Source organism: Hyperoodon ampullatus, assembly GCF_949752795.1.
Source record: "Hyperoodon ampullatus genome assembly, chromosome: X".
NCBI lineage: Eukaryota > Metazoa > Chordata > Mammalia > Artiodactyla > Ziphiidae > Hyperoodon > Hyperoodon ampullatus.
The window spans coordinates 37428155-37500243 of record NC_136913.1 but is presented as its reverse complement, the minus strand read 5'-3'; the positions used below and the strand labels follow the sequence as shown (position 1 = coordinate 37500243).

The window sequence follows — 72089 nt, the reverse complement described above, 5'->3', positions numbered from 1 at the left end:
CCTACCCTGCCAGATGCTCCAGTGTCCTAAAAGAAATGTAAGTTGCCACTCCTTGTCCACAAGAAGCTATCAGTACTTGTAGATCGTCTCACATAGGTTGTTCCTTGATTTTGATTACCTATTGCTGTGTAACAAATCACCCCAAAACATAGTGGCTTAGAACAACAACAATCCTTTATTTTACTCAGAGATTTGCAATTTGGGTGGGACTCAATGGAGACAACTTATCTGCTCCATGCATGGCCAGCTGGGGCAGCTCAGCTTGACACTGGAATATCCACTTTCAAAATGATTCACTAACAAGGTTGGCAAATTGATACTGGTTGTTGACTGGGAACTCAGCTGGGACTATTAAAGCTGCTTGTGCTTCCTCACAGCATGGTGCCTAAGAACAAGTGTAACAAGAGAAACAGAAGCTATGTGGTAGGCAGAATTCTAAAATGATGCCCAATGACCCCTGCCCTTGCATAATCTCCCCCAAGTGTGGGCAGAACCTATGAATATGATTAGATATCACTCCCATGATTATATGACAAAAGGGAATTTGCAGATAAAATTAAGTTCCCAAAACAGCCGACCTTAACATAGGGAGATTCTCTTAAGTGGACGTGACCTAATCACAGGTGTTTTGTTTTTTGTTTTTGGCTTAAGACAACAGAAGTTTATTTTCTCACAGTTGTGGAGACTAAAAGTCCAAAATTCAGCAGGGTCACGCTCCCTTTTGGGGCTGCCTTTTCCATCTTGTGACTACAAGCATTCCTTGGCTTGTGGCCACAGTACTCCAGTCTTGGCCTCCATGGTAACATTGCCTCCTCCTCTTCTGTGTGTCTTCTCTCTGTCACCTGAGCCATTTGAGAGTGGGTCTGGAGGTCAGAGACGGAGAAAGTCAGAGATTGAAACTGTGAGAGGGATTTGACCTGAGGGAGATTCTCTATAGCTGGCTTTGAGCGTGAAGGGGGCCACGTGGGAATTTCGGCAGCCTCTAGGAGCTGAGGGCAGCCCTAGCTGAGTGCCAGCAAGGAGAGGCAGACCTCAGTCCTACAGCCACAAAGAACTGAATTCTTCCAACAGCATACATGCCTTTTGAGACCCTGAGCAGAGAACCTAGCCATGCTGTGCCCGGAATTCTGACCTACGGAGTGTGAGCTAATACGTGGGTGTTCTTTCAAGCCACTAAGTTTGTGATAATCTGTTGTGCAGCAATAGAAAACTAATATAAGCTGTATTTATTGGCTTTTATGATCTAGCCTCGGAAGTCCCATAACATAACTTTCTCCAGACAAAAGCCCACCCAAACTCAATGAGAGCGGACATAGACCCACCTCTGTAAGGCAGGAATGTTCAAAGTCATACTTTTTTAAGAAGAGCATGTGGGATGGGAAATATTGTTTGGACCACCTTTGGAAACTACAGTCTACCATATTCTTGAAATCACATGACTGTAGAACATTGGATCTCACGGATTGTCTGTACAATAAGGATGATAGTGGTACCTACCTCACAGCAGTATTGTGAGGTTTCAGTGTGTTCGTCCATGTTCAGTGCTTAATATAGGGCCTGGTGTATAAGAAGTGCTTAGTGAATTTTACCTGTTATCATTATTATCGTCCAGTCCAACCCTCTCAGTTTACAAATAAGGCAGGAAGCTTTAAGGAATTGTGTCATTTGCCACGGTGACTCGTGAGGGTGACTCGGTGAATTCATGGTAGACCAGGATTAAGATTTCCTTCTCTCACCGTAATCCTCTGCACAGATCACTTTAACGTCTGATGTGTTTCTGTCTTTCCAACTATGTTGTAAGTTCCCTTAGGCCAGCGAAAGTATCACCGAATGAAATATTCCTTCTCCCCACAAGCCTTTCTAATGTGTTGACTGGATTTGGCCCAAATTGAACAAGACAAGATCTGCCTGTTCAGAGGGGCTTTTTTTTTTTTTTTTTTTTTTTTTGCGGCACGCGGGCCTCTCACCGCCGCGGCCTCTCCCGTTGCGGAGCACAGGCTCCGGATGCGCAGGCCCAGCGGCCATGGCCCACGGGCCCAGCCACTCTGCGGCATGCGGGATCCTCCCGGACCGGGGCACGAACCCACGTACCCTGCATCGGCAGGCGGACTCCCAACCACCGCGCCACCAGGGAAGCCCTCAGAGGGGCATTTTAAAGCTAGAGAAATGGAGGTACAGACAACAGTACAGGCAACATTTAAGTGACTTTCCTGGTAGATTCCCGGCTGGTAGATGCCTGGCTAAATATAGTCTTTGTATAAGGTTTGTGCCTGGTAGATATTTGTTGGTTGTTACAGTTGCAATGAATGGCCCAAGTGGAGGGTAAGACACTATATGGAACTTGGGGAGACTTGAGAAGGATAAAAGGCTAGGAATGGGCAAAGCTGTAGAGAATCCTACCTGGCAAAGATAGTGACAAAACAGTTTTAGGATTAGAGAACATCAGTAATGCTGTCCTGGGGTTACCCTTCCCCACAGGGAAATTAGGCTGCTGTATATTTCACTGTATTTTAATAGATGAGACTAAGCAGCTAAAGGTTTATTATTATTATTGATAGTATTTCTTTACCATTACTATCATTTCTACTCTCTGTGCCAACATAAAGCTCTCAGGGCCTACTGTGTGGCTCCACCTTGAGACACATGAACATGGAGGGTAAGTTCACTGTCATCTTTCAGAGGAAAACGCTGGGAGAAGACTGGCAAATACTAAGATTCCCACCTTTCCCCAGTCTACTGAAAACTTGCCATCGCATACTTTCTTCTAACGAAGATTCCAGGTTTACAGGTCTCATGACATTTTGCCGGACGTTAAGGGTCCGGACCCACGTGACCGCTCAGTGAGTTCCAGGGCAGTGGACCATGGAGAGCACACCTTTTGATTTTAATTTATTTTCTTTTTAATTTCTTATTCTGAAATAATTTCACATTCACAGAAAAGTTAAAATAGTTTAAAACAAGAATGACAAGCAAGAAGTGTGAAAAGAACTCATGTATATCCTTCACCGAGATTTACCAACTGTTAACATTCTGACACATTCGCTGTATGGTTTTCTTTGCCCCTAAGAACTTCAGAACTTCAGTGTCTTTTCTAAGCATGCGGACGCTCGTGGACTTTCTCTTACGTTACCGCAATATACCCATCAACAGCAAGGCGTTTACCATTGATACAGTACTGTAATCTACAATCCTTACTCACATTTTGCCAATTGTCCCAATAAATGTCCTGTGTAACAATTTTCTGTTTCTAGTCCAGGATGCAGACTGGGGTCACGCATTGCATTTAATTGTGATGTCCCTGTAGTCTCCTCTAATCTACAACGGTTCCTCCGCCTTTCCTCAGCATTCATGACCTTGACACTTTAGAAGAGTACAGGCCAGTGGTTTGATAGAATGTCCCTCAGTTTGGGTTCCCTTGATGTTTCCTCACGACCACGTGCAGGGAGTTCATGTTTGGCAGGAGCCCCGCAGAAGTGACATCATGTGCCCTGCGCGGCACCTTACCAGGCACCTGATGGCCATTAGTGAGATGAAGGTGGCCTTCTCGTGACTAGTGAGACCAAGGTAATGCTCACTAGGTCTCTCCACTGTAAAGTCAGTATTTTCCCCTTTGTAATTCGTAAGTAATTTGTGGGGAGATACTTTGAGACTATGTAAATATCCATTTCCTCATCAAATATTTTAGCATCCATTGATGATTCTTGCCTGAATCAAGAATTACCATAATGGGAGTTCCCTGGTGGGCCAGTGGTTAGGACTCAGCGCTTTCACTGCCGTGGCCCGGGTTCAGTCCCTGGTTGGGGAACGAAGATCCCACAAGCCTTGCAGTGCGGCCCAAGGGGTGGGGGGAAAGAATTACTGTAATGATGACAGCATTTAATTAATTTATTTATTTTCGGCTGCATTGGGTCTTCATTGCTGTGCGCGGGCTTTCTCTAGTCGCGGCGAGCAGGGGCTACTCTTCGTTGTGGTGCGCGGGCTTCTCATTGAGGTGGCTTCTCGTTGCGGAGCACGGGCTCTAGGCGCACAGGCTTCAGTAGTTGTGGCTTGCGGGCTCTAGAGCGCAGGCTCAGTAGTTGTGGCGCACAGGCTTTGCTCCGCGGCATGTAGGATCTTCTCGGACCAGGGCTGGAACCTGTGTCCCCTGTATTAGCAGGAGGATTCTTAACCACTGCGCCACCAGGGAAGTCCCAGCAGTTTATTTTTTTAATGATTTTCTGTCTTGTGGTTTAAAACAAAAATCAGAGATTGTATTTCATTAGAGCTTCCCTGGAATGCTGGCCAACATTTATAAAACATAAGACTATTCCTGAATTACGGCTATGAAAACTGAACATTTAGGATTTAGGTATTTTATGAAATTTTTTTTGGTCACATCTTATGCTGATTTCCTTGGAATATTTGCTCTCACATTGTACCAAAGGGAATCAATAACACAGTGCCTCAACAGAAGCTGGATGAATAAAACAGTAGGCGGAGGCTTCCCTGGTGGTACAGTGGTTGAGAATCTGCCTGCCAATGCAGGGGACACAGGTTTGAGCCCTGGGTCTGAGAGGATCTCACATGCCGCGGAGCAACTAGGCCCGTGAGCCACAATTACTGAGCCTGTGCGTCTGGAGCCTGTGCTCCGCAGCAAGAGAGGCCGCGATAGTGAGAAGCCCGCGTACCGCGATGAAGAGTGGCCCCCGCTTGCCACAACTAGAGAAAGCCCTCGCACAGAAACGAAGACCCAACACAGCCATAAATAAATAAATTTTTTTTTTTTAAAAGTAGGCGGATATATTGGCTCTGCTATTTTCAGTAACTGCAAAAAGTAATTTTAGAGCCATCTGTGGCCCTGATTCTAATCTTTTGCCTTCTTATGCCGTTTTTCCCGCCAACGTGTGAATACAGCGGCTGAAGCCTGCGTGGTTATGCAGCGTCTTCCAGTAGCTAAGAGAACGTCAATTAAGTGTGTCATACCTCAGCTTCTCTAGCTATAAAACACCCCCTGTGTCCTGGTCTGGTCTGGGTCCCTCCGTGCAATTGAGTGGCAGGAGGGGATCATTGGGTCCGGCCCCCGGTGGACCGTGGCTTCCTCCGCATCTTCTGTTTCATGTCTGCCTTATCCTTGTGTCCTCAGATCAGGTCAGTGGTGAAAGAAGCAGAAGGCTGCAGGCCTTCCTCCCCCGCCCCTGCCAGGGCCTCATTCGCAGTGTCCTGTCACCGGAAGTAGGTCAGTGCCTACTCCTCACACATAGTCTTGGCACCGGAAATGAAAAAACTTTTTGTTAACCTTTTACTGAAAGAATCATCAAGTATTTTAAATCTTAGAAAATTTTGATGTTTTAAAACTTCGTTTTGAAAGTGTTTCACGCTTACAAAAAAGTTGCAAGAATGCAGAGAATTCTCATATACCCTTTCCTGAGATCCACCAAGGTCAGAGTTCTATCCGGGAAGCAGGGCCGCTGCGTGAGAAGGGATTTGTTGCGACGAATAGACGGGATGGAGCTGGGGAAGTTATGGGGGAGGTGGAGGGAGGAAGAGTCGACAGCCGGTCAGTGCGAGGAGCCAAAGCGGGGCCTGGGCCCTGAAGGGGGGCTGACCAGGAGTCTAGTGCTGGGCCTGGGGAGAGGCGCTGGGGTCAGCCCCGCAGTCAGGGGGACGCGCTGGCCACGGAAAAGAGGAGAAGAGAACAAGCTGGAGTCCACCAGCACCTCTGTGCCTGCCTGCCTTCCACTGCGTTTAACCCCGCCGCCTTCTGAGAGTCAGTTTCCTTCTGCTGCAAACCTCTTGCAGTGATGTCTGAGCCAGCTCTTCCCTGGAATCGTGCAGGGAAGGCGATTCCAGGAACCACGGTCCGGCTCAACCGGGTTGACACAGTACCAGCCACTGCAGCCAAGTTGAAACTTTGCCATGTTCGTTTTATTGTTCTCTTTATAGATATGCATGTGTATATGTGTATGTGTGTGTGTATCTATCTATGTAATATATGTATATAATCCAAACACACATTACTTTTTATCTGAACCATTTGAGAGTAGGTTGCAAACATCATTTTGCTTTACTCCTTAATACTTCACTGTGTATTTCCTAAGAACAAAGATATTCTCTGATGTAACCACAGTATAGTTATCATTGATGAAATGTTGTATACAATGTTTTATGTAATTATAGTGCACATTTCAGTTTTGTCAGTGGTCCCCAAAATGTCCATTATTGCATTTTTTCTCTTCAGTACAGGACCCACGCAGGGCATTTAGTAGTCCCCTTTCATCTGGAACAGGTCCTCAGCCTTTCTCTGTTTTTCATACTATGGACATTTTTGAAGAGCACAGACCAGTTATTTTATAGACTGTTTCTCAGTTGGGGCCTGCCTGATGTTTCCTCACAGAGTCACATCTCAGCCAAAATACTGTCAAAGTGATCTGTGTCCTCAGAGTATCACATCCAGAAGCACGTGTCTGTCTGCCCCTCACTGGTAATGTCCATTGTCATTACCTAGTCAGGCATTGTCCAGTTTCTCCACTGCAGAGATACGACTGCCCCTTGCAGTTAATAAACGCTCAGTAGGTAATTACTTTAAGACTGTGTAAATATCCTGCTCCTTGTCAGACTTTCTCTCCCATAGATTCAGCATCCATCTTCTCCAAATCAATATTTACTATGATGGATGCAGAGTGGTGATTTTCCAGTTCCACCAGTCCTTCCATATATATCCGTCAGCATTACTATAAGGAAGACCCTCCCTTCCCCCTCCATTTTTTGTTTGTTTGTTTGTTTGTTTGCGCTGTGCCGCTTGCGGTATCTTAGTTCCCCGACCAGGGACCAAACCCGGGCCCTTGACAGTGAAAGTGCCGAGTCAATCACTGGACCGCCAGGGAATTCCCCCTTCTCCCCCTTTTTATATACTAACCTATTTATTATTAAGGTGGTCTCATGGATTCCTACTTTATTCAGTGGGTTATAATCCTTTACTGTCCCCTTAATTTGATGCCCTAATCAGCCCATGTTTGGACAGTGGGAGCCCCTTGAAGCTGTCTCCTCTGACCTTTCAGCATTAAACTCCACCAAAAGATACACCCTGCAAGGGCTGTCTTCTCCCCAATTTATTCTGTGCTGTCCACCGCCATCTCCAAACTTACAGGTAACTAACTACATTGTTTTCTGGTTCATCCTTCCTGTGTTTCCTTTTGCAAAAGTGAGGAGATACGTGCATATTTACTTATTTCCCTTTCTTACACAAATGGGAACAGACTGCTTAAACTCTTTTTCACTTCACAGTATATCCTGGAAACCACCCCACATCACCTCACACAGATCTTCCACATTCTTTTTTCTACAGCTATGTAGTACTCCATTGTGTGGGTGTATCATCGTTTATTTAGCCAGTAGCCTTGATTTGGACACTTGGGTAGTTTCTACTATTTTGTGAGTATGGATAATGCAGAATATCCTTGTGTCTGTATTTTCTTGTTGTTACTGGTGTATTTTAAGAGGAAGGCCCTAGAAATGGTACTGCTGGGTCAAAGGGTAAATACAAATCTAGTTTTGCCAGATATTGACAAATTCACCTTCCATTTTGCATTCTCACAATGTTTAAGAGTGTCTGTTACCGCACAGCCTTGTCAACAGTATATTGTCAAGCTTTAGAATGTTTGCTAACCTCATAGATGAGAAATGGTATCTCACTAGTTTTTTTTAATAACAGCTGTATTGAGGTACAATTCACATACCGTACAATTCACCCATTTGAAATGTACAGTGGTTTTTAGTGTTTTCACAGGTCTGTGCCATCATCATGGTAATCAATTTTAGAACATTTTCATCGCCCCAAAAACCAACCCATACCCATTAGTAGTCCCTCCTCATTGTCCCCTCCCCAAAGTCCCTGGCAACCTCTCAACTCCTTCCTGACTCTAAGGAGTTGCCTATTCTGGACATTTCATATATATGACATTTAGGTCTGGCTTCTTTCATTTAGCATTATGTTTTCAAGGTTCGTCCACGTGGTAGTGTGTGTGTCAGTACCTCATTCCTTTTTATGGCAGAACACTCTTCTACAATGTGGAGAGACCACATTGTGTTCATCCATTCATCAGTTGATGGATATTTGGGTTGTTTCTGCTTTTTGGCTATTGTGAATAGTGCTGCTGTGAACATCTGTGTACAAGGTTTTTTTTTGTTTGTTTTTTTAATTGAAGTATAGTTGATTTACAATGTTGTGCCCATCGCTGCTGTACATCCAAGTGTCTCAGTTATACACATGTAGACATTCTTTGTTTATATCCTTTTCCATTATGGTTTATCACAGGGTATTGAATATAGCTCCCTGTGCTGTACAGTAGGCCCTTGTTTAGCCATCCCATATATAATAGTCTGCATCTGCTAACCCCAAACTCCCAGTCCTTCCCTCCCCTCCCCACCCCTTGGCAACCACAAGTCTGTTCTCTATGTCTGTGAGTCTGTTTCTGTTTTGTAGATAAGTTCATTTGTGCCATATTTTAGATTTCACATATAAGTGATATCATATGTTATTTGTCTTTCTCTTTTTGACTTCATTTAATATGGTAATCTCTAGTTGCATCCATGTTGCTGCAAATGGCATTGTTTCATTCCTTTTTTGAGTAGTAGTCCACTGTATATATGTACCACATCTTCTTTATCCATTCGCCTGTCATTGGACATTTAGGTTGTTTCCATGTCTTGACTGTTGTGAATAGCGCTGCTGTGAACATAGGGGTGCATGTATCTTTTTGAATTATAGTTTTGTCCGGGTATATGCCCAGGAGTGGGATTGCTGGATCATATGGTGATTCTGTGTTTACTCTTCTGAGGAACCTCCATACTGTTCTCCATAGTGGCTGCACCAACTTACATTCCCACCAACGGTGTAGAAGGGGGTTCCCTTTTCTCCACACCCTCTCCAGCATTTGTTATTTGTAGACTTTTTAATGATGGCCATTCTGACTGGTGTGAGGTAGTGCCTTATTGTAGTTTTGATTTGCATTTCTCTAATAATTAGTGATGTCGAGCATCTTTTCATGTGCCTACTGGCCATCTGTATGTCTTCTTTGGAGAAATGTCTATTAAGCTCTTCTGCCCATTTTTTGATTGGGTTGTTTTATGTGGTTGTATGTTTTCACTTCTCTTGGGTAGATCCCTAGGAGTGGAATGACTGGGTTATATGGTAACTCCATGTTTAGTCTTTTGAAAAACTGTCAGACTGTTTTTCCAGAGTGGCTTCAACGTCTTACATTCCCACCAGCAGTGTACAAGGGTTCCAGTGTCTCCGCAGCCTCAGTAACGCTTGTTCTCTTTTTGATCGCAGCCATCCTAGTTGATGTTCTCAGTGTAGTTTTAATTTGCACTCTTACTATGAGTGAATTTGAGTATCTTTTCACATGCTTAAGGGCCATTTTACTATCCTTTTAGGTGAATTGTCAATTCATGTCTTTGGCTTGTTTCTATATGGGAATTTTGGACTTTTCTCCCCTCTCATTTTGAAAGTTCTCTCTATATTAGAAATATTAGTACTTTATCTGTGAGGTATGTTGCAAATATTTTCTTCTTTTGTGGTGTTTTTAGCAGCATTACTCATAATAGCCTCACACTGTGAACGGACATTTAAAATGTGGTCTGTCCATTACTGGGATACTGTTCAGCAATAAAAAGGAAGGAACTATGGATACATGCTGTGACATAAATGAACTTCAAAACCTGATGCCCAGTGAAAGAAGCCAGACACAGGATACCACATGCTATATGATGTCGTTTATATAAAATATCCAGAGAAGGCAGATATATAGAGACAGAAAGTAGATTAGTGGTTGCCTGGCTCAGGGGATCAGAGTGCAAAATGGGATCAACAGTAAATGTGCATGAGGGATCTTGGGTGATGAGAAGGTTCTAAACTGATTTGTGGCAGTGTCGCACAGCTTGGTAAATTTACTGAAACATCATTGAATTGTACACTTGAAATAGGTATGTTATATGATATCTAAAATATACCTCAGTAAAGTTAGAAAAAAAATTATATTTTTAGATAGTCAAATTTATCAACCTTTTCTTTCATTGCGTCTGGGTTTTGAGTCAAGTTGGGAAAGCTGTTCCCTACACTTGGGCCATTGAAGTAATTCACCCTGTTTTCTTCCAATACTTGTATGGTTTCTTTCTCTCTCTTTAAAATCTAGATCTCTCACCCATTTGTAGTTTGTTCTTGCGTGTGCTGGGAGATAGGGATCTAGTTTTATCTTTTCCCAAATGGGTATCCTTTCGCCCCAACATTTATTCAAAAGTTCACCTTTGCCCAGTGATTGGAGATGACACTTCTACCATATACTAAATTTCTGTATGTACTTCAGTCTATTTCTAGACTTTCTGTTCTATTCCATTGGTTTGTCTATCAGTGCATCAATACCATACTGGTTTTTTTTAGTGGAACATTTTATTTTATTTTATTTATTCATTCATTCATTCATTCATTTATTTTGCGGTACGCGGGCCTCTCACTGTTGTGGCCTCTCCCGTTGCGGAGCACAGGCTCCTGACGCGCATGCTTAGCGGCCATGGCTCACGGGCCCAGCTGCTCCACGGCATGTGGGATCTTCCCGGACCGGGGTGCGAACCCGTGTCCCCTGCATCGGCAGGCGGACTCTCAACCACTGTGCCACCAGGGAAGCCCTGTTTTTTATTTTTTTAAATAGATCTTTATTGGAGTATAATTGCTTCACAATACTGTGTTAGTTTCTGTTGCACAACAAAGCGAATCAGCCATATGCATACACATGTCCCCATATCCCCTTCCTCTTGAGCCTCCCTCCCATCCTCCCTATCCCACCCCCGTAGGTCATCGCAAAGCACCTAGCCGATCTGTGCTATGCTGCTGCTTCCCACCAGCCAACTATTTTACATTCAGTTGTGTATATATGTTGATGCTACTCTCACTTTGCCCCAGCTTCCCCCTCCCATCCCATTTCCTCAAGTCCATTTTCTGTGTCTACCTCTTTATTCTTGCCCTGCAACTAGGTTCATCAGTACCTTTTGTTTTTTTTAGATTCCATATATATGCGTTAGCATAAACCATACTGTTTTAATCATAGAGGCCTTATGTTTTAATATCTGGTAGAGCTAGTTCACCCTTGTAACTTTTCCTTTTCACTGTTCTCTTAGTTTTTCATATATAAACTTTAGGATCAACCTGTCTAGCTCCATAAAAACATTTTTATTTTCATTAGGATCAGATTAAGTTTGTTAATTAACTTAGGAAGAACTGACATTTTTATGATGTTGTTGTGGGTTGAATTTCGTCCACCAAAAAGATATGTTGAAGTTCTAACCCCTGGTACCACACAATGTGACCTCATTTGGAAATAGGGTCGTTGCAGATGTAATTAGTTAAGATGAGGTCATACTGGAGTGGGCCCAGTACTAAGGGTGGGCCCTTAGTCCAATATGACTGTTCTTATAAAAAGGAATTCTGCCTCAAGTCTAGCATAGAAATACAGGCTTGAGTTTTCAGCCTGCTGGCCTGTGCCCACAATCACATGAACTAGCTCCTTAAAATAAATGTGCATGTATATATGTGTGTGTATGTGTATTTTTCATATATTCTCTGGAGCACACCGACTGATACACATTTTTCTATTCAGAAAGATGTCATTTGTCTATTTTTGTGTCTTTTAAGAGTGGTTCAAAATTGAAACTTGGTTTCTATAGCCATGGTTTGAGATATAACATTCTGGGCTTGTATGTTCTTTCCTTGGGTTTCTTGAAAATGCTGTTCCACCCTCGCAGTACTTTGCATATTACACATGAGAAGTCTGATGCTAGGCAAATTTTCTTATTCATATAGGTAATTTGACCTTGTGCCTGGAAGCCCTGAAGATCTTTTGTCTTAAAAGTCTAAAATTTTAATAAGATAGGACTCAGAGTTGATAGATTAATGTCAATTTCCTGAAGTACATGGTGGGCCATTTCAATATGTAGATTTAAATTTTCTCTTATTTCTTGGATTAGAGTTTTTAAAAAAGTTAATGTCACCAAAGATTAGACATTGAGATCATGTGCCTCCTGACATCATGAGCAAATTTCAAACCAACAATTTTATAGAGAGACATTATCAAACCAACAATTTTATAGAGAGACATTCTGTAAAATCACTGGCCATTACTTTTTCAAAAGTGAAGCAGTGGTCCAGTGGTTAGGACACGGCACTTTCACTTGCTGGGGCCCCGGGTTCAATCCCTGGTCCAATCCCTGGTCGGGGAACTGAGACTAAGGAGACAGGACAACTAAATGCGAAATGCGCTCCTGAACTGCATCTGGGTCCAGTAAAAGGTCACGAGAGTAGGACAACGGACATAATTTACTAACCAAAGTTTGTTCCTATTATTTGCAACCAAGAAACTAGCCAGTACATATCAGTGGTACAGTGATGGGCCCAAGCAGAGTTCCTTGAATTTGGTACTATTATTATAGTTTATATTAAGCATTCACAAACCTTTGAGCATGTTATCCCACTGAATGCTGACTTTCACAAACCTGGAGTATTACCATCCCCATTATATAGATGAAAAACTTTGATTCAGAGAGGATTAAGGGATTTGCCCAAGATTGTTCAGCTAATAAGTGGTGAATCGGATAACTGAATTCATCTTTATTTCAGTCACAGTGCTTCTTAAACTAATGCCTTTTTCTGACAACTCCTTATTTTTCCAGGAAACCACTGCATAGTCACTCTGTCATGAAAAGGCTGGAAAGAAACCTACCTGAAGCCAAGGTTGGAAGGCCTGATGCCACTGCATGTTTTGGAAATTGTTGGTTGATCACCCATTAAAAAGTAAGTTTATGGCTTCCATATTATTTGGTACTAGTGAAAATGGATTCAGGATAGCATTCCTTCACAAAAGACAGCCAAAGAAAGTAAAAAATCAATTTTCTACTATTAACAGAATTAGGCCATAAGCAGCATCTATCACATGTAGAGTCTCAGATATTTTATAAACCTGGAATAGTCCACTGATTAGATATAAAGTGACTGGGTTTTCTCTTTCAGTGTCAGTGGAATAGTCTGCCATGAGCCTGACTTTCCTGCCTCTCACACAAATCTTGACATCATGATTTATATTCCTGAATGAATTAGACTTAATTTAAGAGCAAATCATCAGCAACAGGTATAATAATCTTGGCAGAACATTTATTTTAATTAATTGCTTTCTGCCTACCATAGATGGAAGGGTGCTGATGCCATTTACCCTGTAAGGATTAGTGCTGTCATGTTATTAATTTTTTTTCTTCTCCTAGAACTTAGTCTCATCAGTTTTAAATTACAAAGGCACTGGTTTACTTCATATTTCATCATAACAATCTAACTTCTGTGGCAATATTTATATAAGAAACTTGTGAAAGAAAAATGAATTTTAACTGCTCTGCAGTGTTATAGATCCCTGTTCCCCAGACATAGGCCCTGTTGGGTTCCGTGGGGGTCAGAGTGTTTCCGGGCTAGGTTGCTGAAAATGCCCTCACCCTCATAAACTTGGCAGGGGGTAGTGGTGGAGGAGAACACTTGAGTGATCTTAGGACCATTAGTTTTTCTTTCCTGTGGAGTTATCGGCTTCACTATTTATAGTCCAACGAGAGGCAAAAAGAAGACAAAAATTTCCTCCACTCCGTGGAAGACACTGTAACTGTCAACGGTATCCGGCGGTAGTGGTAGATAACACAGCTAAATAGACTTTGTCTTCTCAAACATGTTATTTAGAAATGATTTGATGTTCTTTGCAAAGAAGAGGCAGACACAGCTAATACTAAACCTAAGTAGGGTTCCCAGGGGCAGGGCAGCACAACTCTTACTAAAGTAACTTAGCTACATAATCATGAATTTTAAAATTCTAATTGGGTAATAAGCTATACGAATTTAAAACTGTATCCCTTAAGCCTTTACCTTATTAGTTCTTCATACTCTAATCAATTAGTTGTATATTCACCTTTATGAAGGAAATTTAAGCCTTCCCTACCTGAAGTCTAAGTGTGAATTTATCACATATTCTGTATAAATTCAGTAACAAGCATAGTAATTGAAATGTCTTCCTCATATTGGTAATGAATCTCAGGAGGCAGTGAGAATAAACAAATGTAAAAAATAATAATAAAACAGTTTGTGTAACAAAACAGCCAATTTTGATTAGATTAAAACCCTTTTCATTTAGGTTTTTACAATATAAAATAGATTTAATATTGAAATGGCACAAATTTGGAATCATTATTAACTTTATTTGCCACTCTATAGACATTGGTCCACATGAAAAGTAGGGAGCATCTACTTCCACTTAGCATTCTATAGAACGACCAGAGTAACTTACTTACAAAAGGGGAAAGATTACTGAAATCATGCCCTAAGATGTCCCCCAGATGTTTTTGTGTCTATAATTACAAGCGTCTATAACTCCACAAAGCTAGTTCCTTCTTAGATCAATGTAGTATCTTTAATATCCACACCTGACCATTCGGATCACCAAACTTTCAGAAGAGGTTAAAAAACAGCTATAGTCTGTCAACCAGATGGAAGTCCAAATCTAAGTTACTATATAAGCACATACGTAGTTTAGAGCTGCTTGAAGTTAAAAACCTTTACTCGTTTCAGAGATATTTACATTAAGACGTTCATGTTCATAGTATATAACAGTCCTATTATTACTTTCACCTTTCCCATGTAAGTAAGTTAAGCATTTCAAATTCAGTGCATTTTCCCAACATAAGTAACACAAACTGTCCTAAATGTTTGTTTTACATTTATTTCAGTGCATGTTTCCAAATATTAAATGGAATGAAATTTATTATATTAAATGGTTATATCAATGAAATTATATTAATCATAGTATTTGAGCATATTATGGAACCTATATCACACAAATCAACTCACATCAATACTATAATTCACTCTAAAAGAACATCATCACAGGCACACAAAATAGAGAACACAAATCTGCTTTTTTATAAATTCACACTATCTACTTTACACTAAAAGATTTACTATAACGAAAACAGCCGATTTCCAAACCCCTTTTCTAAGTTGGCATAAGGTAAGGTCAATCCATTCGAATCTTCTGGTTTGTCATCCTATAAATGATGCTATCATATCCAGGATCCATGTTCCAAATATTGTAAGAGGTGATAATCACAGCCAAGGCCAAGGCGATCATTATCCAAAGTATCAGGTTGAAAACCACTGGATATTCAAAATTATACTTATATGCGAGGTTATAGGTACTTGATGGGTCCTTCTACAATAAAGAAAAGAAAATCAAGAGGGAAGAATGTTAAGTCAGGAAATTATCCCAATTTGCTAGCTACGATTCATTTATCTAACAAACTATATTAATAAGTGGCATAAGAGCTCCTTTTATATTAGGAGAAACCAAGAAGGGGGAGCCTTCACAGAGAAGGTTAGCACACTGTTGGTGGAAGTATATATAGTGCTCCAACTGCTTGCAGCACTGATAAACTTGACAGTGTGAGTATACTGTGATCCAGCCAGTTCATGACCTGGGGAACACACTTCTAGATGTGTACCAAGACATGTGCAAGGACATCCATCAACGGGATGGATAATTGTGGCACAGCCCAGTGGAACATAGAGTAGTTCAGGTCATTTTACTGCTGTATTTATCAACTTGTGTGGCTCTTAAAAACAATACTGAGCCTTTGTGCAGAGAAAAACACATATAGTATGATTCTAGAAAATTCAATTACAGACAAAACCAAACATTATTTAAGGATAAATACCTATGTATTAAAACTGTAAAGAAAAGCCAGGGAATGGTTAACGTAATATTAAGGAGAGCAATTACCTCTAGATGGGGAGGGTAACGGAATAAGACAAGAGGGAGCTTCAGAAGAACAAGTATTCTCTAACGTTAAATTTTTTAAATTCTTTAACTAGTATTACGTTACATACTTTGTATGCTGTGTGCAGAAGGTGTGTCCTGCCAGGGAGGTTTTACATTTGCTTCCGCTGGAGGCCACGGGTCTTACCAGCCTGGGGCTGAGGTTTGTGTCAATTTCTTGGCCTGGGGCTTCCTAGAACTTGCGGGTAGTATATATTTGAGCCTCAAACCCACACGAAGGTGGCCCTGTGGTTAAGGATTCCCTAGGAGACATTCCACCCCCAGCACATACCCCGACTGCACAGCCCCCAAGCTGCCTTCCTGTCCCCTTCTGCTGGCAGGCAGGCTGTTTTCTAGTCTGCCCTCTCACTGCGGGCACGGCCCTTTCAGGGTCCCAGCTTCACGGGGAGGCGTCAGTTCCAACTCCCCACAGAGAGCCAGTTGCTCGGTAACCCAACTGGAAATGTTCCCAGGGCAGCCTAACACAGTTCTCCAGTTCCCTTTCTTTAGTTGCTCCTTAAGAGTTTCCCTTACTTTTTTGAGAGTTAAACTGTGCACTCAAGAGGGTGTTTACTTTTTATCCACTATTTCTAGATGCTCTGTAGTCGAAAAAATTTTCGGTTTGTCTAGCCCGCCATGCTGTCTTAAACAGAGGTCCTTCCACTCCTGTTTAGGATGAAACAATCTCAAACCAGTCACATCTAGATTATCTTGAACACATTACTTTTGAGCATCTCATTCTAAGTCCCACACAGCGACTGGTAAAACTGAGGAGAGTGCGGGCTGCAAAATGGACCCAAAGGAGAGTGTCCATAAACGACTGGGAATCCAAGAGATGAAGCCAGCTGGGAATCCGAGAGATGAAGCCAGCTGTAAGTAATGTTCTTGGCCGTGCGCGCACACGCACTTGTTTTACTAGGGCTGGCACCCTTGCCTATCATCCTCTAAATGCTTAAAAATCAAGGCAAGATCCAGGTCAAAAAACTATTATAAAGAGTGTACGTAGCCGGAAAATGGGAGACTGTACCACAAAGACAATGTACCTCTGAGAAAAGCAGACTCCACAAGAGAGCGCCACACCACTCCCTCATGTTAACTTCTGAGGTCTCCTTGTAATACCCATATTTGAATTATCTTATGGGCTCTGACACATTTGCTTTTATCCCTAACAAAGCCTTGCTTTTATCCCTAACAAAGTCTCGCATCCCTAACAAAGTCTTGCATTATCTGATTACAACCCCCAAAGAACTGAGCATCACTGGCAAAACACACATACCTATGTGAATAAGAAACCTACGTTTTAATTGTTTTTTCAGATTTACTGACTGCTCCTTCATACTGCCCACAAGTGATACAGGATTTCGTGGGTTTTTTAGAGTTAATTTTACAATTTTAAAGCAGGATCTGAAAACGTACTCACCGCTTGTTTTGCCTCAAGGATAGTCCTAGTCTTCCTCGCAAGGGATGTGTCGAACGATCTGACAGTCACTAACTCTACCACTGCATTCCCACCGTAGAGATTGTACATGTCATCTGCAAACTGAAGAGTTACTGACATTACTATGAATCTCAAGACACATACTTATTTAAAATTTTTGTAAAGCTTCTGTGCACCTACAAGAACAAATACAATTACCTACTGGCTCATGAAATACACTGTGTCTTAAAATAGGCAAGTCTTAAAGGTTTAAATATTCAGTAAAGTGTTAAGAGTCAACGTATAAACGTTCAAAATAAAATTACTTCCAGAAAGAAGGAGTCACTGAATTTGTTGGTGTATAAATTGGGGGCAGGGAAGTAGGAAAAATGAAATCTTTGTTGTCTCTGGTTGATCGCAAACATCTACAAAGATTTAACCATGAAGCCTCACTGAAGAGCTGCAGGTGAATAACGTCAAGGGCAGAAGAAAACTAGCATTTACTAGTATCTGCTGAATGTCTGGTACTGTGCTAAGTGTTCTCCTTCGATTATTTCATAGGGATTAACAGGGACAGAGTTTCAGGGAAGCTGAAAGTTCTGGCGATGGATGGTGGTACAGTTGCCCAACAATGTGAATGTACTTAGTGCCACAGAGCTGTATACTTAGAAATGGTTAAATGGTAAATTTATGTTAGATATATTTTACCATGCCAAAAAGAAAAGAAAAAAGTACTGTGCTAGAGTTATTGATCATTTCCTATGCTGCCTATGCCAGCATTAGAAAGAGAGACATCCCTGGGATTTCCCTGGTGGTCCAGTGGTTAGGACTTGGCACTTTCACTGCCGGGGCCCGGGTTCAATCCCTGGTTGAGGAACTAAGATCCTGCAAGCCAAGCCGCTCGGCAAGGCCAAAAAAAAAAAAGACAGACATCCCAACATACACCTGTGACCTACTCCATCCTCGGTCACTGAAATTAGAGGGCCCTCAAAGAAGGGGAGTAAAAGACTTCAATCAATAGTATTTCACTAAGCAGATTTTTCCCAGTAGGAGGCTAAAAGTCAAATGCTCTAACTGCTCACACCCCATTGATGGTTTACCTTTTGTAGAGCATCAACAAGGATCTTAGAAGCATCTCTAAATTGTTCAGAGTCTTCCCCGTAACGTTTCCCAATTTCGTCCAAACCTGCCAGCTCCAGTGAGTATAAATCAGGAGAATGATCCTTGGCTAGATGTTTATGTCGAGACAACTTAGGAGAACAAACAAACAAAAGGAAATAGATGAAGTATTGTCAAACACAGCCAGTTGGAGTTTTACACCTAACTAAACTAGGCAGAAGCACCCCAGGGTATCACAATAGTCTAGAACGGTGGCCAACAGAACTGGTTTAAATGGGAGTTTCTGATAAATCCAACACAAATCTCATTTTTAGGAGCAGTTATAATAAAAGCTCTTTTAAAAATTTCTTAGTTTAAAAACCTCAGATGGGGCTTCCCTGGTGGCGCAGTGGTTGAGAGTCCACCTGCCGATGCAGGGGACACGGGTTCGTGCCCCAATCTGGGAGGATCCCACATGCCGCGGAGCGGCTAGGCCCGTGAGCCACGGCTGCTGAGCCTGCGCGTTCGGAGCCTTTGCTCCGCAATGGGAGAGGCCACAACAGTGAGAGGCCCACGTACCACAAAAAAACAAAACAAACAAAAAAAACCCTCAGATATGGGCCAGTGTATGAGAACAGATGGTTGGACCAGATTGATCCCAGGAGAGACGAGCCATCAGTGCTCACAGAGCAGACACCTCCCACACCACCAGCACTACACTTCCACACTCCCCAAACCAACCCCACTGAGAGTTCGGGCAACAACTTCAGAAGACAGCACACAGGTAAGATTTTCTATTTCATCATAGGAGGTTTTTTTTTAAAAAGTCATTCACCAAAAAAAAAAAAGAGAATACACTACAGGCATATATATTCCCTTCCTGACTTGGTCAACTGATTAGTCCAAACTGTTTTAAGTTTTAATGTCTGACAAGAAATCAACAGGTCAGGTCCACAGCCAGGGTGGCCTTACTCCTAAGCCTGTGTTCTTGGAAGATATATTAATACTTACTATCCCTCCTAAAGGTAGAAATGCAAAGTAATTTGTTAACATGAGATGAGTTCAAAATTCCCAACACCACCACTGATTTCTCAACTTTCATGGAATCATAAATCTAGGGCACATACTTAAACTTTTTGACTGGTTTCACTATCATTCAAGGACTCTCTAGAAATGTCTTCTGGAACCAGAATAAATGGAACTGAAAAATTAGAGAAGCCTACTTACCAGACTTGAAATATCATGTAGCACTTGCAGTTCAGAAAGAAAAAGCAGATCAACCTGCAGAGAGCAGAAAGAAATGAGCATTATTTTATTTTATTTTATTTTATTTATTTTTGCGGTACGCGGGCCTCTCACTGCTGTGGCCTCTCCCGTTGCGGAGCACAGGCTCCAGACGCACAGACTCAGCGGCCATGGCTCACGGGCCCAGCCGCTCCGCGGCATGTGGGATCTTCCCGGACCGGGGCACGAACCCATGTCCCCTGCATCGGCAGGCAGACTCTCAACCACTGTGCCACCAGGGAAGCCCAATAGTTTTATTTTTGATAAAGCTGTGATAAAGCATCTAAACTCTAAACTGGTTTTCCCTCAGGGCATCAGAATATTCTGGCACACTTCAATGAGGTCCTGCCAATAGCCTACTTTGCTCACATCCCTTGAAGAATAAAAGATGGTGGTCCTGGTCATCCAGAGTAGGTGAAGGAGGGAGGCTACCACAAAGGTGGCATGCCATGTGGTTAAGAGGGTGCATGAACAGGTGGTGAAGCTGACATACAGGAGTCAAAAGTAAGGATGGTGCCCTCCACTGTACAGTCAAGAATGAATTAGAGGGGCTTCCCTGGTGGCGCAGTGGTTGAGAATCTGCCTGCCAATGCAGGGGACACGGGTTCGAGCCCTGGTCTGGGAGGATCCCACATGCCGCGGAGCAACTAGGCCCGTGAGCCACAACTACTGAGCCTGCGCGTCTGGAGCCTGTGCTCCTCAACAAGAGAGGCCGCGATAGTGAGAGGCCCCCGCACCGCGATGAAGAGTGGCCCCCGCTTGCCACAACTAGAGAAAGCCCTCGCACAGAAACGAAGACCCAACACAGCAAAAATAAATAAATAAAGGATTTCATTTCTTTAAAAAAAAAAAAAAAAAAAAAAAAAAAGAATGAATTAGAAAAATGAGGCAACACATCAAAAGTGGCAGTGAATAATGGCTCCCACATTACCAGGTCCACACAGCTCTACCAACTACCAACTAGTTACTGTGATTTCTGGCCTGTCATGGTGGCAACCCTTGCGCTAGAATGTAGTGCTATTTATTACTACAGATCAGCTCACAAAGAGTCAATTCATTCATGAGATTCATTTTTTAAAAATTACACTATAGGAAAAAAGAATCTACTCCAAGCAATAAACTTGCAAAACTTCTCATTTTCTAAAATTTCAAGTTTGCTGTAAAGTCAGGAGCATAAGAAATGGGAAATTACTAATGATATTCATTTATTCATTCAATAACTGTACTACTTACTTCATTGTTCCTACTCAGAGAATTGAGGGGAAGTGAACTGAGAACAGAGTTTTCTTGAAACAGTCGATTGCGGAGCTGTCTTAGTGTTACTGAGAGATCTTCAAAAACCGAGTTTGCCTTCCCCACCATGTACACTCTCTGCAAGAATCCAAAATTTTGTTACATTCTACAGATTAATTCCAATATACAGAGGTCTGTCAGCATTTTTCATGAAATTTTAAATTTTCATTAAATAAAGAAAGCTTATTTTTTAAAGCATTTAAAATAAAAACTGTATCACACTTACTTCCTCACTGGGAGCCAACTGTAAAACTACAGGAGTTTCTTCAGAAAATAAGGAGTGAATGGAATTTGCAACGCTGTCAAGACTAAAAGGAACTGCCTGAAATTTAATAGTGAGATCTTAATTATTATCTGAACCAAAATGGGAAGAAAAATCATTCACATAGTATTAAAAAAGGAGCCTTAAAAAAAAAAGTACCAGCATTTTCTATGGAAATTCAAAAGACCTAAATCATATCCAAACGTAGAGTCCTTTTGAGGGCACAAAAGATTAAACAGCCCCCTAGTGGGCCAATGAGTTTGTCTCCCCAAATGTGCCTATATGAGAAAAAAACGTGCAAAATGAAGGACAAAACACTACCTTGCACAAACGACCATTTTCTGGTGGTCATTCAGGTATTTTAGGCAGGAATACATCTGGTTTCAATACTGATAAAATGTGCTACAATTAATGTATATTCTACAATAATGTATTAACTTGCATTTAAGAGGTCAAAGGAATCTGAAGACTTGAATATAATTGAAAGACCTCATTTTTCATTTCAAAATTTTAAAAATGTTTAGTAAGATGTAGGGTTTGGTCTTCAGATAGACTGAAGACTCTTAGGCAAGGCATAAAGTATGTCACAAGAATTCTGAATGTGAAATTTATCTTGGGAACACATGATATTAATAAACTGAAATAGCTAATTGTGATAAAATGTACTTTCTTCTGTGAATTTATTATTAAAGTGAAACATACATATAATATGGTGCACAAATCTTGGAGTAACAGCTCAAGGAATATATACAAATAGATATGCTCATATAACCCAACCAGAGCAAAACAAAACATCAGCACCCTACAAGCCTCTCTACCCACTCCCTCCACCCCCAAGGGTAACCAAAATTCTGACTTCTACTCCCATAGACCTGTTTTTGCCCCCCATTATTTTTTAAAACAAATTATGGTAATTTTCCCCTCAAAAACTTATTTTATTCTCAATATTATTACAACAAGCAGAACAGTAGTAATGTTTTTGTTTTAATGGAGATTTCATACAGTGATTTTTTTCCCCAGTAATTCCCTTTACTATTAAAAGGTTCATGTGTATAAGTAGCTCGTTAATGTGGGCCAGGCAGAAATAAATGTGATTAATAAACATGAAGTGTAATCTATTTTTACTCTTACACAAGATGCATATTAACTCTTCCCCAAATTCTCTTAAAATAAGTTAATGAGTAAGTGCAGAAGGGGGAGAGTTCCAGCATCCTGTTACCAGCTCCCCGAGCCAGCCACACGCGCTCCTCCTCCTGCAAGCACGCACTTCACTTCCTTGGGCTTTGCAAGGAACATGAGAACATGTAACACAAACTCTCCAGCCTCATTTCACCTCAGTGGCACACACAGCAGGAAAGTTGAAGATTAAAGGTAACGTGTCCCTAGCAATCAAATTGGAGAAGCTACTGAGTCAGGTGAGCGCCAAACTGTGAAGGAAAAGAAAAAATTATATAGACTGCTATACTCAAAAAGGAAAAAAGGTCATGCTTCAAATCCCATGATTGTTTTCTTCTACTACATTATAAGGATGCATGTTTGTCCTGGGAAAAATGGAAATTCTGTATCTACAGGACTTGAAAATCTAATGATAACAGCTAGCTAATCAAACAGAAGCTTTAAGTGTAATTCTAAGGCTTTTTTTTTGGGGGGGGTGGATTTTTCCCTCGGAGCTTTATATCTTTCCACCTACTGCCAGTAAAAGGATTAGAAGCGGTCAGTCAGGGTCAAGCAATAACATGACCTCTTTCACAGCTTCCACTCCTGTAAAATGAGGCTAGTCTGTTTTAAAATGTTTAGTTTTGGATTGTAGGCTAATGAAAATCTTAATGGCATATTGGATTTTTAATATACTTTATTTTTATTTTTTGGCTGTGCTGCGTGGCATATGGGATCTTAGTTCCCTGACCAGGGATGGAACCTGTGCCCCCTGCAGTGGAAGCGCGGCGTCTTAACCACTGGACCGCCAGGGACGTCCCATATATACGTTTTTAAAAGAGATCTTCTACAGTGATTTTCACAGAAATCACACAACAAGCTACTTAATAATCTTTGCAAAGACTAAAAGTATCTTTTTCACGTCTTTCATTTTTATTGTTCCCTTCCTTCCATTTACTCTGAAATTCTTCTGGTTTCTTTAACTCATTAATTTCCAATCTTTTAAATTATCTAACGTGCATGTAGGGTTATAAATTTTCCCTCTTCTTACCACTTTAGCTGTACCCCACAATTTTTTAAATATATGGCACATTTGTGATATTCAGTTCCAAATAATTTCAACACTTCCACCATAATTTTCTCCTCAACCAATGAATTATTTAGGACTGTGTCTATTCCAGCTATCTTTTCTTGTTGGCTTTTTAAAAATTAATTTTTAAGAGTTATATATACATGCGGTTTAAAGAGACAATTCTCTAAGACTTTCTATGGAAGATAAGTTTGCCCACCCATTTCCTATTTCTATGAGGTACTTTCTTTCCTCCCCCATCTTTTTTCTTCCTGACTTCAAGTTAATTTTTCCAGTTTTATTGAGATACCATTAACATACATCACTGTGTAAGTTTTAAGGTATACAACATGATGGTTTGACTTACATATACTGTGAAACGATTACTGCAATAAGTTTAGTGAACATCCATCATCTCATATAGATACAAAAAAAGAGAAAGCAAAAAAGAAAATTTTTTTCCTTGTGATAACTTAGAATTTACCCTCTTGACAACTTTCATATGTGTCACACAGCAGTGTTAACTACAGTCATGCTGATTGAACATTACATCCTTAGTACCTATTTATAGCACTCACCTTCAAATCCTTTGTTTCCTTTTCTTTTTACCACCACCTCTAAATAATGTTTATACTACTCCATCTTGATTTTTCAATTTTAGGCATTATGTATTTATCGCCCATTGTAGAAAATGAGGATCTAGCTCTCCCACATTACCAACCACAGCCCTATCCCCTTACAAGCACTCTATCTCTCCACCCTCCCAATAGTTATAATTTTCATTTCTGTATCATTTTATTATAACTACTTAAACAATATTCTCAGCCTAGCTTCATACTATGCAATTCCTGCTTTTCCTTTCTTGCATTTCTGGTCCCTAATGGCAATGATGAGAAATCTGCTACCATTTTACTCTCATTCCTTTGTCATGACAGTGTCTTTTCTCTCTGGGAAGATTATTAGCATCCTTGACAGTTCTTCAATTTCACTATATTTAGGTGTTGATTTGGCTTTAGCCTACCTCAGTGTGCTCTAAACCTGAGGAGTCGTATCTTGTGTTTGTTTCTACCATTTCCAAGCATTTTTTAAGGTATCATTTTGTTATTGTATTCAGATTTAACTGCATTGTGGTCAGAGAGGGTGGTTTATATGATACTGGTTATTATCCATTGAGATTTGCCTTGTGGCCTAGTACATGGTCATTTCTGTAAGCATGTCATGTGTGCTTGGAGATAATCTATACTAGACCACAGGAAAAGTGTGAACCCCCCACCACCACCAAAATCAGCATCATATAGACCAGTGTTACAATGCAGTGAAATGAGAAACTGAAAAATTTAAAAAATAAAAAATTATTTTGAAAGAACCCATATGTTACAACACTTCTAAATAACTCATGGGTTAAAGAAATCAGTATAAATTACAAAATATTTTTAAGTGAAAATGAAAGCACCACGTATCAAAAATATCTTTTAACTGCCTCTGGTTTCTATCCCTTCCTTTAACTCTTTCACAATTTTAATATATGTATTTTTAAATCTCTTTTTGAGGCTGGTCTGTTATCTGTAGTAGTTCTAGGGGGATGAATTCTGTTTGTTGCACCTGCTGACTTTCTCATGGCATTTTTATCCTTCAAGTGTTTGGTAAATTCAACTCCTCTTCAATTCTTTTTTACTGAAGGACCCCTGGGCTGGGGAGGTGTCTGTGTGGGGTGGATTGTGTGAATTTGGAGCATGTGACTCTGCACAGCACAAGCCCATAGTTCCGATTTCTCTTAGGGGGGCTCTTTGGGCCCCACAGCTAAGGGTGGCAACCCAGCTCCTTCACGGTAGCCCTGGGGCAGCTGGGGTTTTTATACTCCTCCTTTCAAGAACAAGACAGCATTTTATAGCCCCAGGCTTTCTGTAGGGAACAGAATTTCACCTTCAGCTCCTGCTCACCACTGTGGCTTTTGAATTCATATTCATATCTGGCACCTGTGTGTACCCCTTGCTTGCTTTCAAGTTTAGTGATACATGTAAAGATGTTTGGTGACTTCTATATGCTTACAGTAGAAGGAGGGCCTCTCACAACAGCTCAGTCAGCCATACTGCCTGAAAGGCCAGTGAAGGGATAAGTGAGCTAGCAAAATTGCTTCCAGTCTCTTTCTTACACAAAAATGATAAAATTCTGAAGGGAAGGTGACAAAATAATGCCCTAGAAAATGTCAGCAGGTTACACCCTCAACTGGTTTCTCTTTTTTGAGCCTCTGACTATTCTGAGAGTGGGCCAATTTCTCTACCTGTTACCTTAGAAAGTATTCTCACCCATGGCAAACAGCCAAGTCTCAATAAATTTACAACCATCATATAATTTTAAAAAAAACTATCAGCTCGGTGCTTTGTGACCGCCTGGAGGGGTGGAATAGGGAGTGTGGGAGGGAGGGAGACGCAAGAGGGAAGAGATATGGGAACAGATGTATATGTATAACTGATTCACTTTGTTATAAAGCAGAAACTAATAAAAAATAAATAAATAAAAACAAAAAACCCAAAACTATCAGTGCATTAAAAAAAAAAGACGAGTGCTTAGAACACAATCCATAATGACAGCTGACAAGACAAAATTTTAAATGCGTCCCTTTAATTCTTTATAATAAATACTCACATTTTCCAAAGGGTACGAAATGACACTGCCTGGGGGTAGAGCAAGCTTGTCCACTCCCTTCACCATCACCATAATGGTAGCCCGAGGACGGTGGAATAGGTTACCCACTGCGAGTCCCGGCCAAGAAAGGTCCTACACATTGAAAAGTGTGAAACTGTGCCAATTATCAACTCAGGAAACCATTTCCCTAATAACATCTAACAAGCAGAATTAAGGGGTACTGGGATGACACTGGCAATGAAAACTCACAGGGACAGCAAATGTCTTATTTAAAGCAGTAGTTGCAATCTCCTAATTGAGGATGCTGATTTCTACCTTCTTCATTTTCTTAAACTTCTACAGACTTGAAACAATAAAGTCTTAATAATAAGTCATCTCAAACCTTCTGTGGAAAAAAGCAGGCAAATAAACCAAATGTAGGTACTTTTCAAATTCCAGATTACAAAACATTCTCTTTTCCATATAACCATGGACATTTTCTTCCCTCACATCATTCTTTGCCCTTACCTACAGCATCATTTTTCTCTTTCACAGTGACACAGCAAGGCTACCATTACAACATTCTCTTTAGACTAAGTGCTTTATAAATAAAATTCCTGCTGAAAGTAACTCATAGTAGTTTATTAATAATTGTTTCTAAAGGTTACTTTGACAGCCATTTGTAGTCAAAATTAAGTTTGTAAAGAACTAGGTATAAATTTCATCCTTAAATGTAAACAACCCATCAGGTTCATGCAAGGAATGCAGGGGCTCCACCCAAAGGCCCAGCAGAGAGGCAGTTCCCATGCATTGCTTCTGGTTTCAAGGACACTCAGGACCTAGGAAGAATGTTCCTTTGAGTGATTGATGATATCTAGAGACCACCTCAAAAGCACCAAAGTTTAAAGTGGGAGGAGATACGAAGATACAGCAAACTCCATCTCCTTTCTTCCAGCCCTGAGCTTTATAAGATGTCTCATACTGACTGGACCTAGGCCCCCTATGCAACAATCATGTAAGCAGCCAGTTATAACAAAAGGTTATGGCTACTGACCACACTATTTTCCTAAACTCAGGTAAGATGCATATACATTTTATCATTCATAAAAAATTGCAATGGACTGAATGTATGTGTCTCCTCAAAATTCATATTGCAAAATCCTAATCCCTCCAGTATGACAGTATTAGGAGGAGGGGCCTTAGGGAGGTAACTACACTAGGAAGATGGAATCCTCATGAATGAGATTACAGCGCCTTATAGAGGGGACCCCAGAGGGCTCTCTCCGGCTCTCTCCACCATGTGAGGATACAACAAGAAGCTGGCAGTCTGCAACCCAGAGAGGGCCTTCACCAGAACCCTACCATGCTGGCACCCTGATCGCAGACTTCCAGCCCCTAGAACTGTGAGAAATAAATGTTTATAAAGCACCCAGTCTATGGTACTTTGTAATAGCAGCCTGAACCAAGACACAAGTCTATCATGTGTACTGGAAAAACACAATAAAATTATACATCCTATTAATAGTAGGACAGATGCATTCTCTTATATAACAAAGAACGTCACTACTATGAATAAACGATTACATGGTTAATGTTTTATAATGATTTGTTTTCATAATCGAGCTTGGAACACTTATCCAGAATCTCCCTGACTACAAATAAGCTTTTTACTTTTGTAATCTGGACCTATGTTGGCCCGTTGCTTTCCTGGCCTATTAGCAGAAATCAACAAAAATGCTTTCAGAAGCAGCTCCAAATATTTTTTTAAAATACACATACTTCTTTCACAGAGAAGCCCATGGACAATGCAGCCACGTCTGGGATTCGCTCTCCTGGTATGGGCCAATTTCCATCCCGGAAAACAACAGACCCTGGTGATCTTAATATACTGAACTCGTTCCCTAAGACACCTGAAAGGAAAACAGATTAATAAATGATCACCATCATAAATCTTTTGCACCCACATTGAAAATTATTAAATATAATACATACTTTCCCATTCTCCATTGACTTTAGCATACTAAATTTTGATTGGACAAAATGCTAAAACCTAAACATCAACAAATTCTTTTTCAAAGTATCACTGTAAGAACTTAAGTCCATACATTCTGCTGTAACACAGTTACAACTATGAAACAAGATTCTCCTAACGATCTAGGTGCCTTCCTACAGATGGCCCTTAAACAGGGGCATGTGGCAATTTGGCAAGAATTAGAAATCAGCAGCATTTCTCCACATTTTTAAAGAACAAAAACCAAAACCTTGGCCCAGACCAGAAAGGAAGAAAAGAAACTTGAAATCTCTAAATTATTTCTACCATCAAGGGCTTCCCTGATGGCTCAGTGGTTAGGAATCCGCCTGCCAATGCAGGAGACACGGGTTCGAGCCCTGGTCCAGGAAGATCCCACATGCCGCGGAACGACTCAGCCTGCGCTCTAGAGCCCACAAGCCGCAACTACTGAGCCCACGTGCCACAACTGCTGGAGCCGTCGTGCCTAGAGCCCGTGCTCCGCAACAAGAGAAGCCACTGCAATGAGAAGCCCACACACCACAACGAAGAGTAGACCCCGCTCACGTCAACTAGAGAAAGCCCGCGCATAGCCACGAAGACCCAACACAGCCATAAATAAATAAACAAATATTTCTACCGTCAATCCTCTTGAAAATGCAAATTCATAAAATTACTAGTATATCATGCCAAAACTTCAGCAGGTTAGTATATCTTAGGATAGATCATAGCTTCCCTTATGTCCCACAGGCAAAGCTAGTGAAATGAGTACTGTCAAATGGGGGGTCCACCTTACCAGTCAGAATGTAAAATACTTCAGACTCTAGAAACAAAGTCCAGGACACAGTATTTCCAATGCACATATCAAGAGGCTGAGAAAAGGTATTCTGTAGTAATAAAGTCAGCTAGTCTAGGGGTATGGGGCCTGGGATTAAGAGGTGAGAATGAGAATAAAGGGACTATGTTATAGGCCCTCCAAGGCTAAGGATGAGGTATCTTGCATCTTCACCCATCGTGAGTTAACCCAATGATGTCTAGATTACACAAGGACAAGTAACTAATGGAAACTTCTGAGTTCCTATGAAAAGATTAGTTCCAAGTCCAAAACAAATCTTGGTCATGCCTAGTACAGGAAAATTAGACTTTAATAAAGCATCACTGTTACTCTCTTGACCTAAAGAAAGTACTGCTTACAGGCTATGGGAATAACATTGGAAGCAACAGTAAATGTTTTGGTGTTGCAGTATTGACAGTAAATAAAAGGCCTCAGGATGGTGCTGATACAACATGAAGAGTTTCATTCAGCACAGCCACTAGAGCAGGAATTTCCAAACTGCTCTACCCGAAGGCAGACAAAAAAAAATTAGCAGGATGGAATGGCAGTTTGTAAATGATAGACATCTTGGTTCGCTGAAGTAGTAGTTAACTGCAAACTCTAAGGAAAATGGGGCGGCAAGGAAGGCATACTTTCTGAATACCATACACACTTAAAGAACAATATCTGGATCTGGAGACTGCCTTGTTTGAGATGCAGCCCTGCTCACTCGACCCCAGCAGAGCTCTACTAAATTACTTTGCCTCAACTTTATAGTTAGAATCCACTTCCACACCTGTACAACAGTCCTTCAGGAGCCTAGAGCTTCAGAAAACCTTACAAAGACTCCTATACTGAGAAACTGCTGCTTCACGCAGGCATCTCCGGGATACCTGAAAGAAGGTCACCCATCCTCTACCTGAATATGACCAGTGAATGGGGATGCCACCTCAGCACTACGTTTGTCAGCAATCATCTCCATTGTCCCAACATTCTAATCCTTTAAAAAGTTTAAGAAGTTGGCTTCCCAACTTCTCTCAACTTCCACTTTTATCACTCCCAACTCGGTCTCACCAGATACCCTCATCTCCAGCTTCAAGAGAAAGCACAGGAATTCCTCCAGCTTCCTGCTTCCTCTCCCCATCACAAGTTTATCTGCACAAGCCCCTATCCTTATCTCCTCTCCCTCCAGGTGCTGGCAGGGATGTCCCTCCTCCGGTTGAAAATATCCCATGGTTCAGCCTTCAAGGGACCTTCATTCATTCACCTACTGAATTATTCATTCAGGGTTTATTAAGTCTCTATTCTGGAACAGACGATGTATCAAGAGTTAGGTGACTATATGGTTTGGGGCATACGAAGCTGGCCCTGTACAAAAGAGCTCCACGAGGGCAGGGGTTTCAGTCTGTCTTGTTCACACAGTATCCCCAGGGCTGAAAACGGTGCCTGGCACACCGGTGCTCAATAGATACTTGTTGAGTGAATGAATGAAGCCACATGTTGCACTAGCCGTTTCCCCTCTCAACTGGCTCTTTCGCTTCAGCATAAAAATACGCGTAGGGTGCTCCCATTCTAAAATCCAAACCACAAAACCCTTCCTTTGGTCCTACCAGCCTCCACCTACCTCTGCTTCCCTTCAGACGAAGAATCCTGGAGGAGTTGTCAGCCATCACTGGCTCTGCTACTTCTTCATCTCCTGTTTGCTACCTAACCCACAGCTTCTGACCCCACCATGCCACTGAAATGACTCACCAAATCCCAAAGACAATTTTCAGCCCTCAATTTATGTAACTTCCCAAAGCAGCTGATACTGACAACTCCTTCCTTGAAACTCTCCTGCCTTGGCCTCCATAAGCCCGGGCCCCTGGTTTTCCTTCCAATCCCTCTGGCTGCTTTTCTCCTCAGTTTCTTCCCCTTCCCATCCTTTAAAGCAGTGACGTCCAAACTTTTGAGATTTCAACCCTTTCAGTATAAAGTTTGAAAGTATTCCCAATATACATATATTTACTTATAGAGTATATATTTGTAGTATAAAATATATATTCATAATATATTACAGAACACACAAAATAGAAATTTTTTAAAAGGATGAGACAACTTAGTATTCTTCCCAATTTAATCATGAGAAAATAGCAGACAAGCCCAAATTGAAGGACATTCTACAAAAATATCTGACCATTACTATAAAAAAAAAAGAGAGAGAGAAAATGAGAGACAAATGGAATTTCCAGTACATTCTTCTGGCATCCCAATATCACTGGGCACACTCCACTTTGGAGATCTGCAGCTCCATTCCTGACCCTCACTGCTTTCTATTCTACACTGTTCTACAATGGAGTCTCCCCCTGGCTGAGCTGCAAACACCAAAAACACACTAATGGCTCCCAGATTTTTATATTCAGCCTAGATTTCCCTTGAGCCTTAGGCCTACATACCCCACAGTCAGCTGAGCAGTTCCTTCTAAGTCCCATGGGTCCTTCAAACTCAACAGGTTCAGAACTGAATTCACCATTTTTCCATACACGCCTCCTACATTCTCTGTATCAAAGGATGACACCACCTTCCACGCAGCTGCTCGAATTAGTCATCTTTAAATCCTTCCTCAGCACCACAGCTAATCAACCAATGAATTCTGTCCATCTTTTGTTCTTCTTCTTATCTCACAACCCTTTCCCTTCCATGTCCAGGGTCTGCATCAGGCCCTCCCCACTTCAGGCCCTCCTGAGGCTTGACAGAACTGGCCGCCTTATGACCGGTCATGCCACTCTCGGATCCAGCCTTCCCAGCATCTTTTCAAACTACAGATCTGAACATTCACCCTTAAGCTCAACCACCTTCACTCGATGCCCGGAGCCTTTGAAACAAAATCCAAAATGTAACACCCAAAGCACTTCACCACCCTTCCTTCTGGGATCTCCCCAACTTAACCCCTATACGTTTCAGCTCCACCAAACTATTCGCTCTTTTGCTCTCACACCTCTGTGCTTTTACACATACTGTTCTGTCAAAAATGCCTTTTCTTCCCACCCCAACCTTTCACACATTTGCCTGTGAGGCACCCTGCCTAGGGAAATTTCCCCCAGCCTCCCCAGTCTGGGAGAGAGGTTAGGAATCCTTCCCCTCTTTGGGAACTCCCACCATACTATGCTGTGTCATCTATGAATGGGGATGGAATCAACAAGTGAAAAAATAAGCAGGTCCTACTTTTGACCTCTGGGGCATCAGTGACCAAACTGAATCCCTCTTCAACATGACATCCCTTCAAATTCCATGTGTTCACCCTTGGCCTTTTCTCTCCAAGCTAAACATCTGAATTTTTTTCAAATACTCCTCATGACCTGGTATTCATAACCCTAGATCCCTTCCCCTGGTCTCTGGTTTGGTAACACCATTTTAAAGGACTTATATATATTTTTTCTCAAATAGAGAAGTCAGATCTCTTAAAGATGTTTTCCATTAAATCACATTTAGTCATTGTGGAAAATAGTAATTTAACCTCATCTGACAAGACCATGCAGCGCAGAAGCTGACAGGATCAGATTCTTGATCTGTATGAACTAGACTATTATAGTTAGGAAAGCAGGTTCAAACCATATACAGAAGCAATTATTTTGCCTCAGACCAAAACCTAACAAAAACCCCTAAACCTCAGTGAATCAAAATAATATCAATCATAACATTAAAACATGGAATTTCAGCGACATGTTCAGTTAAATCACAGTATCAAAGGGAAGATCTTTAAATTTCAAAAACTGAATTTAAAAACTTAAAAAATTCCCCCAAAGAAATTGAGTAGATAGATCAGAACGACCTTGACAGAGCCAGAGACGAAAGGTACAATACAACCTTGAAATTTGGGGGTCATTAAAGTAAGTGTAACTATCATCAACACACAACACTGGGCACCTCCAGGGATGGAGAAAACCTGCAGATTTCAAAAACATCAAAGGTCTATACCTTCATGTAGAATTAAACCACCATTCCCAAAGTGGGGCATCTCAGCACCTCACAGAGCAGCGGCACAGGCGTCCTACAGATTTTTAACGTCTAGGTTTTGAATCGACACACTGGGGAACAGGGACCCATTCCTCCAAACTGTTCTAAACTCGGCCTCTTGTTTACCACCGTGCCCCCAGTCCCAGCCCCCATCATTCCCACATTCTCACACCTGTGCCACGACACGTATAATGGGAAAGGCCCAGGCTTTGGAACCAGCTGATCTGGGTTCAATTCCAGCTCTGCGGCTTACTACTTGTGTGCTGTTTGGGTAATTTATCTAGGCTTGACCACTCTGTAAAACGACGGTAATATCCTCTTCTAAGGATTGGTGTAAAATTAACCGAATTACATGATGCACGGTAAGAGGCCAATTATGAGCTGACTTGCATTCCCCTTGTTGAATGCTAGGGAACCTAGGTTCCACGGAGAAAACTACCACTTATTTGACATGTGACCCTAAGAACGTGACTCACATCTTAGTTTCCAAATCCTTAAAATTGGAAACTACTGCAAACTACTGAGAGGAACTTTAAATTCTCCTTGAGAAATAATCATACAAAAACAATTACTCCACCTCCAACTTCCGTATCCTGAAACACTGGGGGGAGTGGGGAGATTTCACCAATTACTGACGACAACCGCTAGAAATGAAGACACCAGAAAAATGCAAAGAAAAGCAGCAGCTGATGGCAGCTGATAAGTCTGCCTTTGCTTCTTCGCAGAGGGCTGCGGTTCAACAGTTGACTGAGAAATGCATCCCCGTCCTCCGAAGCGCCTCCTGAGCCGGAAGAGGCTGGAGCAAGACAGGCGGACGCGCCTTTCTTGAAGAGGCAGAGGGTGGAGGCCGGCTCAGGTGCCCCCACGCAGCCCAGCCCCGCCCGGCCCCAGCAAGCCCGCCAGGCCGCGCCGCCACAGGCCGGCCCGGAGAGAAGGCGGAGAAGGAGGCGGCTGGGGCGAGGCCATCGCCAGCTGCCCGCACTGCGGCATCTGCCCACCCGCGGCCACCCCCGAGTCCCGCGGCCCGGGACCTCACCCGCCACCAAGAAGGACAAGAGCACGACGAGCACAGCCATGGTTCCGCAGCGGCCGCAGCAGTGCAGGGCGACACGGAGCGGACCGGCGGGACGCGAGAGACCACCGCAGCACGAGAGGCCGACGAGCTCGGGCTCGCCCTGACTCCCTGAGTCCGCCCCGTCTTCGCCTCCTCTGGGACGGCTGCAGCCTTCTCCACCAATCGCCAGCTACGCCGCGGCCTGCGGAAGAGACGAAGCCTGGGAAACGTCAGCCTCGTGGGCGGAGCCTAACTTGATGGATGGAAGGCCCTGCCAATGGCAGGCAGGGATCGAAGAGCCGGGCAGCTCCTCCCCCGGCCCGTGACGACCGGTCACGGGATGGAGGGTAGGGTGGGTGGTCGGGGGCTGGGGGGATGACGAAACCTATCGAAGAGTCCAGAAAGCCCACAGGGTGGAGCTGCCTCCCGGGTGCGGACCCTTTCGCCAGTCTCGAGCGACGGTCTCCAACCAGGGTGTCTGTCTGTCCCGGTCGCGTGGCCTCGCCCCGCTACGGGTGCAGCTGTGGAAGCTGCAGGGCTGGTTTGGGTTTCGCTATAACAATTACACAGATGCTGAGCACCTGCTGGGAGGAAGCCAGGCGCTTCGGGAAACCCCTGCACTCCAAGTAGGGGTGCTAGATAAACTACAGGACGCCCAGTTACGTTTGAATTTCAGATAAGCAACGAATACTTTTTAGCACAAACATGTCGTGAATATTCCATGGGACATACTTATACTAAAAAAAAAGTATTCGTTATCTGAAATTCAAATATAACTGGGCGTCCTGCATTTTGATTTGCTAAATCTGGCAACCCTATCTAAGACTTTCTGATCTACCAGGAGTTAATTACATTAATTACTTCCTTCATCCATTCACTCAGTGTTACGCGAAGGCTAGACATAATAATTTGACCAGGATCCTCCCTTCTCACATCTTATGGGGTTTTATTATTATTATTATTAAACCTATGATATGAAGCAAGAAATGACAGTGTATCATCTGTGGTCAGAAAACGATGCCCCAGCCAATGACCTTGAAAGATGGATGTGGTTTCAGTACGCAAGGACAGGAGATGGGGAGGTTCTTTCAGGTAGCAAAAACTAAGCTATGACAGGGAGAAAACCCATCAGGTTAAGCATTAAATGTTTAGTTGAACCAAAGAAGAGGGGCACAAAGTGCTAAAAATTTCAATTAGGGACATGTTTATTGAGGATGTTGAATGTTATATAAAAGAACCACGCTTCAGTTGGTAGGAAATGGGGAGCCACTGAAAGGTGTCTGAGCATTGCTCGGTGCACAAATGCAAGACGAAACTGTTGGCGGGGGGGGGGGGGGGGAATGCCCTACTGTTTCCTCAGTTTCCAATCTCCATTTTCTTCTTGGGATTAATAGAGGGAGGAAAAAAGGAGAATGGGTTGAAAGCAGTGACCCCAGCAGTTTCTCAGGTATCCTAGGAAAATACTCAGGTTTGAACTGTCTAGAACCCCTATGCTTACCAAAGCCACTCTCAGTTTAGGGAATGGAATCTGGATTTCCTCACTCAATTTCAGAAAACCCTTGGACTCTCGAATTTGCATTCTTTCAGAGGAGAATTTGCACAAATGTGATTTTAAAGAAATCTGAAGGGGAAGGGATATTTTTTCATTAGGAATGTGAAATTATTAGATTACCAAAACTATCTAAAGCAGCTAAGTTCAAAACATCAACTCTAAAATGACTGGCTTGGGCTTCCCTGGTGGCGCAGTGGTTGAGAGTCCGCCTGCCAATGCAGGGGACACGGGTTCGTGCCCCGGTCCGGGAAGATCCCACATGCTGCGGAGCGGCTGGGCCCGTGAGCCATGGCTGCTGCGCCTGTGCATCCGGAGCCTGTGCTCCGCAACGGGAGAGGCCACAACAGTGAGAGGCCCGCGTACCACAAAAAAAATAAAAATAAAAATAAAAATAAAAAATAAAATGACTGGCTTGAAAAAAATAAATATCAATATAAGAATTTAATCACTTTTTTAAAATTCATTTTCAAGCACGATGGAATCATTTCTCTTCACATCAACTAAAATTTCATTCTTTGTGCATCTTGCTATGTATTGTAGAACAGGTTCTAGACAAAGGCCCTGAAAACGTTTGTCTAAATAATCAGCTAAAAGTGGAGCACAACTCCTGCAATTTCATCCAGCCTAAGAAACAGGGAAAGAGTGAATTTTTCTGTTCTTGAAAGAGTTCTAGGACATTCTTATTTCTATTAATTTGAAGTAGACTAAAAATATTATAAATAGACTGGAACATGAAATAAATCCTGCCTCTTCCCCCCACCCAAGAAAACCTCAAAATCTCACAATCTTTCATACTCTATCTCTTGAGAAATAACATCCTTTTTTGAGCTAAGGGTGAACAGCTTATCCTTTAAACCTAAGACCCCTTTTCATCTGAGGTCTCAAAGGGGCATTGCTGCTCCTTATAGCCTTGAAATGCAGCAGGATAAACGCTGTAGGAAGCTTTCTCCTTGTTTCATAGACTGAGAGATTGAAACCTGGGGGTGGGCATGTGTACTCAAGGTCACCTTCTGAATCGTCAGCAGTTCTGCTTTATGAACACAGCCCTTCTGATTCAATCTTCAGCGCTCAGTAAACAACCGGTGACGTGCAGTTAACTTTTCCGTTGAAGCATTTCGAGGTGGATATGTGTGTGGCAGGATAATATTTGAAGTAATGACCCATGTGTTAGCCTAAAAAGAACCTCCTCCCCGACTCTTGCCACACCTCTCCACCCAGGCCAAACAGCCAAGACTCCAGCCATCCATTGCCCTGAGGGGAGGACTCGTGAAGAAGAACCAGAAAACAAAAATGTCAAATTCCTGGTTCTTGAGTTCCCAAAGGAGAGGTCCAGATAGAAGATTTGAAAGAATATGTAATATAGTTTGCTTCCCTAACTCTGGCCCCCTCCACCCCCTATTAATCCCAGAGAGACCACTGTGAGAATGTCTGGTCCCTGCAAATCAGCCATCAGGGAGCCCTGTGGAGCCCCACTCAATTAAAATTAAGGATTTCTTTTCAAAAGACACAATATACAGAATGGAAAAGTGAGAGAGAAGGAGAGAATAACTTTACAGAGGAGAACGTGACAAACACTACTGCAGCCTGGTGATCAAGGTCAACATCCACAGTGACAAACCATGTTGAGAGTACATACTCTTGATATGATGGGATGAGAATGGCACTCAATCTCTGTGACCTTCCTCCCCAAATCCATAACCCCAGTCTAATCATGAGAAAAACATCAGACAACTCCCAATTGAGGGACATCCTACAAGATATCTGACCGATGTGCCTCAAAACTATCAGGGTCATCAAAAAGACCAGCCAAGAAGAGCCTAAGTAGACATGACAACTAAATGTAATGTGGGATCTTGGATGGGATCCTGCAACAGAAAAAGGAAATCTGAATAAAGTATGGATTCTAGTCAAGAATAATGTATTGGGCTTCCCTGGTGGTGCAGTGGTCGAGAGTCCGCCTGCCGATGCAGGGGACACGGGGACGGGAAGATCCCACATGCCGCGGAGCGGCTGGGCCCGTGAGCCATGGCTGCTGGGCCTGCGCGTCCAGAGCCTGTGCTCCGCAACGGGAGAGGCCACAACAGTGAGAGGCCCGCATACCGCAAAAAAAAAAAAAGAATAATGTATCAATATTGGTTCATTAATTGTGACAAATGTGCCATACTAATGTAAGTTGTTAATAATAGGGAAAACTGAGTGTGAGGTATATGGGAACTCTCTGTAGTATCTTCTCAATTTTTCTTTAAATCTAAAACGTTCTAAAAAATAAAGTCGATTAAAAAAAAAAACCATAAGGTAAGTGAAAATACAAGTCACAAAATGGGAAAAGATCAATTATATCCAGAAAGTGGAAATCACTCTTACAAATCAATAAGACACCACCTGATAGAAAAATGGGCAACTGACTTGAAAAGATACTTTGCAGAAGAGGAAATAGGAAAGACCAGCAACTATATAAAAAGATGCTCAACTTCATTAGTAGTTAGGAAAACGCAAATTTGAAACCACGAGATACCACGACACACCACTTGATTGGCAAAAGCTTAAAAGTCTGACCATGCCAAGTGTAGGCAAGGATGCGAATCAACTGAAACTCTCATAACATGCTGGTGGGAGTATAAATTGGTACAACGATTTTTGAAAACATTGCCTTGTCTATTAAAGCTGAAGATATACATACCCTATGACCCAGCAGTTCCATTCCTTGGAAGAAATACTACAGGAATATGCACTTACATGTGCCAGAATGCATGTACAAGAATGTTCATAATAACACTGTTCATAATAGCCCAAAACTGGAAGCAATTTAAATATCCATTAACAGTAGGCTAGATAATAAATTGTGGTATTGTATGTTTCATACAATGGCATATTATATCATAATGAAAATGAATAAATATAAATAACAGATTATGTATCACATTTATATTATATTGTATTATATTATATAGAAATAAGAAATGAACAGTATGGTTCCATTTATATAAAGTTCAAAACCACACAAAAAGAAAGCATGCTGTTTAGAGATGCAGCATAGGTGGTCAAAGTATAAAGAAAAGCCAGGAAATGATTACCATAAAAATGCCATAGAAGTTACCTATGGGGTGGCAGAGAGGGGGATGTCTAAAAGGGACATGCAGAAAGATCTGGGGATGCTGGTCATTTCTTAATGACTTAGGTGGCTGTTGTTACACTAGCGTTCATTTCATTATTATCCATATTTTGAACATTGATGTTGTATGTTTGTGTGTTATATTTTACAATAAAAAAAGGTTTTTAAAATCTAGTTTGCTTGTTTGAATGTTGAGGAGTCGTATCTCCCTTTGACTTGGTAGGAATTATTTGTATGCGATTTCAACTTATGTTTGGAGATTCTTGTGTTTACACAACATGTGTTCAATGAGGGTGGAAGTTTCCAAAGAAAGGCCAGAGTTGCGGTTGGCATGTTAAGGGCTGTCTTACAAGAGATCTTAGAGATGGTCTCTACTGTGGGAATTCACCACAGGGCAGAATCCAGGCTTCAGCCTCCCAGCCTGAGAACAACACTTCTGTCAGTGTCCCAGAGGGAATCTGACACTGTGACATTGACCCAAAACAATAAAGTCGTAAATTCTTAATGTTGCAAATAGCATTTTGACATATGTAAGTATGTGGTAGTCTGCATGTTCATGACAACCTGGTCAGTGTTTTCTCTCCAAAAATGCAAGTGACACAGGAATCCTAGTTACTCAAAATCAACTTGGTGAGCATGAAGCCACAGCAAATATTTAACGAATCAGGCTCTGTTGTACCCATCTCCGCAGCTGGAACACACCCACTGGGCAGACTAGATAATACTGTCACACTGACAGGGCACTGTAATAAGCCCCCTTTGGGTTTGACTGCACATACCATACCTCTCCATTCGTGAGAGCTTCCAACCCCCTTCCATGGTCTTCGCCATATTTGTTTTCCTGATTAAACTCTGACTGAGACAGAGAGCAATCTTATTTCCAAGTTTTAGTGGGTATTTCATCTCATTGAGCCACTGGATACTGGCTTCAGTGACTTTGAGTTAGTTTCTCTCCAAACCCCCCTGAAAAGCCTAACCAAAAGCACCATGTCCTCTGAACTTATGATGACAGAAGTCAGAATGTTTGTAATCTGAGGGTGAGGGAGATAGACTGAGAAGGGGCACAAGGGAACTTTCTGGGGTGATAGAAATGTTCTGTATCTTGATCTCGACTGTGGTTACATGGGGGATATACATAGATGAAAACACAACAAGCTGTTCACTCAAGATCCGTGCATTTTACAGTAGGCAAATTATACCTAAAATATTTTAAGAGTATTCTCACATTGCACCTAGTAGATGAGCATATTTAAACTAACATGAATAGAAGTTGTTTAGTTTTTTCATTCACTCATTCATTCATATATCCAGTGTTGGGTGTTTGCAGTGTGCTCTGTGAACACTGGGTCCTGCTAACTTGGAGATGAACCCTGCATAAATAACCTGAGAATTTACATCCCATATGAAGGGGGAAAGGGGAAAAAGCTTCTTTTCATATGGTTCAGCTCCAAGTTAGCAGGGCCCAGTGTTGACAGAGCGCATTGTAAACATTCAACATTGGATATATGAATGGATGAATGAATGAATGAACAAATTAACAAATGATGGTTTCTAGTCATACACAAAGTGTATAAGGGAATCTTCTGCTAGTGAAGTGATCACAGTAAGTTCATTTTCCAGATAATTACAAAAGGCAAGAACAAGGTAAAACCATACTTTGGCGACAACTGTTTTCAAGACAGCTTCTGAAGCTGACAGGAGCTGGCTGGGATGCCTGGTCACCTGATCAGGTCCTTGGTCCTCTATTTCCCCCATTGACTCCCCTTCTGTCTTTTTTTTTTTTTTTTTTGGCCACACTGCACAGCATGCAGTATCTTAGTTCCCTGACCAGGGATCGAACCCGTGCCCCCTGCAGTGGAAGCGCGGAAGTCCCTCCCCTTCTATCTTTTCTGCCATGCTCATTCCACTTTGGACCCATGGACTACCCCTCACTCCTTCTCTCTTCACTACGCCCTTATTTCCTTGCCTCTCAGGACTTCTCTTGGAACTACTGGACAAAACCCAGACCCCGGAATCATGTGGCTGCTCGCCTTCTCTTCCTATAATGTGCTGCTGATTGTTGCTGTGGAAATTTCCCTACCTCTGGGGATTGGCTCTCAGCTGGGCCCCCAAAACCTGCCCAATCATCCTTTCTCCTGACCCAGTCACTGCCTCCTCTCTCCCTCCCCCACCCCCATAACTATTTAAAGCTTCCAGCGAAAGTCTTCAAGCCCCTATCTCCCCGCCTCCCCGCCCTCCCTAGCTCCAGTCCACTGTTGGGCATCCATCCTGCTGCCCATAATGGGAAAGAGTCTAGACTCAGGAGCGTGCATTGGTCATTACCGATCCATTACCAGCATCAGGAAACCAACTGTGCTCCCTCTTCTCCCATCACCTCTGGCAGCTACTTCCCCTTCCTTATGAATGTGGTGAGTCATGAATGAAAAATCTCCAGTCTCCAGATACCCTCCCTCAACCTCAGAGGGCAACACCAGGAACCCTGCACACAGCAGCCTGCGGGGGTGTCCTGCACTGACCCACTCCGGTTGTTAGATTAGTGAGAGCCGAGAGGGGAGCGTGGGAGCCTGGCTTTGCACCGTCACTGCCCTCAGGCATGCACCCCCCAGCCCCGCCCCCACATTTTGAGCATCCTGAGTTCCAGTGCGCGCTGGATGGGGTGCCCAGGGCTGGGGAGAGAAGGACAGGTCAGACTCAGCCTCATGTTCCTAACCCACCCGGTGTTCAGACTCCTGCTCTGGCCTTTGGTTCCTCTTTTGTTCACTGTCAGACTGTCTCTTGGTGCCCGGTTTGGCCTTCAGATGGTTTGCTTGTTTGAGTACATTTTAAATTTGAGAATAGTTTGAGGTGTAAAGGAAAGTTGCAAAGATAGCACAGAGAGTTCCCACATACCCCGCACCCAGTTTCCCCTATTGTTAACATCTTATGTTAGTTTGGTGTATATTTGTCACAACTAATGAACCAATATTAACACTTTATTCAGATTCCCTCAGTTTTAACCTAATCCAACTGGAGTTTTGATTCATTTCCTTCCATCGTCTTCTAAATTTGCCTTGGCCTGAGCATGGATGGTCTCGGTCTGCAGCCCCACCCTGACTCCACTCCTGCGCAGCCACAGTGCTCTCCATCTCAACCAGCAGCTGAGCCTCAAGCCTGGAAGCCCCAGTGACTTGCAGTTCTGACCTGCACCTGTATCTGGAGCTATCGCATTGTCTCCTGCAACCACTGCATCCTTCCCTCTGGACTCCTGTTAAGTCTATTTGTATCAAGTTTTACCAAACTGGAACACTTCCATACATATTTGGCTTGATCAGAAGTGATTTGTTTGCAAGTGACCTTAACAAAAACAGGGAGTCTTTATTGGCAGGATGTAAGGGTATATAACAACAGTGTTGGATAGAGTTCCTATTATCCAACTGACTGTGATCTTGGACGAGTGACTTGAACTTTCAGGGCTCAGTTTCCTCACCTGTAAATGTGGATAATTGTGGTGTCAACCCCATAGGTCATGCGACGACTGAAGTTAATATGCATAGGGCTTCCCTGGTGGTGCAGTGATTAAGAATCCGCCTGCCAATGCAGGGAACATGGGTTCAATCCCTGGTCCGGGAAGATCCCACATGCCACGGAGCAACTAAGCCCATGCACCACAACTACTGAAGCCCACGCGCCTAGAGCCTGTGCTCTGTAACAAGAGAAGCCATCACAATGAGAAGCCCGCGCACCACAATGAAGAGTAGCCCCGACTCATTGCAACCAGAGAAAGCCCGCGCGCAGCAACGAAGACCCAATGCAGCCAAAAATAAATAAATAATAAATATATAATTTTTTAAAATTAAAAAAAAAGTTAATATGCATATAGCACTTAGAACTTAGCATGTGAGCATTCAGTCATCCTTAGCCATAATAATAAAGGTGACGATGATGATGGTTATAAAGGTGTCTCAAGGAAGAACCAAGGAAGAGCATCAGAAGTAAGACAGAAAAACAGGAAAGGAGGTTCCTTTTTTAAGGCTACGAGGTCTCTCTCTTTCCTGCTTTTCTCTAAGTGTTTGATTCCTTCTTCTGTCCTCTGCAGATTGGGACACAGGCTACAAACTGAAGCTGAAGTTCCTAGTGCCTTCAAGCTAGGAGGCTCAATGTTGGTGTTCACGTTGCAAATTTCCGGAAGAGAAAAACAGAGAAGCCCCTCCGGGGTAAGGCAGCCTCCAGGGGTCCTGTCACTGGTGGTATGTGTAGGGGCGTATGGAGCCAATGGATTCCTAGGGCTTCCCCTCCCAGACTGAGGAAGTGGCAGGTTCTCTCAGGGGGTGTCATAGTTATCTACTGCTGCACCACAAATAGCCCCCAAATTTAGTGGCTTCAAATCATTAGCTTTTATCATCTCTTAGGGTTTCTCTGCGTTAGGAATTTGGGAGCAGCTCAACTAGGTGGTGTCCTGGCTTGGGGATCTCTCATGCCACTGCCGTCAGATGGTGGCTGGAGGTGTGGTCATCTTGAAGGCTTCTGCACTCACGTGTCTGACACCTGAACTGGGAAGACTCAAACAGCTGGGAGTTGGCACAGCTGGGCATACTGGGTATCTTTCTCTCTCTATTTCTATTGATACGTGATCTTTCCACATGAAAAGATGTTTACGTGATTATTCCAGCATGGTGGCTTCAGGGTAACCAAATGTCTTACATGATGGCTCAGGACACCAAAGGCTCAAGTGTGTGTCCCAAGAGGGAGAGAAAGCCAGGTGGCAGCCATCTTGCATTTTATGACCGGGCCTTGGAAGGTCACTGAGCATCAATCACTTCCTTGCTCACTTGCTCATCACATCACTTGCTTGGTCAAGGCAGACAGAAAGATCTGCCCAGATGGCCAAAAAGCACATGAAAAGATACTCGACATCACTAATTATTAGAGAAATGCAAATCAAAACTACAATGAGATATCACCTCACACTGGTCAGAATGGCCATCATCAAAATGTCTACAAACAATAAATGCTGGAGAGGGTGTGGAGAAAAGGGGACCCTCCTACACTGTTGGTGGGAATGTAAACTGGTACAGCCACTATGGAGAACAGTATGGAGGTTCCTTAAAAAACTAAAAATAGAACTACCATATGATCCAGCAATCCCCGTCCTGGGCATATATATATTTAGAAAAGATACATGCACCGCAGTGTTCACTGCAGCACTATTTACAATAGCCAGGACATGGAAGCAACCTAAATGTCCATTAACAGAGGAATGGATAAAGAAGATGTGGTACATATATACAATGGAATATTACTCAGCCATGAAAAAGAATGAAATAATGCCACTTGCAGCAACATGGGTGGACCTAGAGATTATCATACTAAGTGAAGTAAGTCAGACAGAGAAAGACAAATATCATACGGTATGACTTATATGTGGAATCTAAAAAAATGGTACAAATGAACTTATTTACAAAACAGAAAGATTCACAGACTCTGAAAACAAATTTATGGTTACCAAAGGGGAAAGGTGGGGGGAGGGATAAATTAGGAATTTGGGATTAACATATACACACTACTATATGTAAAACAGTTAATCAACAAGGACCTACTGTATAGCACAGGAAACTCTACTGAATATTCTGTAGTAACCTATATGGGAAAAGAATCTGAAAAAGAACAGACATATGTATATGTGTAACTGAATCACTTTGCTGTACACCTAAAACTAACACAACATTGTAAATCAACTATAATATAAAATAAAAATTAAATTTAAAAAAAAGAGGGACTTCCCTGGTGGTGCAGTGGTTACGAGTTCGCCTGCCAATGCAGCGGACATGGGTTCGAGCCCTAGTCTGGGAGGATCCCACACAGGCGCCCAAATAAGCCTGTGCACCACAACTACTGAGCCAGCGCTCTAGAGCCCACGAGCCACAACTACTGAAGCCCACGCGCCTAGAGCCTGTGCTCTGCAACGAGAGAAGCCACCGCAATGAGAAGCCCGTGCACCACAATGAAGAGTAGCCCCTGCTCCTCACAAGAAGAGAAAGCCCGCGCACAGCAATGAAGACCCAACGCAGCCATAAATAAATAAATAAATAAATGAATGAATGAATGAATGAATGAATGAATGAATAAATAAATAAATAAATAAATAAAACAGTAAGAAAAGCTAAAAAATTGTTAACACTTTAATAAAAAAAAAAAAGCAAGAAAGGTCTGCCCAGGTTCAAGGGAAGGGAACACAGCACCCCCACCGCCACCTGTCAACAGAGGCCTGTCAAAGTCACACTGGAAGAAGAGCTTGTGCGTTGGCATATTTATTGGTGTGACCATCTTTGGAAAATACAATCCCCAACACTGGGGTTGCACACAGATAAGGAGACAATGGCTGCCATATCTAATATAATACTATCTGATATATTTTAGCCAAGAATATATTACAAACATTTCTCCACATAATTATTCTTCCCCAACATCCTTTTCTAACAAGCTTTAATTTTTAAAATTCATGTTATCAAAGTAATACATACTCATAAAAAATTCAGAATGCAGAAATGCATAAAGAAACAATGGAAGGTCCCCCCTTCTCTTCCTGCTAATTATTCTCTAGGGGTAACAATAAATTTTATATCTGTTTAGACTTGCCTTTATACCTATTTAATCATACATATGATTTTATTTTTTTATAAAAGTAAACATCAGGGCTTCCCTGGTGGTGCAGTGGTTGAGAATCCACCTGCTGATGCAGGGGATGCGGGCTCGTGTCCGGTCCGGGAAGATCCCAAATGCCGCGGAGCAGCTGGGCCCGTGAGCCATGGCCACTGAGCCTGCACGTCCAGAGCCTGTGCTCCGCAACGGGAGAGGCCACAACAGTGAGAGGCCCGTGTACCGCAAAAATAAATAAATAAATAAATAAATCAAATCAAATCAAAATCATGTTATATATTCTTGCTTATTTTACTTTAAAATGGTTTAGCTATCTTGCTGTAGCAGGAAGTGATGTGTCATACTCTTTTTCATTGGTGCATAGTATTCTGTTGTCTGTGTTATGATGTCTCTAATTTACTTTAAGGACGGGCAGTGTGTTATAAAGTGTGTGTTATTTAGTTTAAGCTATGCTTTCAGGGCCAGTGAGCTGCTCTTTACAGGAATTCCCACTCCAGGAGCGGCGACCAACTTTAATCAGAAAAGTCACCCTCCACGAGCTTCATCTATTTTTACCTCCCATCAACACTAGATTTTGCTAATTAGCAGAGTGATTGTTCAAGTGAATCTGCACAACGGATATTCCCAATGGGCTCTTATTGTTGAATTGAGAAGTATTCAAGGTATATGGCTTGGCTGAACTATTTTAGAGACACTCTCCAAACTTGCACAGACAGGGCAGTTGAATCTAGGCAGGCATGTAGCCTGTGCTCAGGGGCACGTCCGGCTAGATCTCTAAGGGGGCCTTTGTCCAACCATGAATTTGGATATTCTGGTTGCCTGATGCTGCCTTCAAGGCTAATAGAATCCTGCTTCTAGAGTACTGTAGCCTCCGCCTTAAATGAATTTTGCATGCAAGGACCGAGCTGGGACTCCTTTGGGTACACAGAAGAGGTTGTACCACTGTTGCTTAGGCCTGCTTGTTAATTTCTACCTGGCTGATCTGGGCCTGAGACCCGCTCTTGTTACAACCTGGTGGCTAGGTGGGGAATAGGTAGGCCTCACCTACCTTGGACTAATGGCAGTTATAAGAGAGCCTCGTAAGACTACCTGACCAAACTGACCTTGGTCAGTTCACATTATGGATCATAATTTATTTTTCCAAACCCATTTCAACAGACATTTAAAATGCTTCTAATGTTTTGCCTTTACATTAAACATTGCCGTGCCATCCATTTCACAAAATGTTTGCATAAATTTTTTAACATAATAATTGCATACTATTTCATTGAGGGGATGCACCCAAATTTATTGATCTAGCCCCCTATTTTTGTATCTTCGGTTTTGGCAGAATCCAAATCAGAACCTGGGTCTGGTTGATGGAAGCCCAGGTCTTTTCTAATGCTTTTAAACAGAATTTTCTAGAAGATGGAACCTGGGAGTAAAGTGCCAAGGAGCTAATAATGGATGTTGTTCCTTTCCCAGTTCCTGTTTGGGGATTCCATCCAGGACCTCAATTGACTTTTCACCTCTCTGGGTCTGCTTAAAGTGATTCCCCACCCTTGTTACAGGTATGATTTTCTGAACAAATGTAAGAAATCCTGTTGTTACAGAATCTAATTTTCAAACCCAGGAAGATGCAAAGCTCAGATCGTCAGTATATGGAGTTAAATATAACCTCATGCACTGAGCTATATATTTAACGTCCTAATTAATAATTCAGAGCATCAAGTGCAGTGTGGAAAGATATGTCTGCACTGCCTGTTTGTGGGAAAATCTGCTACCTTAACTGCATTCCACTCACCTTTCACCCACCAACCAAAAAGCAAACCAGAGACATTTGCCAAGAAGTGGCAAAGCATATATTAATGACAAAGGGCAGGAAGATAATTATTCTCATTTACCGGTGGTAACACTACTGAATAGGGAAGGACTTCTTTAAATTCTATTTTCTGAGACAATGGAGATTTGATGTGGATTTTTGCCTTTGTTATAGTGTTTTATAGTCTGTGTTCCTACGAACTGGGTCAGATTTTGCATTATGTCTGTAATTTATTTTGGAGTGCCTGATATTTACATTCCTATAATGCCATGCTAATACAGGAGTTTTTAAGTTAGAGGAGTTTTTTTATTTTAATTGAAATAACAACTCTCCCCGTTCCATACCATACATTCTATACACAGTTCAATGTAACTTAGTTTTTTCAAAATGAATTCATCTGTAATCTCCCCTCCTGCAGAGTTCGTCCTCCCACACCACATACCTTTTCTCCCCTGGCCCAAGGCAGCCAAAAGTACGTTCTATCTTTTCTGATCCTCCAGAGTAGTTTATCATTCTTTACCTTATACAGCAAGGCACTTCCTTAGTTGGGATCTTAATTTGTTTCTAGGTAAGAGAAGTTGCTTGTTAAAAGCTGTCTGGGTCCTGTTTATAAGTTTATCCAGTACAGCTTTATTTGTAATTTTAAAAGATTGCAAATAGCCTGAAAGTCTACCAATTAGAAGACTTTCGGTTAAATAACTTACAGTACATTCATGCTTTGGAATACTCTGCAGCTGTAATAAGAGCAGAAAGCCCTATGGATTGACTGTAAAGATATCCTGTTAGGTGAAAAGAAAAAAAAAAGGAGAAGATATCCTGTTAAGTGAAAAAAAAAAAAATCAAGCAGCAGAACACTGTGTATTGTATGCTACCATTTATGTAAAAAGGAGGGGAATATATATATATATACACACACACACATAGAGAGATATTGGCTTATATGGACATACAAATATTTCCGAAGGAAACACAAGAAACTGATAAAATTGGTTGCTTTGGGGGAGAGGATCTGGGTGGCTGAGAACAGGGTGGAATGAAGACTTTCTCTTATATATCCTTTGATAGCTTTTGAATTTTGAACCGTGCAAATGTATGAGCTGTCTGAAAAATACATGAACAAGACGAAAAGTAAAAAGCAAACAAAAGGAAGGTGAAACAACACGGGCTGTGTAGGGGGAGGCAGCAGGTCACTTTGGTGTTGACTTTGGTTCCAAGGGGTCCTCAAGCCACCTCTCCTAGCTATGTAGATGCGTGGTGACAGATAGCTCAGGGGAGGGGTATAACAAGACCTTTCTTTGTGGCTGGATATGGCCTCTCCCAGGAGGCCTTGGTATGCAGAGACTATCCCAGGGCAAATGTGTGTGGCACTCAAGAGATTCCTGAGATTCTAGGGAGCTGGCTTGAGTCCTTCACTTTTGAGCAATCTCCCTTCTCTGATGGGTTCAGAGGGTCCGGGCGGGGGGCTGCTGGCTGGGGAGGGGACATGGGAACTCTTGGGGAAGCGCACCAAGAAGGAAGAAGCTTGACTAGGTTCAACACCTTGGCAATAACCATTGCTGGGGAAGGTACACTCTGGTCAGGGGTGGGGCTGGGCCTGCAGGCCCCCAGGTCTGTTGTGGAAATAAGGACCGAAGTGTGTCAGGGGTAAGTGAAGAGCCATATACTGGGATCCAGCTCTTGGCATCTTATTCCAGGGTCCCCCCAAGAGAGGGGGTTGGCCTTCCTTGGAGAGCCACTGGGGCCTGGACAAGAGCTGGACTCGCAGTGAATTAGGGTGGTTGGACTGAACCAGACCACTGGTTTTCATCAGCAAAACTCAGGGGCAGCCATGGCAGTAAACAAAGATGGTGCCTGCTGGGGGACTGCTCAGATTTCTCTAGTTCTTTCTCCTCCAGGTGTTGAAGCATGGCTAGGATGGCACTGGACTGGCATCTTGGATAATTTATCAGGAGAGGGGCCCCAAGAGAGAAACTGGGCTTTTTATTAATCTGGGTATGTGACACTCAAGCAGTTAATTTGAATATATCAGTGACTTGAAGGGGAGCAGAATTTGTCACCCCAAAATTTGTCTCTTTGGCATAAAAATTATTTTAGACTGATTATTTTTAAGAAAGAGCAGTCATAGGAAAAACTCTGAAAACAGAGTAGAAGTTACCTTTTTGTAAGAGATATTTATAAGGGAAATGCCCATGTATAAGGGTGTCTCCCTCTCTGTACCAGCAAGAGAAGGATGGCCTAAATCTTTACAAACTCTTATCAAAGGAGAAGGTAAGGACCTAAATCTGGGTAACAACCTTCCCCTTGTTTTCTTTTCTTTTCTTTTTTTGGCTACACTAGGTCTCCGGTGCGGTGCACGGGGCTCTTCTTTGCGGGCTAGTCTCTAGCTTTAGAAAGAAGTTTTCTCACGTGGGTTTAGTTGCCCCACTGCCTGTGGGATCTTAGTTCCCCAACCAGGGATGGAACCTGCTTCCCTGCATTGGAAGGCGGATTCTTAACCACTGGACCACCAGGGAAGTCCCCTTCCCCTTGTTTACTGTGCTTTTCCTGATAATCTCCCATAACTGACTCCCCCCAGCATCTGCCTTTGTCTTTAGCTGGAGATGGGATTTAAGGTGGTGTCTTGGGCCATTTCGGGGAGTTACTCAGTTTTCCTGGGGCTCTCCTATGTACACAGGAGGTATGCATATTACTAAACTTCTCTTTGTTTTTCTCCTGTTAATCTGCCTTGTATTACAGGGGGGGTTCTCAGCCAAGAACCCAGAAGGGTAGAGGGAAAATGATTTTTCCTCCCCTACAGACTGAATGATCTTAAGGTATCACTGTTAGTTATTTTGGGAGTGATATTGGTTTTGCGGTTATGTTCACAAGGATTCTTTCTCTTTAAAAGATAGGTATTGTTGGATTTGAAGTATTTGTGGATAAAAGAATATGATGGCTGGGATTTGCTTCAAAAAATTCAGTAGGATCCTATAAAGGAAAAGAATCTGAAAAAGTATATATATATATACACTTTATATATATACAATATATATTGTATATATACAATGTGTATATATATACACATTGTAAATCAACTATACTTCAATTTTTTAAAAAGTAAAATGGGTTAGGGAACTCCCTGGCAGTCCAGTGGTTCGGATTCCGCACTTTCACTGCCGAGGACCCGGGTTCAATCCCTGGTCGGGGAACCAAGATTCCACAAGCCACACAGCATGACCAAAAATAATAACAATAAACTTTAAAAAATAAATACAATTGCTTATATATAAAGCCAAAAAAAATTCAGTAGGGAGGAAGTGGGGGAAGGAAAAAGTGGGTGGGGTATAGATGAAGCAAGATTGGCTGTAAATGGATACTAATCACGCTGGGTGATGGGTACTTGGGGGTTCATTGTGCTTGCTAATCTCTCTCCTTTTGTGTAAATTTGAAAATGTTAAATGTTAAAAAAAAAAGTTAAAAAAACAAAGGCCATGTGAACTTATTTAACCCCAAACTGGTAAAACCTGTCCTACCAAGTTTGCATCTATACTGTTTGTTCCTGGGCTAGGTTGATCTTTTTGATCTCCTCAGCTCCCTGAAGTGAAGAGCTTGTTTAAACAGCTCTCCAGCTCAGCGCCTGAGTTTCTCGCTGGGCACATGGAGGCAGCAGAGGATAGAGGTTTAAAGGAAGAGTCCTGGGCACACGGCCAGAGCTCCCATCTGGGCCCAGCCATTTAGTAACTGGGCAAGTTACCTAGCTTCTCTCTGCCTCAGTTTCCTCATCCGTGCAACAGGACTAAAAATAATCTACCCCACAGGCTGCTAAAAGGATTAGAACAAGATGCTATACAGAGTTTTAGTATAATGCCTGATATATAAAAAGGCTCAAAAATGTTGATTATTGGGCTTCCCTGGTGGAGCAGTGGTTGAGAGTCTGCCTGCCGATGCAGGGGACACGGGTTCGTGCCCCGGTCCGGGAAGATCCCACATGCCGTGGAGCGGCTGGGCCCATGAGCCATGGCTGCTGAGCCTGCGCGTCCAGAGCCTGTGCTCCGCAACGGGAGAGGCCACAACAGTGAGAGGCCCGCACACCGCAAAAAAAAAAAAAAGTTGATTATTATTAATATTAGGCACTCAAAGAGTATTTATTAAATATGAATGCCTGGGTGAATAAAGGCAAGTGAGAGACAGGATTATTACCAAATCTATCATCTTGTAATTTGTCTTCTTTTAAAAAATGTATTCGAATAGCACAGGGAATTATCTTCAATACTTGCAATAACTTATAATGGATAAAAATCTGAAAAATACATATGTATATATATGTACAATTGAATCGCTTTGCAGTACACCTGAAACTAACACAACATTGTAAATCAACTATACTTCAATTAAAAAATTTTTTAAAAACATATTCGATATTTTCTAATGTCTTTAGTTTTCAAAGAACGCTTTGAAATTAGTTAAAATTTGCCATCCTTTTTTGTGGTTTAACTTACATTTATTTTGGGGTCTTATTGGCAATAATAGCGGGCATCCGGAAGAATTCATTGTGAAAATGTATTATTCAGCATATACTTTTTGGTCTTCTATAGTCTCAAACTTCAAGAATTTCTTAATGAGAAATGTGAACTTTATACATTTGGCTACTTTACTGTTGAGATTAGATACTTCTTAAGCATAAAATGGGGATATATTTTTCCTATGCTTTATTAATTTAAAAAATTAATTCAATTAAGACTCAATTCTGGGAGGAGGAGGAGATGGAGAGTTCTCCATCAATGGATATAAAGTTTCAGTCACACAAGATGAAGAAGTTCTAGGGAATTCACTGGCAGTCCAGTGGTTAGGACTCGGTGCTTTTACTGCCGAGGGCCCGCGTTCGATCCCTGGTTGGGGAACTAAGATCCCGCAAGCCATGCAGCACAGCTTAAAAAAAAAAAGAAAAAAAGATGAAGTTCTAGAACTCTGCTGTACAGCACTGTGCCTGTAGCTAACAATACTGTATTGTGCACTTAAAAATTTAAGAGGGTATATCTCATGTTAAGTGTCCCTACCACAATTTAAAAAAAGAGACTCAACTTCAAAGCTTCAAGGCAGAAGTCTGTTCATTCTTAAGTTTTGCAGTAAGCAGTAAGCATCAAGAAAGGTGTTGGGCTCATGAAAATACTTTCACAAACATAAGCTTTCTTAGTCTTGGCCAAAATGTTGCAGCTGAAGAAATGTACAGCCTCACAGGGGGTGGAGTCACTTGGGACCTCATCCCTTCCGAATGACCAGGATAGCGTCCCTCCTCTAACCTTTGTGCTAGGAAACCAGCCTTCAAAATAAGACAGTGGTTTTCTGTGACCTACTGCTGCCTATCAAATCATCTCAAAACTTAGTGACTTAAAATAACAATTGGAACTTCCCTGTGGCGCAGTGGTTAAGGCTCCGTGCTCCCAATGCAGGGGGCCTGGTTTCGAACCCTGATCAGGGAACTAGGTCCCACATGCATGCCGCAACTAAGGAGCCAGCGAGCCGCAACTAAGGAGCCCGCCTGCTTCAACTAAGACCTGGTGTAACCAAATAAGTGAATTTAAAAAAAAAGAAAAGAATACTCAGCTCTCTGAGCCTCAGTTTTAAAAAAAATAACAACAATCATTGTAATATTAATCCTCATGGTTCTGGGGGTTAAGAGGGCTCAGCAAAAGGGGGGTAAGTAGGAAGGTTACACAGTACAAGCATGACAATAGAGGGGCAACATTTTGGAATGAGGGCAGAGTTGGCTACAGAAGTGACATGGGGACTTCCCTGGTGGCGCAGTGGTTAAGAATCCACCTGCCAATGCAGGGGACATGGGTTCGAGCCCTGGTCCAGGAAGATGGCACATGCCACAGAGCCACTAAGCCCATGCGCCACAACTACTGAGCCTGTGCTCTAGAGCCCGCAAGCCACAACTACTGAGCCCTCGTGCCACAACTACTGAAGCTCACACTCCTAGAGCCCATGCTCTGCAACAAGAGAAGCCACTGCAGTGAGAAGCCCGCGCACTGCAACGAAGAGTAGCCCCCGCTCACCGCAACTAGAGAAAGCCCAGGCGCAACGACGAAGACCCAAAGCAGCCAAAATAAATTTAAAAAGAAAAGAAACTTATATTAAAAAAAAAGAATATGACTGGTGTCCTTAAAGAAAGGGGAAATTTGGACATGGAAACATGCATATAGGCAGCTGGCCATGTGAAAATGAAGGCAGAGATGGAGGTGATGCTTCTACAAACCAAGGAACGTCAAAGACCGTCAGCAAACCACCAGAAGCTAGGGGAGAGGCCTGGAACAGATTCTCCTTCTCACCCTCAGAAGGAACCAGCCCTGCCAACACCTTGATCTTGGACTTCTGGCCTCCAGAATGGTGAGACGATACATTGCTGTTGTTCAAGTCACTCAGCGTGTAGTCCTTTGTTACAGCAGCCCTAGCAAACGAAAACACCAGGCTGGACAGAGTGGGATTCTGACAATGGCTGTTATCATCACTCTCCACCTCTGATCCATTTCTGCCTCTTCTCCTGTGCCCTTTGCCCATCAGCTCCTACATCAGTGTTCTCCCCCAGCCACTCCTCTCTGTCCAGCCTCTAGCCAGCAAGACCACTGTTCCCAAAACACTGCTGTGTGTGTGTTTGGATCCCAGAATCCTGCTCTCTCCAAAGCAAAGAGCAGCCCTTCCCTAAGGAGGGGAGGGAGAGAGTGTGGTTGTCTGGGCCTTACCCATGTGGGTTGTCCTCTGTGTCACTCACCTCCAGATGGGCTACAGGACTGAGTGGCTTAGTAGCCCCTGCCCTAGTGTGGCTGGGGGTTGAGGGGGAAGGGTGGAAAGGGGGGTGGTGAGTAAAAATCTGAGATGGCAAAAGGGGAGACTGTGAAGCAGGATTTCGATTCGGCTTCCTGATGCCTGGTAAGCTATCCCAGGATGAGGAAACTACACTTTCTAGTGTCACTATGCACTTCGAATGCTCTTCGTTTCCCTTGAGAATCTCCTTAGGTTTTAATAGCATTCCTTTGGATAATTACAGCCCATCTGAAAACTGCTAAAGAATGTAGTGGGGCTGCAGGTGGTGATGGGGACGGCAGAGGGCAGAATGGCCCAGAATGGATAGGACCTTGCACTGTCTGACTTAGCTGGGGAAAAAATGGAAAGATCCCACGGCCTTAGTAACGGAGTTGCTGGAAGGGGTGGAGGCGGGGGAGGCAGGGAGCTGCTGGAACAGGCTTGTTACCTAAATTCCGGAAGGGGCTCACTCTTTTCTAGAAGGTCTAAGAGAAGACCCAGTCCAGGCAGAGGACCAGGGCTGTGTGAGCCCAGAGGAGTCCACTTAGCTCAGTAGCCGGGCAGAAACGGCAGATATCGGATCGCTTGCTTTCAGTGGCAGCTCTGTCACCCATTAGCTGGGTGGCCTTGGTGTGGTGGGCACGGTGATGTGAAGGGGTCCAGGTCCCCCTTCAAGGAAGGATGTGTCACCCCGGCTGCTATCTGCAGCGCTATTGGCAGACAGCTCTCAGCCTTTCAAGGTTTCCTTGGCTCCAGAGACCTTGCCAAGGTCACGGCCTGCTGGGGCGGTCTCCATGGGGGTGGCTGAGGCTGCCACGGGGCCTGCATCACAGCTGACTTCGGCCTCTGGACTCCCTCCCCGGCTTCCTTCTCCTCCTTTTCCAGGAGACTTAACAAACACCCCACGTGCTCACCTCTGTCTCAGCGTCCCCTTCCTGGGAACCCAACACCCAACACTTAGGTGAGTTAATTCACCCCCCCTCGCCTGGCTTCCTTCATCTTCCATGTAGTTGTGGCACTGCCTTCTTGGAGGTTGATTACGCAGATTAGATGAGACACCGCCTCACCGTCCAGGTCCTGTTTGGGGCGGGGCGAGGAGCCTCCAGGACCTGGGAGTGACCCTCATTACTATGTTTGGAGGCTGGAGCCCGCTGGCGGGAAATGACAGCCAGCTGCTGCAAGGGGACCGTCTCATGCTTTAAACCTGTACCTAAGTGACGGCTGCCAGGCTACGCGTGTTCCTCTGGTAACATGCCCTGTGGTTGCCCGAGTCTCTCCTGCTGTGCTAAGGCTGCTGGTTCAGCTGCGCCAGCTCACTTGGGGGTGTGACAATCCACAGTGGCATGACAAGCTACAAGGTGCCCACCACAGCCCTTACGGGAGGGGATGGGGAAGCTGGGTCCCCAGGGTGGGGAGCCATCTCTGCAAGAGACATTTCTAATTTCTTTTGAGCCCCAGGCGGTAGTGGTCTGGAGTTAGGGCAGGGAAGCTCTGTTCCTCAGGGGGCCCAGCAGGATCGGGGGCATCTGTAAGCACCAGCGCCGGCTCTAAGCACCCCCAATCCCTTTGAATGTGGCAGCCACGAGAATGTCACCTTGTGCTTCAAGCACAGCACATCACGGCCTCCTCTTAGGAGGTCCTGGAGGGCAGGGGACTCCAGAGGGGCCTGCGACTCTTCTGGCCTGGGTGATCACCCCGTGGTGGGCTAGCACTGGCTTACAAAATTATTATTTTTCTATTACGAACTCATACAAAATTCACCTTCAGTCTGGCCATCAGAGAAAAAGGTAAAAATACAGATAAGTGTATTACGCACATGCGTGCACACACACACATGAAAAGAAAAAGACAAAAGAAAAAAAGTAATTTGCTATCCTGACACCTAGAGATAAAAACATGACATTTGGGGGCATCCCCTTACATACTTCATTCTTTATATTTTCACGTCAATATGCAACACAGTCACCTATACCCCTTTAAAGTATGTCAACTGAACGCTATACCTTCCCAGAGCAAGAGAAAACAGTTCCAATAACAGAGGCGAAGATTAACAGAAAATTACCAGCACCCCAGAACTCTCCTCCCCTAAGGCTTCTGGGAGTAACCAATCTCCTGATTTCTAATGCCATTGATATAGTTTTGCCTATTTCAAAGTTTATGTAAGTAGAATCATATAGTATAAAAAAAATGGAGACGATTTGGTCCACGCGTTCACTCAAAGAATGAACTTCACGTGGAAGCCACAAATCTATTTCCTCAGTTGCTTTCAATTCAAATGTGCCTCTCCAATCTTGTTAAGTGATACCAGTGTCGAGGGTACCTCTTTTTCACACTGTATGACCCCGACACGCTAGCGAACTACTACAGCAGGAACTCACCACGAGAAACAGGGACCTTGCTGTGGAGGATTTAGTGTTGAGATTCCAGTATGTTGCCGTCCAAGTTATTTTCAAGGGCGATTTTGTCTATTGGTGATTTTCTCTCATTGCCTGTCTTTAGAAGCCACCTCCTCCAGAGGGTGCAATTTCACTGCACATCTGTTTACAACATTCAGGATGTTTTCAATGTTCCAGTAAGAACTCAGATGCTGAGATGTACATCCTGGTCCATAATACAGGGGCCCTCTTGGCCAGTCATTTCTCTAGGATAAATTTCTAGAAGTAGATGTGATGGTTCATTTCATGTGTCAACTTGACTGGGCCCTGGAAGGGCCTGGATATTTGGTTAAACAATGTTTCTGGGTGTTTCTGTGAGGGTGTTTCCAAATAAGACTGGCATTTGAATTGGTAGACTGAGGAAAGCAGGACCCATCTCTCCCTGCAATGTGGGGGGGCCTCATGCAATCCATTGAGGGCCTGAGTCAAACAAAAAAAAAAAGAGAGGAAGGGAGAGCTTGGCTCTCTGCCTGATGTGAGCTGAAACATCGGTTTTCTGCCGTGGGATTGGGGCTTACACCATGGGACTTCTTGGCCTCAGAATCACGTGAGCCAGTTCCTTATAATAAATCTCTTTTATTGGCCCCTCTGTGTTCATTCTCCCTATCTTTGTCCACTACCTTTGAAGTCAGAGAGAATCAGTTCCAACTCAATTCCCATCTCTTACTAGCCCCCAGTTTCTGAACCTCTCAGAGCCTTAGCTAGTTTCCATGTTGTAAAACGGAATCCCCGACACTTCCTACCCTGAGGTTTTTGTGAAGATTAAAAGCAATGAGCACAGTGCGGATATAGTAAAAACACATTTAAATGTAATTTCAATGACTATCGAATGAATATATATATATATATATATATATATATATATATATATATATATATATATATTCTCCTCCTATTGGTTCTGTTTCTCTGGAAACCCTAAGACTGACCCTAACCATTCCCCGCAAGAACAGTGGTATGGGCTTACAGTCCCACCAACTGTGTAGGAATGTGTCTTTTTGTCCTTTTGCTTGCCGACATTGAGTTATCAATCAAAAAAATATCAGGGTATGCTGTCTTTTTAAAAAATATGTGGTCCACATACTTGGTACGTCATTCAAACAGTGCAAAAGGGTTTACGGGTGAAAGTAAGGTGGCCATCTCTATCCCCCAGTCCCTTAATTCTCTTCCTGAGAATTAACTGTTAACCTGCACTGTCCAATACGGTGGCCACCAGCCACATGTGGCTATTGAGCATGTGAAATATAGCTATTTCGAATTGAGATGTGCTATCAGTGTAACATACACCCTAGATTTCGAAGACTTAAAACACAACACAGAATGTAAAATGTCTCATGAACAACTGTTCCTACGGATTAGATGTTGAAATGATATTTTGATATATTGGGCTAAGTAAATATCTTATTAAAATTCATTTTACCTGTTTCTTCTTTTTTTTCAATGTGTCTACTAGAACAGGGCTCCCCAACCCCTGGGCCGCGGACCGGTAGTGGCCTGTTAGGAACCAGGCCGCACAGCAGGAGGTGAGCGGCAGGCGAGCGAGCGAAGCTTCATCTGTATCTACAGCCGCTCCCCATCGCTCACATGACCGTCTGAAACACCCCACCACCCCGTCCCTTCCGTGGAAAAATTGTCTTCCACAAAACTGGTCCCTGGTACCAAAAAGGTTGGGGATCGCTGTACTAGAAGATTTTGAGTTATCTCTGTGGCTTGCACTCTACTTCTATTGACTAGAGCTGTTCCATGCCTATTGAAGTGTTTGCTTATAAGGCCTTCCTCCCCCTTTTATTTAACCCAAATGGTGGCATCTCAGGCATGTGGCAGGAGAAGCACCCAACCACGGCTGTGATTTGTACATTGCTGGGTGTGGCTGGGCAGCTCCACTGGCTAAAGCTAAACCTCTGTGGGCTGGGTTGCAGGCGAGATCAGAAGGCCAAAGCACTGGGGGAAGTTCCCTGCTGTCCTTGGGCCAGGTCACCAGGGGCAACTGTCCCCTCCCAGGCTAGAGTCTCAGGGCCAAGGTGCAATCTTGCTTTTGGAATATCTGTAATATTTAGCTGCCCTAACTCACACCTTTCCTTTAAAAACAAAATAAAATTTAAATACCTTGTTGTCCTTGGGCCACTAAATTGTCAGCCTGAGGCTGAGGGTGTGGCGGGTATGCGCCTTCATATTTTCTGTCTCATGTCAAAAGGTTTTGTCAGGCCAAGCCTCTGACATCCAGTGAGGCCAAAGTCAGTTGGGCCTAGGAATATGAGGTGAGCTGTGTATGTCAAGATCAGTGAAATGGAAAAACAAATGAGTTTTTTATAATCGTCGGTGCTTTGCTGCGAGGTTACATTTTGTCCCAGAAAATACAGGTTATTGATTTTCCCCTCTGTATATACAAATCCATTTATAATCCTACTATTGCAGAAAAGTAAAAACTAAAGAAAAAAAAAAAGATTGAAAAAAAGAAAAACAATTTGGCTCCCAGGGAAACGGTACAGGAAACTAGAGCATGTGAGGATCCCATTAAGTTCCAGGATGAAGCAGGGCACGTTTGGAGTGTTCATGCAGGAAAGACTGGCAAGGAAAGATCAATTGAAACCATCTGTTTCTAGAAGAGGGCCAGGTGCCACCCTGACAGATGGGCATGAACGCTAGCCTGGCACGGAGCCAGCTGACGCCCCGCCTAATGGCAGAGAGCAGGGTCTCTCCTCAGCATATGTGGCGACCACCCAAACCTGGTCAACGCGGGGCCGCAGGGGCCTGTAACTCCCGTTCTCTTGTGTTCTGACGTGGAATTCTGCACAGTGCTTGGGGCCGGAAGTGCAAGTGACCATAAGGAAACAGGCACGGGGTGCTGAGGGCTACTCACCTATGTGTCCTCTAGGAAGAAGTACACTTGAAAAGCAAGTTGCCCATTAGAGCTTAGTCAAAAATTTCCCATGACCTCTGGCCTAGGACTGTTCCAAGAGGTAGGGATGGGGAGTAGGTTGGCATAGCTTGGTACTGCCAGTTGAAAACCTTTTCTCTCGGGGTTTCCCTGGTGGCGCAGTGGTTAAGAGTCCGCCTGCCAACGCAGGGGACATGGGTTCGTGTCCCGGTCCGGGAAGATCCCACATGCCGTGGAGCGGCTGGGCCCATGAGCCATGGCCGCTGGGCCCGCGCGTCCGGAGCCTGTGCTCCGCAACGGGAGAGGCCACAACAGTGAGAGGCCCGCGTACCGCAAAAAAAAAAAAAAAAAAAAAAAAGAAAGAAAAAAAAGAAAACCTTTTCTCTCAAAATGGATGTATACATTGATGACATTTACTGTTTTGGCCTTCTCTTTCCAAGAAAATGATTCGAATCCATTCTCACCTGTGGTAGCTCACACGGCCACAATTCTCATCCCTCCTTTCTTCCATGCCCTTGGCCATGTGACTTTGCCATGCCTTCCCACAGTGGGTGGCTTGATCTACCCCATCTCTGGGTGCTGGGCTCAGCCATGTGACTGGCTTAGGCCAATGGGCTGTTAGCAGGCATGTCACAGAGGCTCAAAATGGCCCATCCATTGGAGCTTGCTCTCTCTTGGATTATGTGCCATCTCCATGACAATATGCCCGAGCTAGCCTGCTGGACCATGAGAAACATGTGGAGTGGAGAGCAGCCGAGGCCAGCCGCGATCAGCCACCAGCTAGCCATGAGTGAGTCCGGCTGAGATCAGCAGAGCTGCCTAGCCAGCCATCTGGTTGCATAAGTACTGAGCTTTGAGTTGTTAGGTGGCGTTGCTGTAGTAGAAGCTCACTGATATAGTCAAAAGTCTAGAGGGCCTGAATTTGCCTTTGGTGCACACAGGAAGGGGAGATCCATTTTTCACATACTTTCTAGCCCAGGCCGCCCCACTCATAATATTTATAGAGGAATTGGTGCAAATTTGTCTCCAATTGCAGCGGCCTCAACAGTGGAATCCTGGGAGATTTTGGTGACCCAGAGCAGTCATAAATTAGGCCATATTGGAACTATGTATGATTTTATAATATAATCACCCATAAAACCTTAAGAGCTCCTTTAGAAAAATGTTCAAAAATCACACGTGGACAAAAAGCTCCATATGTGTCACTAGAGCCAGCTAATGTTTGTTTTAGAAACATCTCTATTTCCTGACTTGCAAAAGTTCACCCTTGCAGACTCAGCAGGGTAATAACACTGGTATCTGCATTAATGTCCTGTACCTCTAACGAGAATCTCTTGCATCCACGTAGAAGTAATTTCAAGAGTTCTCATAGCACGGTCGTAATTCTTAAATACTTAAGATATTATGTATGTTGTCTCTCCTGATGAATAGGACGTTTTTTCATCTCACTGTTAACAAACTTAGATTCTCTCAAGTGATTGAAAAGCTCTCTGCAAGCCTATAGTTCTATAAAACCTCTAAGTAATAGCAACAATAAAACCTTATTAGCCATTTCGGGCTCTGAATCAAGATTTTCAATCCTTGACATCTAATTAAACGTTTTACATTTTAAAGGAACACGTAGCATTATACCTCTCTCCAAATGCTTCCTTTCCTGATTGGGATTAGAAAATTGGTCAAGACTTTGTATGAGGTGCACAAATGAAACTCAAAATAAAGATGTCTTACGTATTATTGCTTTCAAACATGAGTGTCCTGGCTGGTATTGCTAATTGCAGGTGGAGGTTGAGGGGGCCATAAGAAGCCCATTGTTTCTGAATAATGTGCAGGCATGCCAGGTGCTTTAGGGATGCTAGCTTGCTAAATAAAGTCTCACCCCTACATTAGGAGGCAGATATAGCATGATCCCTAATTTATGGAGCGATAAGAAGTGAAGGCCAGTAAGAACCTTCGAGTTCAGGCTTAAAACTCATCAGCCTTAGAAGCAGAAGCGCTCAGTTTCGAAATCCCAGATCCTCGTCCGCCTTCTTCTGCAACCCCTGTCACTTATAATCACAATACTGTCACCACCGTGGCTACCAGATGCTTACAATGTGACCGGTCCAAACTGAGAGGTGCTATGTCACATAGGCACCAAAGTTCAAAGACTTCAGTATGAACAAGAAGGACTGAAAATACCTCAATAATTATTTTTGGATTGATTATATGTTGAAATGATCTTTTGGATATATTGGCTTAAGTAAAGTATATTACTGCAATCAGTTTTGTCTGTTTCTTTTTACTTTTGTGTGTGTGGCTCCTAGAAAATGGAAGATTCCCGAAGTAACTTGAATTCGATTTCTATTGGGCAGGGCGCCCTAGAGGAAGAAAGAGAGCAAAGGTCAACATGGACAACCTCCAATGGGAGTGGAGAACCTCCCAGGCCTGTCTCCAGGTTGGAGGGACTGAATGGGGAAATTATCCCTTAGTTATATCATATAGCAGCGCTTTTTGAATTGGGGCTGAGAGCTACAGGATCCCAGCATTGCCCGCTAACCTGCCTCGATGAGCAGCCGCTTCCATATGTGCTCGGGTTCTCAGGCTTCTGAAACTCTGGGTTCTTTGGTGGGTCTAGTTGCCAAGAGCTGATGGGAGCTGTAGCGGGCAGCTGCGAAAATGACCACCAAGGGAACCCTGGGAGTGGCACTGAACATAGCTCCGGGGCTTTCGGATAGCCTCCTAACACCGTACAGAAAGGGTGTTTGCCTTCCCCAAGGTCACTGCCTCATGCTGGGTTCCCCACGAGGAGGACTCAGAGATGGAGTTTAATGTGCAGGAGGTTTACTAGGGAGAGCCCTTGGGATCTAGCCCTGAGGAAGCGAGAGGAGAAGGCCAGCGGCCAGACGGAGAAACTGAGCTGCGATGCAGACTTCAGGGAAGCCTTAGCCGACTCTACAGGGAGTTTGAAAGATAGAATGAGACTTGGCGCCTTCTGAAGGTGGGCCAAGAGGGCTGAGACTCCATGCCCCCTTGGCAATCAGTCATTGGAGGTAGGCTACCTGGGAAAAGTGTGGCCTTGGCTGGAGGGGCTCTCTCAGCTGGGAGGAAGAAGTCCTTCATTCCTGAAGGGGGATGCCGCAGTCACACAGCTGGCATCTGAACCTAGGTCCCCTAATTCCTTGTCTAGAGCTGGTTCACCTGTTCTGCCCAACCAGAGAACCAAGCTGCTGTCCAGAGCGGGCTACTTCTACGAGGCAGAACAGAACCACCACGATCTACAGCCAGAAAGGCACTTTGCAGGGGAAACCAGCCAGGATGTTTCTGATTCTGCTCCCTCCGCCTGCTTTGAAAAAGCACCTGTTGTCCCACGGGATTTGTCAATCCTGGGGCAGTCAAGGAACGAGGGGATTTACTAAGGGTGCAGCCAAGAGCTGCTGTGACTCTGGGCCAGTCAGATCTGCTGTGTCCTCTCACACAGATGTAATCTCCAACCTCAGCCAGCAGCGTCATCACTATAAGGAAAGCTTACGACTCATCAAAGACAACCACTGTAGCCTCAACTACTGGAGAAGCGCACACATCTGGGCACTCAGGATGACAGCATGGCAGCTCTTGAGCTGTACTCTTCACCCTCTCATCGTTAGCATCGTTTTCCAGCAAGAGCCCTCACCAATACGCCAAGTACACGTTTGGGTCAAGAGCCCTCAGCAACGGCAAAGCTCTCAAAAGAAATCAAGAAGGTGGTGAATTCTGGTCACTGCCCCATGCTTTCTGTGTGATGTGTTCTGAGCTAATGGTGTTGGCCTAAAGGGCTAGAGGACTGCCAAAATCTTGCAGGGGAAGGGGCTGATAGTGGCCACTGCCAACTTGGAAAATGCAGAATTGGATCCAGGAAGCCTGACTCTATTTCTATCATTGTCTTTCTTAGGCAAGTTGCTCCGTTGTTTTTTATGGTTAACATAGGAGTCATTCAACCTTCACAGGGCCCCAGTAAAAAATAGATGGAACCATATCTCTCTCAGACAGACGGGAATGAGGGCTGGTGTTGCAGATAGCGCTCTGTTCAGAGCCCCGACTCGGGGGTGTGGAGAAATGCATGCAAAATAGAAGCCAGGTAATGAAAGTTCCAAGCATAGCAGCAAATAATCAGGCAATTATTGAACTAAGACTATAGCTTTAAGTCCTGAGACTTCTGAGTCAGAAAATTCTTCTAATAACAGTTAATAAGAACATAATCCTTAACCATAAGAAGCAGGAGAAGATGTCTAGAAGACGATGTGCAGGCTACAGCTGAGTTAACAAACAAAAACGCAGATTTGTGACGACTTTAACCAAAGAGAAAGGAAAAATAGTAAGTGCATTGAGGCTTGGCAAAGGTGAGAAGGCACAGGTAGGGAACATGAAAAACCCACTTTACCTTGATTAGCTCTTAATGAGTTTTTGACTGAATGGAGGGACCACTCTTTTACCTCCATCTTGTGGTCAAGCCCAGAACTGCAGCCTCTTCTGGGTCTCCCCCCAGCCTCCCCCCAGCCCCCCCCCCGCCCTGCCCCCTTTTCTATTTGCCAAACATTCCTGTGCCTCAGTCCCCAAAGTGGGAGTTGGCTGATTGAATTTGCCCCACCGTTTCACCTCTGTGGTTTTCAAGTCCCAGCTCTATTACATGATAGAACCAAAGTCCTTTTTACTTGGCTCTTTCTTCCCTCGGTCAAAAGACACCTCCCAGCATGCCTGGCTGTGGAAATGTCCGTGGTGTGTGGTGGGTACCAGAACAGGGGTGATGGCACACACATGTGTAAGGTCGTGGGGTGAAACCAGAAGAAGAGCCAGGCTTTGTGAGGCCTGAAACTCACAATCCTGGGATCCCTCTTTAAGTAAAAGTATATAAGATTACAGGTACAAAATTAGGTATGACAAGAAATCACAAGAAATTCTGGATTTTAAAGAGTAGACTACCACCTAAACCTCACAAAACCCAGACAGTGTAACATAATATTTTTATTAACTGCCTAACACACCTCTGTAGTACTTTTTATCTTGACAATTTTGGGCTGCATACTTGTTGATCGATTTTGGGTTTGATCAATAATTCTGAAAAAATACATAAAGTTAATCTGAAATTTAGGGCATACGAGAACAATTCAAATGCCTTCTTAAATTGCCACTACATTGTATTGGGCTACATAATTATGTAATCGAATTACTCTTATGGGATAAAAATTGACTCACTGATAAATACGTTTCTTTAGGGTATTTTGCTGTGTCCGTGGCAATTTTGCCTGATGTTTCATCTGGAATTGCCAGGCTTCATCAGAACAAGAGGCATTAGATACTCTAAGATGTGGGCCAAATCACTGGGGTGGATAAAACATGCAACTTCACACAAAGACCTACTCACTGCTTGTTGTACTGCTAAAGGTTTGTCCCCTGCAAGAATTCTGATCAATTCTCTTCCACATAGATTCCGTGAGAAAGGAAAAAGGAATATATGGTACATTCGTAATTGTATCCATTGCCTTGCTGAATATATTCCCGACAGGAGAGAATTTCTTTTATCCAGGGATAAGTAAGAACTTGCCCCTGCTTAGAATTTTTCGTCTGATGATTGGAAGAGTTTTCCACAGAGTAGCTTCTGATTCCATGCCTTTTGAACCTTGTTTCTCCGCCACTACCTGTATGCTTCTGGTTCTGCGTACCATAGGACACGTTTACATTGAGATACAACCTCTGGGCCTGAGTCTTCATGTTACATCACCTGGGGAGTCAATCCAGCGAGTGGTGAGACTGTCTCTGGAAGCTACTCTTACACTGGGATGGCTAGTGCTATCTTAAAAATACAGCCGGCCCAAGGCATTCTCTGAGGATTGGTTCCAGGGCCAGCAGAGGATATTAAAATCCATGTAATGCTCTAGTCCCAGAGTCGGCCCTCCCTATCTGTGGATTTCACATGTGCAGATTCAACCAACCTCGGATAGCAAATGTAGGAGCATGAAAAGAATCTGTGTATAAGTGGATCCTTGCAGTTCAAACTCATGTTGTTCAAAGATCGACTGTACACACAAAATATCCCACTGAACCCAAATTAAATACATCCTCCCACTCAACTTCCTCTTAGCTGGATATAAGAAAAAATTCCCCTAGCTGCTCCAGTGCTACCAGATATGAGGGGAAGTGTGGCTGACAGGAAGTAGGAGGCGAGGGAAACTGGTCATAGACAGATAGATAGATGAATAAGATACAGCACTGCCCCCAAGAATCTTGCAAACCGATAGGGTATTTAAAGATGGCATGTAAGTGGCTACAGTACAAGATGAAAATTGATGAGGCCTTTAGAAGGATAAACAAAAATAATAAAAAGCTAACACTCATTGAGTACTTACTATGTGCCGTATACTTTTCTAAACATTTTGTACGTGCAATATCTTTTAAACCTCGCAGCAACTCTAAAAGAATAGGTATAGTATGAATAGCCCATTTTACAGATGTAGAAACTGAGGCTAAGAGAGATTTGATCAGTTATTCGAGGTCACATGCTAATGGAGGGCAGAGCCTGGGAATGGGGAGACTGACTGAAGGTGGGAGGTTGGTTGGCACCAGGACAAATGCTAATGGGGCAGTGGGAAGATGGGTAGGAGCTTGGGTGGCTCCCAGATAGCTGGCTTTGGGGACAAAAAACAGTGATGTTATTTGGTGAAAAGGGGAATGTAAGGAGGGGAAGCTGGCTTTAAAAAAGGTGATGAATTTACTTCTGCCATATTGATTTGAAGCACTTGTGGTACAGCCACGTAGAGATGGCCTGGGGGCAGTTGGATATCTGAGTCCAGAGCTCAAGAGAGAGATCTGGGCAGGAGACAGACAGGGTGGGTCATCCCTGTGTAGTGATGGTCGACTTCAGGGGATTGTCTGAATTCCCTTGGGATGTGTTGGGTGTTAGGAGGAAGCCAAGCTGTAATTCTGGGGTGGCCAGAGGAACAAGGGTGGGCAAAGCAGTGGGCAGCAAGGGGGCAAGAAACCCAACAAGCTGAGGGAGGAAAGCACTTCAAGAAGAGCTCATGGTCACAGTGATACCTGTTGCAGAAGGCTGGGATTCTTGTATTTAGCAAAAAATTCACAATAATCCTGGTGTCTGAGTGTGGGTTGTCCCTGAGACAAGGACTTGAGAGGAAGTAGATTTTAGGAGATTTAGAGACTATGGGCAGTGGGGAAGTGGGATGGGAAAGAGAAGGTGGCCAATAAAGGGAGCACCACCAAGCTGGCTCCCACTGTGGGCAACTGGTGCTCAATCCCACAGGGACCCCTGGGAGATGGTGTGAGACACAGAGCTCAGGGGTATCTATCACAGGTTAGGTTCTCTGGAGGCAGAAACCGAAATGGAGTTTGGCATGTGAGATAGTTACTAGGACCGCCATCAGTGAAAGGAGGGGGAGAAAGTGGGACTGGGACGGGGGAGGGCTCGAACTGCAAAGCTGGCCTGGCAAACCTGGACAGACCCTATGGGAGACGCTGAAGCGTGTAGAGCCTGTCAGAGTTGTCCCACGGTGGATGAAATAACCAATCATTGGATGCCGGCTACCCCAGGAAGTGCCTTTGGGGAGAGGTGGTTTTCTGCTGACAATGGGGCCACAAGTCCCTCCCTGAAGGGTACCTGGGGGCACATCGCTATGGCCCCCACATTTGCCCTCTCGAGGAAGCTAGGCTGGTTCTACACCCGAGGGTCATGGTTGAGCCAGCCAGAGGTGCCATAATCTCTCAGCATTGATGACCTGTTTCATATACAGGCAGAGCAGAAGCTCATGGCTTCAGGCACGAAGTGGGATGTCAGCAGTGGGATGAAGACGTAAGGCCAGTACCACGTGGGTGGGGCACCAAGAGGTGCATGAAGAGGAGTTTCAAGCCAATGCTGCTGCTAAGGGAGAAGCCACCTGAGAAGCTGGCTCACAATCCCCCTCCTCTGAGGTTTTGTCTCAGCTATGGGACTCTGCCTCCTGGGGCCATGGCTGATTGATCCATGGGAAGATACCTGACTCAGGCTGGACCAATCAGAATCCTTCCCTGAGATTTTCAAACTGGAGTTAAAGGGAGCTGTGGGGTAGAAGGGTGTGGAGCAGTTGGGCATAACGTGGAGGAAAGAATGACTTCATTCCAAAAGAAGCTGGGAGTAGAGAGAGTGTGAGGGCCACAAGAAAAAAGTCCCAGGGGATCTGGTGGCCCAGCTGCATCCCTTTCCTTCTTTTCTTCCCACAGTCGTGCGAGATTCCTAGCATCCTGCCAATAAAACCCCCATTGTGCTAAGCAAGGCTGGGCTGAGTTTCCTGTCTTGGAGATGAGAGTTAAGGATTGAGTGGGATGTGAAGAAACACCGTGCGTGCAGAGGATTCCCAAAGAGCTCACGACGAAGAGAAGGGGGCGGGGGGAGAGGGAGAGGGAGGATGCTGAAACTCGATGAGAATGCAGGGTCAAGGAAGGGTTTTTTATTTTATTTTTCTAAGCTGTGGAAAACTTAAACATGTTTATGTGCTGAGGGTAAAGAGGCAGTAAAAGTAGCATAAATCATAACAACAGAATATACTAGAACGAGGCAGAGATACAAAGCTGTAAAAGCCTTAAAGATAAAGAAAATATGCACTCAATAAACATAAGGAGAAAAAGCAGAAGGAAAAAAAAGCCTTGCAGTGGAAAGCAGGCATTGGCCTGAGTACCCCACAGTCCATCCCCAGACCTGGGCAGCCGCTCACTCTGGGGTCAGAGAACAGTTCCAAGCCCTTAGCCTCTTGCTTCTCTCACCTCCGGGGCCTCACCCAGGGGACCAGGAAGGGGCCCTTGAGAAGCAGTTACCTGGTGATTAGGATGAGACAGGTCCACCCAGTCCAGTACACACAGCCTTGGGTGCTTACTCAAGACCACAGTTGGAAAGGGGCCACGGGAGAGCAGGAGATGGAAGATGCAGGAGAGAAAGATGACTGCCCAGGTCCCTGCAGAGGAGCTGGTGTCCAGAACACAAGGGAGAGATTAGCCTCAGATCAGATAAGAGGCCCTTGGCTATGAGACAAGAGCAGAGGAAGAAATCTTGTATGTCAGGGGGTGGGGGTGGGCCGGAAGTGGACTTCATTTTCTCTATAAACTCAAAGGCAAGGGAATCTGCTGAGAGTTATCAGGAATGGGCTGGAGGTATCAGTTAGGAAGGCTTTTGGCTTCAAGCACCCCCAAATCCAACTAATAGTGGCTTATATCCCAAAGGCCTTTACTGCTTAGCAAGCAAGAAGTCTGGAGGTAGACAGTTTCAAGGTTTGTCCATGGTTCATTGATTGTATGGAGGCACCGGTTCTATCAGCCACTCTGCCCTGCCATCCTTAGTTATTGACTTTTTCTCCCCATGCTTGCTACCTTGTAGTGTCAAGATGTCTGCCGTAGCTCCAGGCATCAAGTGTTTATTTTAGGAGAGAAAGTCACAGACAGTCAGGCAATGAGAAAACTCCTTCACTCTCGCCTCTTGTCAGGAAGAAACATTCTCTTCAGAAGCTTCACAGGAGACTTCCCCTTATTAGCCAAGACTGTGTCACAAACCCATCATAAAACATATTACCTAAAATTAAGAGATCTTTGCCTAATGCCCAAACAAAATTGGATTCTGTTAGCAGGGAACAGGTGGGGGAAATGCCTTGGGTGGAGAGCCTTAGAGTCTGCTACAATCAGGTAGGCAGATGGAGAAGAGGAAAAAAGTTTTCCAGTAGCTACAAAAGAGAAAGGACAGAAATAAAGCATTGCCCAGCAGCAGCAGAGGTCCAGCGTAAGGGAGCAGGGTGAAAGCAGGGCAGATGGGAATAACCGCCAAAGTCCCATTTACATAGAAGGCCTCCATCAGATGCCACCAAAACTTCACATGATGGCATGATCAAATTCCAAAACATCCACTGGCCTGATCATCACGTATCATGAACACTTACGGTTCAGTTGCAGGAAAAGAAATCACTCCAGCCATTTTAAGCAGAAAGGGATTTAATTCAGGGTATTGGATATTTGCAAAATTGTCGTAAGAATGGGAGGATCGGGACTTCCCTGGTGGTCCAGTGGTTAAGACTCTGCACTCCCAATGCAGGTGGCGCAGGTTCGATCCCTGGTCAGGGAACTAGATCCCACATGCTGCAACTAAGAGCCCGTGTGCCGCAACTAAAGATCCCACATGCCACAACGAAGATCCCACGTGCCGCAACTAAGACCTGGCCCAGCAAAAAAAAACAAAAAAAGAATGGGAGGATCAGGCTTTGGGCTGGTCCTCCAGGACTGACTCTCAGAATGATACCACAGAACTACTGGCCTGCCAGGGGAGCTACTCTACCTTGACCTCAGCCAGAAAGGTTGAAGGCTGTATAGGGACTGGTGGTTTCAAGAGCGTGATGCTTTAGCTGTGATCCAGGGGTCAGGAAGACTTGTATGCTGTTGCCACAACTGCCAACTGACACTCATGGGGCTAGTGTTGGGCACTGGAAAACTACTGCAGGAACTTACTTGCCCTACGACCATGCTTGTCAATGGAACGTGGTCTCAGCCTCACTCCCACCCTCCAAGTAATCCACAAGAGCATCAAACTGGTAGAATCCAATTCACACTCGGAACACTAGCTTTCCACACCCCGCAGTACAGGAAGGCACAGAAAAGGAGGGTAGGATGGATGTCGAGAACACAAATCCTCCATATCCACTATGACATTCTGGTAACTTTTCCTGATCCCAAGGCTGCTTTTAAGAGCTCTTTCATACTTCAGATCACAAAAAGCTTTGGTGAATGATTTTTTTTAAATTTATTTTTATTTGTAACCATGGTTAAAAAAAAACCCTCCACATAACGTAAAGTTTACTATCATAACCATTTATAAGTGTACAGTTCAGTAGTGTCAAGTATATTCACATTGTTATGTAACAGAGCTCCAGGATGTATTCATCTTGTAAAACTGAAACGACATACTCATCAAACAATAACTCCTCATTCCCCCTCCCCCCAGGCCCTGGCAACCACCATTCTACTTTCTGCTTCTATGAATTTGACTACTCTAGATACCTCAAAAAAGTAAAATCATACAGTATTTGTCATTTTGGAACTGGTTTATTTCTGGTGAATGTTTCTTTTAAGAAACTCAGGCTATCAAAATCTGCAATGGACAAATAGGACCCCCAATTATATTACAAATCTTTGCTATAATGAGCAAACACACTCTACAATCTCAATAGGAGAGCTATAATGCCTCAGCCCAAAAGCATCCCTTTAGGCAGACTTTATAGTGATATATGTCTTTTTCTCCAAAACCCTGGATAGGCACAGAACTCTCAAAATGAGTGGTCAAGAAAAACCTCACTACAGTGGGGAGAATGCTATTTCCAGTATACTTTCTGCAACAGGCAGAATTCTGGGATGGCCCCCAGGGTTCCTCAGTCTGTAGAATCCCCTCTCCTTGAGTGTGGGAGGGACTTATGAATATGGTGACATACCACTGTAATGATTAGGTTGTACCACATTGCATGGTTGACTTTAAGAAAGGGAGATTAGGAGGGGGCTCAAGATGGAGTAGGAGGACGTGGAGCTCACCTCCCCCCAGAAAAACATCAAAAATACATCTACATGTGGAACAGCTCTCACAGAAAAGTAACTGGAAACTGGCAGAAGAACTCCTATACAACCAAAGCTGTAAGAAAAATCTCCACGTAACTGGGTAGGATGGAAAAAAGGTACTGGTTTGGGACCTGCACTCCTAGGGGGGATCAGAAAGGAAGAGAAGGTCTACATGGGTGGACCCTCACCCTGGAGAGCAAGCAGGTCGAGCCACAATCTGGGCATCCCACGCCTGGGGTCCTGTATGGAGGAGACACACCCCCTTGGCTGCTGAGAGGACCACTGGGACAGACAGAAGGGCTGAAGAAGCCTAGATTCTACTTGAGAGGAGTGTGCACATGATGGCTTTCCAACAATCAGGGCAGAAAAAGCCTTGCGTTGGTGGCTGCCACCTGGCCACGCTCCCCGATCTGATGGGGCAAACACCTCAGCCCTGCTCACTCTACACCACAGCTTGATGATCTGGGCCAACCAGGCCCTGGGAAATGACTGGATCTAGCTACACATAGACAGCCTGGGGGGCCTAGGGTGCAGTCCGGGTGGCGAGGCGACAGCTATTGTCAGCAAGCTCAGGAGCAAGCACAGTTAGTGTCCCAGCCAGAGCACCCTGCCTCCACCCACTCCACACTGCAGTTTAGCACTGGATCTGGAACAGACAGGTCCTGGGAGAAGACTGCCACAGAGGCAGCCCAGATCTCAGGCTGAAGCACAGCCACCTCAGTTCCTGCAGCCCCAATGCCCCGACCCTGCAGCCCCAGCCTACTCAACACCACAGCCTTGCACTAGATCTGGGACGAACAAAACAGGGGACAGGATGTGACCTTGGGCTGCTTCTGAGCAGAGCTGCAGATGCCTACACAGGCGGCGCATAGGTCTACTGTGAGCACATGGGCCTCACTTGCTTCAGCAATTACCTTGTTTGGGCCAGGGCATGCACTTAAGGACAACAGAGCCTGATTGAACCTGACCCTCAGGTTTTCTACTCCAACAACTGGGGAGTAGACCCTGCCCCTGACAGGGCAGCAACAGCTACAGAGCAGAGAAGAAGTCCTGCCGCACACCCTGCATAGGCTTTAATTCCCCCCCACACCAACCACACCCCCTATCAAGGGGATAACAGCCAGCACACCCTGAAGAAAGACGTGGTTGGCATCCATATCAAAACCAGCCCTCCCACCAAAGACATTAGACACAGACAGTCTATGCAGGAATACTCCCACATAAAAACACCCATTCAAGACCACAGTAGGTAACTGTTCCTCCTAAATTCTTAGAGACAGAGAACACTAAGTAAAATGAAAAGGCAGAGGAACTACTCCCAATTAAAAGAGCAAGAGAAATCCCCTGAAAGAACAAATAATGAAACAG

The 72089-nt window shown here is 43.7% G+C and overlaps 1 protein-coding gene across 2 annotated transcripts; it reads right to left on the bottom strand.

Moving 5' to 3' along the window:
- Window positions 1–14232: 14232 nt before the first annotated feature.
- Window positions 14233–33963, bottom strand: ATP6AP2 (ATPase H+ transporting accessory protein 2; the record flags this gene model as incomplete). Of its 2 annotated transcripts, none has more annotated exons than XM_079727305.1 (9): window positions 14233–15263; window positions 17287–17406; window positions 18384–18533; window positions 19609–19662; window positions 20899–21036; window positions 21185–21280; window positions 26091–26222; window positions 27849–27979; window positions 33924–33963. In XM_079727305.1, 9 exons carry the CDS (start codon window positions 33961–33963, stop codon window positions 15069–15071), a joined length of 1056 nt encoding a protein of 351 aa, XP_079583431.1. In that variant the 3' UTR covers window positions 14233–15068. The 2 variants fall into 2 exon arrangements, with proteins under 2 accessions (XP_079583431.1, XP_079583432.1); XM_079727306.1 differs by having other exon boundaries at window positions 14233–15260.
- Window positions 33964–72089: the final 38126 nt, after the last annotated feature.